This window comes from Carica papaya, chromosome 5, assembly GCF_054855325.1.
Source record: "Carica papaya isolate Zhongbai chromosome 5, ASM5485532v1, whole genome shotgun sequence".
NCBI classification, from domain to species: Eukaryota; Viridiplantae; Streptophyta; class Magnoliopsida; order Brassicales; family Caricaceae; genus Carica; species Carica papaya.
This window is the reverse complement of record NC_142313.1, coordinates 33,546,292-33,618,380: the sequence shown is the minus strand read 5'-3', so window position 1 is coordinate 33,618,380 and position 72,089 is coordinate 33,546,292. Positions and strand designations below refer to the sequence as shown.

The window sequence follows — 72,089 nt, the reverse complement described above, 5'->3', positions numbered from 1 at the left end:
GTCACATTTCCTTCTATACACCACACATCAATAACCTTTATTAATTTAGTCCATAATATCAAAATAGTCTCTATAATTTGTCTTGTCAACACATTCCCAGTTGATTAAATATTAAATTATGTGCCCAAGATTAAAAAGAAGAAATATTATAAACAATATTTAATGCACAAAATGTCAATTATTCAACCACTGAAATATCCATTATCATATTATGGATTACTCAAAAGACCTGACCTTACAATATGTTTTGCATATATCTTTGGAGGTAGCCCTTTAGTTAATGGATCAACAATGATAAGTGTGGTACTAATATTTTTAATCGATACTTGTTGTTTCTGGACTCTTTCTCTAACAACTATACTTTAAGTCCATGTGTTTAGATCCACTAGAATATTTGTCATTCTTAGAGAAAAAACAACTACAATATTATCACAAAATATTCTCAGCGGTTTGGCAATAAAGTCAACAACACCAAGTCTTAAAATAAAATTTCGCAACCATAAAGCATGACTTGAGGCTTCAAAACATGCTATAAACTCAGCCTCCATTGTGGATGAGGTAGTAGTAGACTTTTTTACACTTTTTCGCGAAATTGTCCCATTTACTAACATAAAGACAAAACTTGAAGTAGACTTTAAGCTATCACGACAGTTACCATAATCTGAGTCCGAGTATCCAATCACCTCTAATTGTTCTGATCATTTATGTGTGAGCATATAATCTTTTATCCCTTGAAGATATCTCATAACCTTCTTTGTAGCTTTCCAATGTTCAATTCTTGGATCACTGATATCTTCCCAACATACCAACAACATAGCTGATATCTGGTCTAGTATAGGTTTGAGCATACGTCAAACTTTCCACAACAGGTGCATAAGAAATGTTCTTCATCCGTTCCCTTTCTAATTCATTTCTTGGGTACTGACTTTTACTTAATTTGTCACCCATAAGAATGGGTGCAACATTGGCTGAACATAACTGCATATTGAATCTCTCCAAAACTCGGTTAATATATCTTTTCTAAGAAAAACCTAACAATCCTCGAGAATAATCTTTGAAGATTTCTTTTCCAATAACATAAGTTGTATCACCCATATCAACTATCTGAAAGTTTTTAGAGAGATATTTCTTGGTTTCGTATAACAAACCAAGATCACTACTAGCTAGCAAAATATCATCCACATATAGTATCAAAAATATAAATTTGCTCCCACTAATTTTAAGATATATACACTAATTAAAAGTGTTTTCCTTAAATCTGAAAGATGTAATGGTATATTAAAATTTATATACCATCCTCATGAAGCTTGTTTAAGACCATAAATGGATTTTTTTAATTTGCAAACTAAGTGTTATTTTTCTTTTTTTGCGAACCCTTCAAATTGATCCGTATAGATATCTTCACCCAAATTCCCATTCAATAAACCAGTTTTCACATCCATTTAATATAACTCTAAATTAAAATGTGCTACAAGTACCATAATGATTCTAAGGGAATCCTTTTTAGAAACTGGAGAAAAGGTATCTCTATAATCTATACTTTCTTTTTGAGTAAAATATTTGATCACTAGTCTAGCTTTAAATCATTCAATATTGCCTTTAGTATCGTGTTTGGTCTCGAAAACTCATTTACAACTGACACTTTTCTAATTATAAGACAATTCGATAAGATCCCAAACATCATTATGGTCTATAAACTTCAACTCTTCTTTCATAGTTTCTATCCATTTATTAGAATCATCACTTTTCTTGGCTTGTGAAAACGTAACTGGATCTGTTCTTATCTCAATATCAAAATCAAATTCTTATATATATACCACATAATCGTTTGATATAGAAGATTTCCTTTCCCTTTGAGATCTTCTCAAAGGTATTGATTGAGGTTATTCTATAACATTTTCAATGATGACATCTTCTTGTGGTAATGAATCATTTCAATTATATAGCTCATTTTCTATAACTTGTTGATAAGGATGAGCAAGAGTTGTTTCTTGAGGCAAAAATATTGTTGGGATATCCACTCTTATTTCCTCAAGGTCTACTTTTTTTAGTTTCTCACTTCCACTTATTTCGTCATTTTCTAAGAATCTGACATTACTGATTTCAACTATTCTCGTACTATGGTTAGGATAATAAAATCTATACCCTTTGGACTTATCTGGATAACTAATAAAATATCAAGATATTGTCATTGAATCTAAATTTTTTCTCATGAGGATTAAAGATTCTTTCCTCCGCTGGACAACCCCGTATATATAAATGTCTTAAACTTGGTTTCCTACTAGTCCACAACTCGAAAGGAGTTGCAGCTAATGCCTTACTAGGAACTTATCATATTCCTAACCATTTCCATTAAAGTACGATTATGCCTTTCAGCAACACCATTCTGTTATGGCGTACCTGGCATTATGTATTGAGCACAAATGTTATGCTTTTCTAGGAATTTGGCAAATGGACCAAGATTTTATTCTGGCTCATCATATCTACCATAGAATTCACCACCTTGATAAGATCTCATAACTTAAATGTTTTTATCTAATTGTCTCTCAACTTCTGTAATGTACACTTTAAAGATATCAATGGCTTGAGACTTATTATGCATTAGACATATATAACCATACCGAGATAGATCATCTATAAAGGTAATAAATTATCTCTCCCTAGTGAAATAAAGAATAGAGAGTGGTCCGCAAATATCTGTATGAATTATCTCAAGAAATTCATTACTTCTTATGGCACCTTTCTTTGTATGTTTAGTTTGCTTTTTCTTTTTTGCAATCTATACATGGAAATCAGTTGAAGTCAAGATTTTGTAAAATTTTATCATTCACTAATCTCTCAATTCTTTCCTTAGAGACATGACCTAGTATTCTATGCCACAAAAATGAAGAATTTTCATTAATTAAGTCACATTTTGATCTAATATTTGAATGCAAAGTAACTAAAGCTTGTGCAAATTCATGATTCAGGCAAATTTTATATAAACCATCATATAAAATACCATAACCAACTGTCATTGAATTAAACACTAAACTTACTTTCCACAACTAAAATAAATTGAATATCTAACAACATCTAATTTGGATAATGAAATTAAATTCTTAGAAATCGAAGGAGCACAAAAAATGTTCAAAAGATCCATCTGATGACTAGTCTCTAATAACAAGCGATAGGTAACTACAGCTACCAATTCTACTTTGAGACGATTTCCCATATAGATGAACATTTCCCTTTCTTTTGATTTCCAAATTGTAAGGAATCCATGCATTAAATTAGTAACATGAGTTGTGGCTCCAGAATCAATCCACCATGTATTAGAAGGAACCTTAGCAAGATTTAATTCATAACATACAAAAGAAATATTCATATATCTCTTTCGAACAAAGCCTTACACTTATTATGTTCATTTTTTACATGACATTTCTTGCCACAAAAATAGCAATTCAGAGTAAATTTTCCATCATGATTCTAGTTTTTCTCCCTAAGTCTACTCTATTTCTTTGGTGGAATGTTCTTTACTTTTCTGGATTTGTCTTTATTCTTCATAACTCCATGAGTAACTGCAAGGACAAAATTATGCCCATCTTGCTTTAATTTCATTTCCTCTTGAATACATTTGCTAATAAACTCATCATATTCCACTGTTCATTATTAGTGTTATAGTGAATTTTGAATGGAGCAAACTGCGAAGGAAGTGAGTTTAAAACAAATTGAACTAAGAATGACTCATCCACGTTCATGTCCAATGCCTTAAGTTTTGCAGCCTTTTAAGCCATGTTCAAAATGTGTTGATGAACTCCTTTCTGACCATCATATTTTATGGTGGTCAATTCAGCCATCAATGTGCTTGCAAGAGACTTATAGGCGTGTTTGAAACACTACTTCACAGATTTTAGAAATTCTAAAGCTATCTCAGTTTAAGAGAGGGAAGTTTTGATGTTAGTGACAATGGTCATTCTCATAAACATAAGACTAAATTTGTTTGACCTTGTCCAAGCTTTGAATTGTTCCTTCTGCTCTGTAGTACTATCATCAGTAGTTTCAGGAGGTTTTTCGATTATCAAAGCTAGATCAAGACCAATAAACCTAGTGAGAATTAGACTCTTTCATACCTCTCTGCAAAATTTAACTATCAAAAGTTGTCATTCCATATGAAAGAGAATACAGTGAAGTGGGAACTATAAAAATACAACGATGCTCACAGTAAGGCTTCAAGTATATTTGTAATATTAATTTTATAAATAATGAACTATTGACATCATTATAGTTTTTCTTTTGGGTAAAATGTTAGCATATCTAGTGTTCAAAGGGGTTTAAAATACTTAATATTTTGTATCATTTACATATTACCTTTGGATATCCATCTAAATAATACAAAATAAACTATCAGTTCATAATTAGTAGAAAGTGACTCTCTTTTGGATTAGTCTCAATCTTCTAGTTATAAAAATATATATATGATATTCCTTTATAAGTCTTCTTTAATTCTTTAATATAGTTTAACTAACATAAAAGTCATCAACTTAGATTACTTTGGTAACTCTTCATGTTAATAAATCTTAAGTCATAAAACTAAGAAATCATAATTTGTATAAAATATACATATATATGAATTGTCAGTATAATAATATAAATATAAACTGTTGATGCAATAATATATATATATAAACTGTTAATACAATAATATATAAATAAATTATTAGAGCAATAATATATATATATATTTAAATTGTTAGTGTAAAATTATATATATATATATATATAAACTGTCAGTAATTATATATCTATAAATATAAACTGTTAGTATAATATATATATACATATATAATGTTAGTATAATAATATATATATAAACTGTTAGTACTAATATATATATATAAATATAAACTCTTAATATAATATATATATATAAACTGTTAGTAATAATATATATAAACTGTTAGTACAATATATATATAATGTTAGTATAATAATATATATATTAACTGTTAGTAATAATATATATATATATAAATATAAACTATTAGTAAAATTTTAAGATGTATGAATACAACTTTACTATAATACCAAATGTAAGAAACTTTTATGCTGAAGTCATCTTTTTATTAAATTCAACACATCTTTAGAAAATTAGAGGTATATACCATTTTGAGATGATGCAACCATAGTGTGATTGAGAGACCTCTTGAAAAAAACCTTAATTCTCTGACTTTCTTCTTCTCTCTATTTAACTATTATGCAAAAAAATTTATAATTTTAATTGATAGAATATACCTTGAAAGAGGAATTTATGCTTCTTTTATATATGATAGGAGAGGCCAAAGCACATTCAAAGTAATTGAATGTGTTGATAACCATTTTTATTATTGTACATTAATACCCATAAAATACAATAATTCTATAATTTATTTTAAGGTTACCCACTCCATCAAAGTATATTTTTCTTTTATAATAGTTATATATTATTTTAAGTATTTTTTAAGTTAGTTTCAACCGTTATAAGTGGATGAGAAAATAAATCATTAGGATAGTAGGTCATCCACTTAATTGTTGAAATTAACAATCCAAACTTTTTTTTTTGTACCCTCTAAACATTTACTTACACTCCTAAAATTAGCTATTAAGAGGATTCTTCTTTCTTCTAAAACTTTTAAAATGAAATAAACAGTAAATAGGCATGATATTTGAATATTTTTAATAAACAAAATCTTTTCAAATAATTAAATCTAAACTTTCTATTTCCCCCATATAATGTACATTATTGCAAAGTAATAAAAGCCATAAAACTAAATTAACTAATTAAGATATAATTTTAAAGATGAAAACTTTATGCTTTATTTTATTTTTACAATATTTTTCAAATATTTTGTATAATAATTATATATGAGTAATATTGTATGTATTTGTAGTTTTGACATGGAGAAAAAGATTGAAACTAATTTTTAATTTTATAAAACTAAAGAAAAAAGTTTGAAACTAAAGAGCTAATTTTTTTAAATAGCTAAAAATACATATTAAGATGTTAATTGAAAATTAAGTTAAAACCCAAAAGTTTTCTCAAATTATTTTTCAAAAATAATAAATTTAAAAGAAATATTGTAAACATTTATCAATAAAAATATGAAAAACAATTCAAGCAAAATTTTCTTATTGTAATTTATAAAAAGAGATCGAAAATAAAACTTATAATTTTGAGAAAAATATTTTGTGATTACATAGAAAGTTAGAAATAAAGAAAATTATATGCATACATATAATAATAACCAAGACGAAGCCTCTCAGTTATTGTCTCCTGCTAAATAGATTGATATAGAGCTTTGTTAAGAATAATTTATTTATTGTGTAATTGACATATAACTTGACAAACAGAATTGCCAATTCTCACCTAAATTTTTGGATTTCCATGTTGCACTACTTTCTCATTGGGCTCACCTTAAAACTTGCAAGTCTTTCCTAGGATGAAAATTTTTTATTGGATGTTGTTAAAGAAACTTAGTTAAATAACAAATGTGTGTCAATTCCATATGATTTATATGTTGGAATGCTAATGAAGATGTCCATCATTCATTTGAAAAGTACTCTTATATGCAATAAAGTATGAGTTATGAGTCTATTTTAATTTGTTTGAAAAGTACTCATATATGCAATAAAGTATGGGTTATGAGTCTAGTTTAATTTATTAGATGGACTTATTGATGTGAGCATGGACATACACCACAAAAAGAAGGCCCCATCCAATGGAAAAAGAAGTTAAACCCATTCCATCCAAGGCAGTTTGGTATCATAAACTCTATCTAGGCATAAAAGGGAAGTGGAAAGAAAGAGGAAGGAATTGGCAAAAAAAGAGACCTTATGGCCAGCACTAAATTTCTATATGTATCCCTATTTATTTGACCACAATCTCTTTTAATTAAAGAGGAAGACTAAATCTATCTTAGATAGAAAATTAGCTTTTAATTTTTAATTTATTTCCATATGTCTCACCCTTAATTTGGTCACAATCTCTTTTAATTAAAGAGGAAGACCAAATCTATCTTAGTTAGGAAATTAATCTTTAATATTTTATTTATTTCCTATATAATTGCAAATTAAAGTACGAGACTTTATTTTCTTTTTATTTACATGTCTTAGTCTATACATAGGCTACCAAGTCTTCATTGTAAGACATTCAGAAATTATCTCAATAGAGTGTTTTATTTTCAAAAGAGGTTCTTCCACCATCATGTTGAGCGCAAGGAGTATATCTACTTATTAAGGTATGACATTGTGGCATTTTTTCATTTTATTTCTTTCATTTTCAATTATCTTAGTTCCTATCATTCTTGATAGCATATTAAGTAGGAAGGATTTCTATATAATCAATTCATTTGATGCCTTTAAATAAAATTGTGTGAGTTTCTAATCATGCTGGTTGATCTTATGTTCTGCATCATTTGGTATCAGAGCTTTGACTCCATCTAAGCCTACTATATTTTGCTTTTGCACACTTAAATTCTTACGCCGTTTATTTTTTTTTCATCTATTAAAAAAAAAAGAGAATTATCTCATATATCGATCCGAGTAAGACATAACGTCAATTGACGTTATTTTGGATTGATAAAATTGTTGTTGAATACCAATTTTTTTCTACTTTTCTTAAAATTTTGTTTCCTATGTAAAAAGAAAAGAGAAAAGAAAAGAAAAGAAAAAAAGAGAAAAAAAGAAGAAGAAAGGAAATAGAGGAAAGAAATCCCGATCAAGTAACATACTAATCGGAAAAGTACTTACCTTTATGGTACTAAACCATCCTTCTTTAAAACGGTGCAAGAACCAACTCTTCATAAGGCAAAAGCCTATTTTAGTCTACAATTTGTTTTTACAACTACATGCATTTACACTTATATTGTTCATTAAAACTATTTTTTTTATCAAATGCAACGTACATCTAGAATAAATTGGTAGGAATATCTTTCGAATTTTTCCTTAGGGTAATATTGAATCCCTGCATCTTCTATAAATCATTAATTTTTTTTCTACTCTTAATTTCTTTTATTTTCTAAGCTTTAGTTCCCTTATACATCGAAGTATCTAAACTGTATTTTAGAGCTTAGCATAATTAATAACACACTACTTCTTCCTCTTGTGTTACATTATTGTTTCTAGTATTTGTGCGGTATTTGTTCTATAGGACTCATTGCGGTGTCTAAAAATAATACTTGAGAATACTTTGATTCAAGAAGATATATCTAACACTCAACTTGAGGGTGGGAGATATAAAGGTACAAGCAAGAATGTATAAGAATACAAAGGGTAAAAGCCAAGTGAGTAAAACATGAAAGAATTGGTGAGGAATCTTTATTTGTTATTACTAACCTCTTCTGCAGTGAACTCTTTACTAAAGATGTCAATTGAGCACCAAAGACCTACCGACATAAGACTCTTTCTAGAGGTTATGCAAGTAGAATTTATACGACTCACTAAAAGTAGATAATCTAAGTAGTGGTTGAAGTGAGGTAATGCACGGGACCCCAAACACCAAATGGCCTAGAGCCCAACACCATGATAATGAGGCCGGGTCCTGTAATGATGAAAAGGAAGATAGGGTGGAGAGAAGAGAAAAAAAATGAGGGATACTATATCAGCTCAATCAAGATGAGAATATCACCTTTCAAGGATAGTAATGATGCTGAAGAATACTTGGTGCAGGAGAGGAAGGTAGAACTAATCTTTGATTGCAATAATTATTATAAAGAAAAGAAGATCAAACTAGTAGTGGTAGAGTTCACTGATTATGCCGTAGTGTGGTGGGGCCAATAACTCCTCACTAGATAGCGTAATAGAGAGCAACCAATATCCTTTTAAAGAGATGAAAGCAATTACACGAAAAAAATGTTTGTACCCTCTTACTACTATAAAGGGATGCATCAAAAGTTATAATGTTTAACACAAGGGTCTATGTCTGTTGACGACTACCATAAAGAGATGGAGATGGTCACGATCAGGGCCAATATAGAAGAAGATCCCGAAGCAACCATGGTGAGATTCCTCGGAGGTCTCAACGAAGACATCGCCAACATGGTGGAATTATAGCACTATATGAAGGTAGAGGGCATGGTGCACATAACCATGAAAATCGAGAGATAACTCAAGTAAAAAAAAAGGGGCACATCATATGTCACCTCTACCTTCAACTCAGAATGGCCCAAGAAAGAAGAAAATAAGGGAGCAAACGAGAAAGAAAGTCTGCACCACTTGATATAAAAGATATAATAACTAACTTCTCTCAAAAACATAGTACAAAATATTTTTATTGTCTCAAAACTGGACATATTACCTTTCAATGCCCAAATAAGAAGATCATGAAATTGAGAGATGATGGTAGAATTAATTGTGCTAGTGATTACGAGAGCGAAGATAATCACAGCATACTACCACTAGAGGATGTTGAGGAAAGTGTTGAATATCTAGCTCAGGGGGAAGCTTTGGTTATCAGAAAAGTTCTTAATATAAAGTGAAGTTGAAAGGAAGTAACTAGAGAAAGAATATCCTTCATACTCATTGTCTTATAAATGAGAAGGTATATAGTCTCATTATAGATGGGGTTAGTTGCACCAACGTTCCTAGTACTACCCTAGTTGATAAACTTGGGTTAACATGCATGCGTCATCCTCATGATGATGAGATCGGGTCCTGTAATGATGAGGAAGAAGAGAGGGTGGAGATAAGAGAAAAAAATGAGGGATAGTAATATCAACTCAATCAAGATGAGAATACCATATTTCAAGGATATGAATGATGTTGAAGCATACTTGGAGTGCGAGAGGAAGGTAAAACTAGTGTTTGATTGCCATAACTACCACGAAGAAAAGAAGATTAAACTAACAGTAGTAGAGTTCACTTACTACAGCTCAGTGTGGTGGGACCAACTACTCCTTACTAGACGGTGTAATAGAGAGTGACCAATATCCTCCTAGAGAGAGATAAAAGTAATTATGCGAATACGGTTCGTACCCTCTTACTACTATAGAGAGATGCATCAAAAGTTACAGCACTTAACTCAACGGTCTATATCCGTTGAGGACTACCATAAGGAAATAGAGATGGAGATGATTAGGGCTAATATAAATGAAGATCCTGAGCAATCACAGTGAAATTCCTCAGAGGTCTCAATAGAGACATCGCCAACATGGTGGAATTACAACACTATATGGAGGTGAAAGACATGGTGCACATGACTATTAAAATCGAGACACAACTCAAGTAAAAAAAGAGGGGCACATCATATGCTACCTCTACCTATAGCTCGAAATGACCCAAGAAAAAAGAAAACAAAGGAGCGAACGAGAAAAAAAAGTATGCATCACTTGATACAAAAGATATAATATTTAACTCCTCTCAAAATTATGTTACAATTAAATGTTTTAGGTCTCTTAAAACTAGACATATCACATCTCAATGCTCAAATAAGAAGATCATGCTATTGAGATATGATGGTGGAATTAATAGTACTAGTGATTGCGAGAGCGAAGATAATCATAGTATGCCACCACTGGAGGATGTTGAGGAAAGTGTTGAATATCTAGCTCAGGGGAAAGCTTTGGTTATTAGAAGAGTTCTTAATATCCAAGTGAAATCGAAAGAAAGTAACTAGAGAGAGAATATCCTCCACACTCGTTGTCTTATAAATAGGAAGATATGTAGTCTCATTATGGATGAGGGTAACTGCATCAATGTTACTAGTACTACCCTAGTTGATAAACTTGGTTTAACATACATACGTCATCCTCATCCTTATAAGTTGCAGTGGTTGACTGATTGTGGAGATATGAAGGTGACTAAGCAAGTATTAATTTTCTTCTTTATTGGATGATACATTAATAAAGTACATTGTGATGTTGTGCCCATGCATGTTAGTCACATCCTACTAGGAAGACATTGCTAGTATGATAAACGTACAATTTATGATGGTTATAAGAATCATTATTCCTTTAACATGAACAGTCATAATTTTATACTTGCACCGTTATCACCTAAGAAAGTATTCAAAAATCAGCAGCAACTCAAAAACTTCACAAAGTTCGAAGGAAATGAAGGATTGAGCAACATGATGAGAGAATGTTACTACATGGAAAAGGAACTAAGGTAGCCCTTTTTCAAGAAAAAAATATTAAATCATCTTAAATATTTTTTGTTTAGTGATGTTGTTTTACAGAATATTTTTTCAAAGAAAACAAGATTAATGAAACTCTTACATAAGAAGTGTCCGATTCGAGGACGAATTATTTTTGAAGGGGGAGGGGATGATGTGAGCATGGAAATGGACCATCAAAGGCAATTTGGTATCTTTAACTCTAACTAAGCACAAGAGAGAAGTGGAAAGAAAGAGGAATGAATCAGCCAAAAAAGAGATTTTATGGCCAGTCCTAAATTTTCATGTCTTCTCATTTATTTGGCCACAATTTCTTTTAATTAAAGGAGAAGACTAAATATATCTTAGTTATAAAATTAACTTTTAATTTTTAATTTATTTCTATATGTCTTCCCCTTAATTTGGTCAATCTCTTTTAATTAAAGGAGAAGAATAAATCTATCTTAATTAGGAAATTAATCTTTAATTTTTGATTTATTTCCTATGTAATTGTAAATTATATTAAGAAATTTATTTTCTTTTTATTTACGCGTCTTATCCTATAAATAAACTATCAAGTATTCATTGTAAAATATTCAAAAATTATCTCAATAATATTATGAGTGTTTCTTTTCAAAAGAGGTTATTCTACAATCTTGTTGAGTAATGAGTTGATCTATTTATTAAGGTACGACACTGTGGTATTTTTTCATTCTATTTCTTTCATTTTCAGTTATTTTAATTTTTATCATTCTTGATAGCGGGTTAAGTAGGAAAGGTTTCTATAGGATTAATTTATTTGATGCGTTTAAATAAAATTGTGTGAGTTGTTAATCACGTTGGTTGATCTTAGGTTCTGCATCACTTACATACTTGAGATTTTTATTATTGAATAAGTAAAATGTGGTTGTACCCAAATGCATGATTCGAAAGTGTTGGCGGTGATGAATGTTAGGGTATTTAAAAGATAAAGAAATTAATAAATGTTTAAGAAGGTAAAAATTTTAGCTTCAATAGTTACTAATATGTTAAGGAAGAATTTTTGATGGTATTAATAAACGAGAACTACTTTCTCTCATTGTTAGGGAGCCACAAAGAAATGATATCTTTTAAGTTTAATACATGTGTTGCTGCTTTTAGCGAGCAGTGGATGGAAGTTTGGAGTTATTATAAGGATTTACTAAGTTGAGACATCTTTACTAGCATGCAGAGAATTCTTAATTCAAGTGATGCTATAGTTATTGAGTCTTTGACATTACTCTAGAAGTCTTGGGATTTGTACATATAATATCAGAAAGATGCTCATATAGTTTTTAATTATGTGCTAAAGCTGTTTTTTTCCTTCTTTTCTGAATTAAGATTGTTTTTAAAGGAGGTTAAGATATACATATACATATACATATATATATATTTAGTTGTTTTTAATTTAATTATTTTCTTTTGTTTATAGATTGTGTAATCAAATTGTAGATATCTTTAAATAGATTGATGATTTTTCTGCCTAATAATTTTGTTTGTTTGTCTTGAGGAGACTTATATATTCTTTGCTTCTCTTATTTTTGAGAGATTTTGTGGTTCTACGTCATGACTTCATTTGATCCTAATTTGGTTAGAAAAGCTTCAGTTTTTTTTTTTTTATCTAGTGTAGGTGTTTGTTTGCAAATAAGACCTAGTAATCTCTATTTATAACTAAAGGTGGTCATAAGCAATTTAATTTTATCTCAGTTCAAAATACATTAACAAATCAGAAGAATGGCATAAAACAAACAAATTAATTATAATTTGTAGGGGAAAAGAGAAGAGAATGAGAGACAAAACTTGAATTTTATGTAATCTGTCCGTTCATGTTCGGTGAGGATGGGTTTCTTTGGCATTTTAACTAAATTTATACATTGCAACTCAATTGATCTTCTCTTTAGTTTCATTCGATTTGTTCACATAAGCATTTACATGTAAAATAAATTGAAAATACTTATATTTTTTACTCATGTGCATTTTTTAAACTAATGTCTTTGATCAGTACTAACTATAATGTTAAATTTAGGTTCTAATAAGATCGATGACAAGTTGCACGTTTAAATTTGTTTAAACAATTCTCTTTTAAGATAAATTTAGGAACCCATTTAGGAGTATAAATAAATATTTTATGAACGGTGATTTATACTTATTACTACGTTGATCATGAATGACACTACAAGATAATGCTCAAGTGTCTTTTAACTTAAAATAATTCTTGAAATTTGAGCAATGAATTATTTGGAGAATGTGTTTCCTTTTTTATTTTAAATTTATTCGTTATTTATTTAATGTATTATGATTTTAATATTTTCTTATTATAAAAGTTGATGTATCTATGGGAATAGCATTGAAAGAGATGTAGGTGCATGAATTTGTGTTTCTGTAATTTGGTAACTATGATGAATATTAAATTGAAATTAAGTGCATTTGAGGTTTTAATTAAAAGTTGGTATTTGATAGAAATAGCCCTTTAAGAAATTAATTTTTAATGCTTAAATTATCAAGAAGAGAATAAGCCAAAAACAAGCTATCATTTTCTTAAAATGATTGTGAAAATTGAAATAATTTAAAAATTAATAAAAAATTTCATTTAAGTTATTAATTATATATTACACTTTATATTCTATAATAATATATTTATTTATATGTATATTACTTATAGATATAAATTTATATATATAGTATAAAAATTATAATACTAATCTGATATACATATATTATATAGATATAAATATATATTTTATTTTTACACATATATTGTATACAAATTAATATATATATATATAATATATATTGAAGTACCCAGCCTAATTTGCCGGGTAGTTCTTGAATTTGCGCACACTAACCCACTCGAAATCTATACATACTTTATATATATATATATATAAGAAGTATTTCAAAGGAAAAGACAGTACAGGTACTCCAAAACTGAGCAGAGCTATTTCAAAAGAAAAATATCAAAGGTATTTAAGAAAGAAAAAAAACACGGCACTATATATATAATATATAAATATTTCATACATATTTCACCTATTACTCAGTATTTTTAAATACACTACAGTTTTTCAATCAAGATGTCAAATTATATATCTCTCGTGTTTTCTCAAATATTATAATTTATTTATTAAAGTGTCAAATTTATCCATCACTCTGTGTCCTTCTAAATACTATAACTTGTATACCAAGATATCAAGCTTACATAAACTTTTCTTATAATATCCCCAAAAATAAAAACAAAAAATTAACAACTTTCACTCTAAAAAAGTATGTTTACTAATGAAAAGTTCACTTGGTGCTTAATGAAGGCTAAAAAAAAAATGAAATAAGATGTTTCCTTTGACTTTCACATTTATCTCAATGTCCATCATTTGAAATCTGTCGGAGTCAAGCACTTACATGTAAGAAGGTTAAAAAAGTTTCAGAAACAATTTGAATTCTATTTGACATTCAAAAAAGTGTTGTAGAACTTTATCTTAAATGTGTAAAAAAATTTATGTGATGTATTTTAAAAAATCTCTTAACACTAACAATTTAACTCTAAAAAAGTAATAACCTCTGAAGAGTATTGTAGATTTATCTGAATATTATTTTTTTAATATCACATAGATTGATTGATATTCTAACATTACTTTTCTTTGACATCTTCAACATTTAAAAAAATATTTTGACTTGAAAAGTAGTATAATATATATGAGATATAAAACAAACACAAGACTAATTACATGTAATGTTAAAGTGTCCTTCAAGTGTGTTCAGAGCAGTATTTTACGAATCATTTCTCAAGATATATTAGTCACTTAAGGTGATATCTATTTAAGCACATGGAAGTGATTCTTCAAATTATATCTGCTGACACTCAAATAAATATTTTAATAAAATTTTTATCTTTTAAAATTCTTCTGACATATGAAGTAACCTCCACATCATGAGTAGTCGAGCTCTTCAATGAAGCATTAGCATGGACTTATGGGGAGGGGGATGAGCTCTTTTCAGGTGAGACAATCAGGCTATTATGAGGGCTCAGAAGAGTCGTGTATGGTAAACTTGGCAAGACAAAGGGTTTGGCCCTTGTTCTTTTTCTTGGGCTTTTTGGCAGAGCACTGTAAAGAGAAAAAAAGTTGTCAGGAATAGTGCCAATCTGTCACTATTTTTTAAGTAGATGGTCTCGTACTTATCAACATCTAGTGCCTATGCTGTGAAGCTTTCGCCTTGGAGATAACACGACTATAGCCATGGTTCTAGTGCAGATTTTTCTTCAAGAGTATTTAGAATTAATGGCATCAGTGTCAGCGAGGGTTTAGTAGCATCTATCACTATTTGTTGTTAGTACTTGAATCGAGATTCATATTACAAATTTTATATTTTTATTTTTTAATTATAATTAATTAAAAATTAAATTAGTTTGTATATTAAATATCACGTAGTATCTAATGTGATAATGCACACAATCAGCTGATATATATCAAATTTTATAGTATAACAAATGTGTTAATGACATTAATATAAAGTAACAAACATGGGTTAATATCAATTTTGAATGACCAAATTCGAACTAAAAAACAATATAGGAATCAAAATAATATTAAGCCTTTATATTTATATATGAGAGAATGAAAATAATAGAGAAATGGAGATGGAGCTAGAAGCGATGATGGAGAAGGAAAGATGAGAAGAGGATAGAGAGGAAAAGCAATAGGAGAAAACTTAGAAACAACAAGTAACAAATTTCTAGTTTCATTTAAAATATATCCTTAATAATCTTGTACTAGTAAAATGAACCATAGGAGAGAGAAAAATAAGGAATTGTCACTTTGGCAAGCCGGTCCTGGTTGCTTATTATTTTTTAAAATAAAAAAGTTGGGTTGGCATGCAATACATTCATGATGGTAGAAATTATCATATAAATATATATATATGTATTTGTGGTGCTTTCAGGAGTAAACATTTGAAAAAATTAGTGAGATATGAAAGTTGACCAAATCCAAAAATACATCTCATCTGGCTCCCCACATCTTCTAATTATTATGGGAAGAGAAAGAACCAATTATTGCAATCAAATCTTGGTTTCGATATAGGCATGTCTTCTGGTATATAAGTGCTTACAGACATAATTATACTTTCACATTTTCCATTAAATAAGCTTCTTGCTCAATTATGTTTTCTTCAACCCTTATTCCTTTCTAGACAAAAAAAAAAATCATGGCAGAACACCATAATTAAATAAAATACAGGTTATATGTATATATATATATATATATGTAAGAGTTATTTGTCTCTTTTAGTCTTATTTATGTAAAACAAATTTTATGATTGACTAACAAATGAGTAAATTAATTTTATTAATTATCTAGAAGAACCGTACTTTGAAAGTGTATATTTTGGCATAAAAATTATATATGTTGGATAAGTTCTTATAATAAATCAGTAACCCTCGTTAAAGGGTGTATTAATTCTCTCTTGTCTGAAAAATATTTACTTTATTTTAAAATATTCTTTTAATAATGTTTTCCTTTTACTAATTAATAGATAAATAATTACTTTTTTCTTAAATTATAAGTTATGTTAAAAAGTTAGTTAGTTTTTAGTAATTTTTTGATCAAATTTATAAACAAACTCCATTTATATTTGAACTTTCTTCAATCGATTAAATCTCATTCACAAAATTTCTTATTTTTTTCTTTATATATATATATATATGTGTGTGTGTGTGTGTCAAATCGTAATTTTTTTATAAAAAAAAACTGCAACTTTTTTGGATGTGGTACGTTTCCTTTTTCTATAACCCAGTTCGTAGGGGAACCCAATTGCATAAGCTGGGGGAAAAGGGTCTATCTTGTGCTCTCCAAAAATTAAAAAACAAAACATTCATATCGTAATTTGAAATTTCATAACAATAATATTAATTAAAAAGGAAGTGTACGGATACATCTTAGAGTTAGGTGAATGGTGATGAATATGATAACACAATGCGGAACATCCACCACTTCCTAATTTTCATTATATTTAACTAATGCATCCTGTTTCTCCATCACAACCGCATACATATTTTGCATCTCTTGAGACCAACGACACCCCCCACATGGCTATTTGATGGTGGGGAGTCGCACCATGTCATTGTAGACTTGACTAATTTCAGTTCACACTCCTTATGCTGGATTTGATGACATTATGATTGGTGATGGTTTGGATCTTAACATTATCTATACCGGTTTTACTACTATTTCTACCCCTATTTGTACCTTTAATATACACAATATCCTTTGCGTATATAATATAAAAAAAAAAAACCTTATTTTTATCAATCAATTTTGTCATATTAATCACGACTCTATAGAATTCTTTACCCATTATTTTTCAGGTGAAGGACTTAAGCAAGGGGTATTTTTTTGACAGAAAATACTAAATATAGCGTCTATGAGTGACCAACCTCCTCCCCAAAATTGTCTTTTCTATATGTTGCCTTTTCTAGTGTCAAGACCATTTTCTCCAAGTGGCATTCCATTGACGTCATTCATCATCACTTATTCTTCAACATATTATGTCAACATTTTTTTACCTTATTCTATGTCATAAAATACTCATTGTAATATGCGTTTAAGCAGTAAAAGTCATAAGTTTCCTTTTTCTACATCTAAGTTGTTTTATCTCACCCCTTACAAATCATATTTTCTTATGTTTGGAAGCTCTCCTCATTTACTCAATTGATGATTTTAAGTATTATGTCATTTTCACTGATCATTTATACATTATGTATGTGTATTACCACTTAAAGAAGAAATATCATGTTTGTGATATCTTTCTTTATTTCAAAGCACTAGTAGAAAATCACTTCAAACATTCTATTGTGACTCTTTACTCCAATAATGGTGGGAAATATCCAACATTAGATCATTTTCTATCCTTTCATGGAATCTCTCATCTCACCTCTCCCCCACATCCACTTGAACTCAAAGGTCTCTCTAAACGAAAACATTGGCATATTGTTCAAACTAGTCTATCTCTACTCACGTTCACTTTCACTCACATATTGGAACTATACGCTTGCAACCGTTGTTATTAATCTCATGCCCACACCCACATTTTTTTCTTTCTTCTCCTTATGAGTCCCTATTCCACTATCGACCAAACAACATAAAGCTCCATGTCTTTGGTTGTTTATGTTATCCAAGGCTTCATCCCTATTCTAATCACAAACTTAAGTCTCGATCATTTTCTTGTGTGTTTGTTAGGTACTTCCTCAACTAAAGTGTATATCTCTGTCTTCATCCTTTAAACTTCTAAAATCTACACATCTCGACATGTCAAATTTGTAGAATTTGTATTTTCATTCAAATCTATTTAAAGTCATCTTAGTTTTCCAAACTGAAAAATATTTCTAAATTGGTTTCCATTAGAATCATTTCTTCTTGCTAAGGTTATGCCACTAAACATGCCCTCCACAGCCTTGGCCCCAGGCTCAATTTATTTTAAAACCAATCTTTGTCCAACCACTCTGCATCCTCCATACACAATATACTTTCTGAAGCACTACGTCCCATACTTGAAACCCCACTTCATTTCAACTAAACTTCGATAGATTGAACCCTGCATCCGATCAACCAGAATATTTCACCAACACCTACAACAACCCGCACAATCCACCCTCTAATTCCTTACCTCTCTCTCAAGACCCCCTCCTTAAAACCCACCGACTAACACCCATACCATGACAACTCGTGCTAAAAAAAATCATAAACTCATCCACGAACTTAGCTCACATTGACCCAAGCTCTCAAAGATCTTAAATGGCATTAGTTTATGATTAAGGAGTATGATGCCCTTCTACGGAATGAAATATGGGAACTTACCCCACTTGATTTTTTTGTTGGCTGTAAACAAATTTTTAGAATTAAACGTTGTATGATCCAAAATGAAAATAAACTCTGTTTTCCCAAATATATAAAGTGACTATGCAGTAGCATGGAAACCCCTCCTGAAAGGTTTATTTGAGGCCAAGAGTTGGCAGTTAAGCTTGGACGCTAACAAAAAAGGTAGAAGATCCGAAGGGTGCCCAAGACAAGAAAATTATTAGGCCTCACGACTAAGAAGAGATTATGCCCAAGAGTACTGCCTCCAAGAGAAGTTCAGGACCTTATATGGGTCTAGGTACCCATTGGGTACGCTTATGCGGGCGGATCTGAGAATTTCAGAAGCTATCTACACCCGCAAGATTTCAAGAAGAACTCGTGCCCATGGGAATTTTGGGTGCGGACAAGAGGCAGGCAGAATGTATAAGGAGTCCTTCCCCCACACATCAGGTTGTATGTATGTGCAGAGCACTTGGCCCAGCACGTGCAGAAGGAGCACGCACGCAGACACCCCAATGCGCAACGCGTAAAAGTAGGTGACCTACTTAAGTGGGGCACACACGCATTGCCCTCTCGTGCAAGGAGCCTACGAGCGCGGACATGTCGTGCGTGTGCAGGAAATGAACGCACGCGTAAGACTCTATCACGGTCGTGGGCCAGCCGCGTGCGCATGAACAGGTCGCACACCCGCAATGCAGCGCGCATACTGAAAGCTTCTCTGCACGGCTGACATGTTTGGCTTGATTTTACAGCAAGTTGGCCGAAATTTGATCCTTTTTATTCACATTTTACATGTGATTTTATTCAAAAATCACATGCGATAATTGTTGCAATTATTTTAATATTTTATTAATTATTGTTCATATAAATAAATTCCTTAGGATTATTAAATTAATATTTTTAGTGTAGACATTGAGATAGAGTTTTATTTCATTATTGTTGAAGTCTTTATATTCTAATAGAATTAGTCAGGTGAAAGCCTATATAAAAGCCTCACCTTAGATTGTAAAACAAAGATCAATAAATCAAAACTTTTACTTTAAATTAGCTCTATTAATTTGTCAAGTTCTTTAGGCGTCTTCAAGTTAGCGAGCTTCAGACTGCTTCGTTGACTGGGGAATTAGGGATCAACTTTTCAAGTAAGTTGTTACGTCTTTCTTTGTTCTTTTTATTTTTTCCAATTACCTTGATAAACCTTTAATACGTTGATTGTGATTTTAGAAGGGGGTTTAAATTTAGGTAAATAAGTTTTGTATGTTAAATATAGTGGATTCATGATCGAGGTATTTTTATCTGTGGAGTAATCATTCTCCACCCTGTGTCAAAACTTTTACATGATGGCTTGATTGATAGTTATAAAGCTCAACTAGTTGCTAAAGGGTTCCATCGATGTCCTGGTATTTATTCCCATGACACATTCAGTCATATTGTCAAACCTATCACTATTCATTTAGTCCTCAGTCTTGTTGTTTGTCATGGATGGTATGTTCGTTACCTTGATGTCAACAATGCTTTTCTATAAAGTCATCTCTCTAAATGTGTTTTCATGGCATAACCACCTAGTTTTTCGAATCATGATAATTTTACGCATGTTTATAAGTTACACAGGCTATATATGGTCTTAAACAAGCACTACGGGCCTGATACAATAAGCTAAGACAATTTGTTGTAGCCTTTGGGTTTACAAACTCTCGTGTAAACACATCACTCTTGGTCCTCAACACTAGATGTATTCTACTCTATCTCATTGTGTATGTCGATGATATAATTATTACTGGAAGCAATGCCAATGCAGTTCAATAATTCATTGATCTTATTGGCAAAAGATTTTTAATTAAAGATCTTAATGACTTGACTGATTTTCTTGCTGTTGAAGTTATCACTACTTCTACGGGTTTATTTCCTTTTGAGTGAAAGCATATCACATATCTTCTCACTCGCAAAAATATGGCAAGAGCCAAATCTATCACGACTCCACTTGTCACTGAGCTAATATCTATAATTCTTTCTAGTACTGCCTTGACTAATCCTTCTGAATACATAACAATTTTTAGAAGTCTTTGTTACTTGTATCTCACTCGTCTTGATATTATATATGTTGTTAATAAGCTGTCTCAATTCATGTATTGACCTATCACTAATCATTGGATTACTGTCAATAAGTCGATCATGGTCTCGCCTTCCACCACCACACACCTTTATCTCTTCATGCCTTCTCAAATGCTAACCGAGCTGGTAATAAGGACGATAAAGACACTACCATAGTGCTTATATTGTTTACCTCAGTCGTAATCCCATATCTTAGTTCTCCAAAAAACAATGCACGGTTGCATGATCCTCCATTAAAGCTATATATTGTCCTGTTATTGCTACAGCTGCTAAGTTATGTTAGATTTTTTCTCTTCTAATTGAGTTTTGGAATTTATATTGTCGCTACTCCAGTTATCTCCCGTGACAATGTTAGTGCAACTTATCTTTGTTCCAATCTTATCTTCTATTCACGGATGGAGCATGTTACAATTGATTATCATTTTATAGAGATCAAGTCTAAAGTGGAGATTTATGTGCTACTCATGTGCATTTAGAAGGTCAATTAGCAGATGTCTTAACCAAACCTCTTCGACACACTAATTTTCAACCTTTGAAGACTAAGATTGGACTCTCCACGGGAGCTCCATCTTGAGGGGTTATGTTGGAGAAATTAATTTAGTAATTATTATTTGTATAATTATTGTAAATAATTTGGTTAACAGTAAATTTCACAAATTATGTGATTGATAATAAATTCCACAAATTAGATAATTGACAATAAATTTCACAAATCAAATTATTGATTAGAATTAGAATATTTGATTGACTATTAATTAAGATATGTGTATATATATCTCACCTTTGTTCAACGAAAATCATGCCATTATTTTCAATTCCATATTTACACAATCATAATGTTATTTTTCTTCTTGATTGAAAACAATAAAACACATTTTGATATGATTAATGTATGTTAAACACATGTTCACTCATTAATTTTAGCCGGTGACTTATTTACTTTTAATGAGAAATTACAATTAAGTCGTTATATAATTGTCTAAAATTCAAAACTTATAAGATAATCCTGACTTTTGAGTAAGTAAAATTTATAATTTATATTCCTTTATTATTCTTTTAATTTAAGTAATTCTATATGTTGATTCCATTTTTATTATGGGGAAAAGTTAAACAACATATGTATGTATATTATTAATTAACACATTAAAAAATTTTATATTGAGAAATGACAAAACTAGCTTTTAACTTGAAGAGACTAGTGTGATTAAGAGCCTATTTATTATAGAAAATATTTAATGATTCGTGAATTAGATGGACTTTTAGGAAGAGACTAATGTGACTAAATTCTTATCTATTCTAGAAAATAGTTAACGATTCATGAATTAGATGGATTTTTTGTAAGAGACTAATCTGACTAAAATTCTATTTATTGTAGAAAATGGTTAATGATTCATGAATTAGATGGATTTCCAGGAAGAGACTAATGCGACTAAATTCCTATTTACTATAGAAAATGGTAATTCATAAGTTAGATGACTTTTAGGAATAGATTAATATGGGTAAAATCTTATTTACTATATAAATGGTTAAGGATTCATGAATTAGGTGGACTTCAAGTTACTAACTCTTAGTAATCAGGAGGCTACATGGGATTAACTTCATATTATAATTAAAATTTTCCTAATGGAATTTAGGCGATATAGGCACATCATAACTGTGAATTTTTCTCAATATGATAGTTGATTTAAAAATTTATTAGATTATGTGTATAATATGCCTCATATGTTGCTCATCCATTATGAATAGGTATTGGCTTTAAAATGTGCTAATAAATTCAAATATTGGTTATAGTTCCTCCAATTCAATAAAAATTATGATTAATCAATCGAGATTGAAGAAATATTGTGACCTCAACATCTTATCCTATTTATAAGTTAGAAATGAAGATATTTTTCACTTATTTTAGCGATTGTTTAGCACTAGGCAACTTCTACAAGGCCCTTATGTATTCTTATTTTCAAAAATAATTTTCTTCTTTTTAACTTAATGGGTGTATTTACTTCAAACTTGTGGAGCATGGATTCTCGAAAAGAAAAATTCTTTGTGCTTTAGAAATATATGATTGGTCCGTAAGTAATCAATTGTGCTAGAAATACTTATGTTATTCGGGGTTGGAGAATATGAGATCCAACTATTATTATATGTACAAGTATTCATTAGTCTAAAATCATATCAAACTAGATTGGTGATCAATTAAGGATAAAGGTTTAGAGTAAAGATCATATTGTTTTAATTTCAATCCAAACTGAACCGAACCGAACTAGTATCTTTTGGTTCCGCCCCCATATAAACCAAAATAGACTACAACTTTTTTAGTTATACTAGCTAAAAAAAGTAAAAGTAAAAACTAAATTTATTTTTTACTTTTTCAATCTAAATTAGTTTACCTAGTCCGAACTAATTTTTCTTGATCTCTTGATATCTAGAATAATGAGCAAACTAAGGAATAAGGAATGTTGAGTCAATTTCGGTAGTTCATATTTATAACTAGGAGAATCATTTTATGTACTCCTTAAATAAATAATATATGGACTTGTCATCACTCCTTTTCCTACTTCATTATTGCCCTTGGCTCCTCTTATAGCTTTGATAATCATGTTATGTTCTCCTTAAGTAAATAATATGTGTACTACTCATCACTCCTCCTTTTCCTACCTCATTATTGTCATTTGCTCTACTTTTGTACAGTTGTTAGTTGTTTCTCAGGCATTTATGCACTCCTATCTTCATCCTCATACGTCTCTTTCAACTTGTACTTAATATTTGTCACTTAAAACATATGGCAGATAGTTCCTTTAAGTTTGAATGTATTCCTAGTAATGTTTGGATCTCATCCTCCATCAAACAGTTAAATTAACCTATGTGGATCTAGAACTCGGAATGGACTCTGACGTCCCAACACGAAATAATGGTCTAATGTGCAATCCAAAAACAAAAACAAAAACAAAACAAGAAAATGATGAAGAAGCTGCGAAGAAGGAATGGAGGTGATGATGATATAGATTTTAAGGCTATGTATATACATATATATAATAAACAGGCAGTGCCAGCAGTGAAGAATTTTTTTAATATGGAATTTTTTTGGATAAAAAAGCTCGTAAACATTGTCTACACACACACAGATATATATATATATATACATGAATAATGAATCCAGTAGATAAATGAGACAGTCTTAGCTGTTACACATATTTTATAAAAGAAAAAAACAAAATTAATAAGATTGAAGCATGGAGCGAATTGAAATTGTGATTTGAGCTTTTGGAAAGTGGTCGGACGGACTGGTAACATTAAACCACCTTCAAACACACTGCCGCTGACTACTAAACGACAAATGATTATGCAATTAATATAATATAATTTAATTTAATTATCTTATACATCATGCACCAACTTGTCACTGTATAAATGAATTTTTAACTTGGGAATTATGAACTTTTTTTGTCGTTTAGCTCGTATATATATATGCATACATACGTGGAAAAAAACATAAAAAAAAAAATATAAGAAAGCAACATGAGTTGAGGCTTTTTGGAAGGCCACGTTCCTAATTTGAGTACCCATCAATGGATAATACACGAATTAATTTGTCAATCATGAAAAACTAGGTAGCCACTCGTGTCAATTAGTTTTAATTAAATTATTGTATATAATATATATATATATATATATATAACTAATCATAAAGTGACTTCCTTTTTTTTTTTTTTTTTTGACCCACAAAAAAAGACATAATAAATATTATAAAATACAAAGAACTGAAAGCTGATGGGAAATGAGTAGACCCTTTTGTTCATAAAAATTTCAAAGTATATATTTAATTATGAAAAAAAAAAAAAGTAGAATTCGTCGGTGGGTACAAGCAACAGTTCAGATTTAAATTACTATTTTTTTGGTACTTAACCATTAGGTACATGTCTTGATGCATTTAGGTCTTGAAATGAGCAATGGAAGCCAGAAGAAAGTACTAAACTTCTATTATTTTATATTATTTATTAATTAATTAATTATGAGTAGAAGATAGAAGATGATTCTCCCATTTTCTCCTCATAATTATTGGGTATTAGCATAATTAATTAATTATGCTAACAAATAATAATTAAATTTATAATTAAACTTACAGATTCAATGTTCTTACAAGTTGTTTAAAATATATTTAAAAAAATAACAAAATTTGTTTGGGGATATCAAAAATAAGCATTATTTATATATCCATTCATCATTTACTTAAATTGTAAATAAATTATGCACACTATTCTACTTGTCTTCTCTTGATTTCTTATTTTATCTCTATTGTAAAGCCTGTAAGAGGCCACTCATCATTTATTTAAATTATGTATGTTGATATTGTTTAAAATAAATGTTGGACTTGCTTGCCATAAATGTCACACGAACGTCTTATAAAAAGAATTAGCCTTGGCATGTTGATTCTATAGCTTATATCACATTAGTTACGATATTAATAACTTAAAACTACACACTAATAACTTAAAGCTATACACTGAATATGATAGACATTAGGAAATATTACTAAAGAAAGATTCATGCATGAAAATTACACACACCCGTACCACTGATATCTCTCACCCTTATCTTTTTTTTTCACTAGTTAGTGTTCTTTCTGTTCCCTCATTGAATAGAAATTGTCCATTTTAATTTTAGAAAGACAATGATGTCCTCAATTGAGTTTTTCTTATCTTCTTTTTTGTTGAAGGCTCTAAGCATGAGGGGCACTACTTTTAAAGGGATAAACTAACTTTAACATTTCATTAGTGGCTATAGTATGATCATGGTTCCAAACCTAAAGCTTTTGTTGATGCAAACAAAAGGGGAACAACTCACACTAAGATCCCATAACCAAGATGATTATAAGTAAGTGGCCAAAAGAGTCCTCCCAATCATAAACTCTCAGATATTTCACATAAGGGAGTTATCTATTCTTCTTGAGAGAGTTATAACTTGACACTCATCTCTTCTAAGGCACAATAATAAGAGTCCTAAAGATTTTGGACACTTGATTATTCATTCTTTCACAACTGAACACAACTTTTCTAATAAATGGTATTTCAACTTCAAGTAAATCTCTTAAAGATTCAAGAATCCTTATTATACCAAATATGGCTGGATTTCAAGATGTTTACATAATCAAAATTGAGAGTTTGTATCAATTTAGAGCTTTGTCATAAGATCAGAACAATCCTATTATTACAAATTTTGGGTGGGATTACACTCTTATTCATCTCATGGTAAAGAATCCTAGATTTTCTTATGTATTTTCTCCTAGATTTTTCATTGATTTTCTAATGGAAGAGGCATTGTTTTCTACTTTAACTTAGAGGCTTTTAAAGCATCTTCAATACAACTTCTTTAACAACAATTAATTAAATATTGAAGTCCAAATCCTAATAAAATAAAGCATGAAGAATTCGGCCACAACACCACCATTTTTCAAGAGAGAAGATTTTTATTTTTTTAATATTTATACTTATTTAAATTAAAATTTTATTAAATTCCTAAATAAGAATGTAATTAGATTTTTTTTATTATTTAGTTTTCAAATTCTAGTAGAATCAGTAAGATTAATACATATATAAAGGCCTTACTCCTTTGTTTGTAAAAAATATTGAAATCTGATATCAATAAAATTAAAATCTTTTAGTTTTACTTACCCATTAGCTAAGTTATAAATGGAGCTGAAAGAAGGGGAGATTTTTATATGTTTATTTATGTGATGAAGTTTGGTATTTATACAGAGGAAGCCCATGTGTCAAAAGCTGATAATAGCAATAATATTTGAATTCAAACTATTGTTATAACAGTAATACAAAAGCTAGAAAGATAAGTTGTTGATAGAGTTCTAATTGCTTTGGTCTCTTAACACTGGAAAGATAAGCTACTGATGTGTGTGGATAGGCTACTGATAGAATCCTTATTGCTTTGGTCTCTTAACATCCCCCATCAAATCAATGCAGATAGGGATTGCAGTCAAAGTTTGCTTTGCAGGAAAAAAAAACTGTTGTCTAGGTAGAGATTTGGTAAATATATCGCATATGTAATCAGAAGTAGAGATATATTTGACAGTCAAAAGAACTGGAGTAGCTTGTTCTTAAACAAAATGGTAGTCTACTTTGATATGTTTCATGCAAGCATGAAAAACTGGATCATCATAAAGATAAATTGCTCCAAGATTGTCACACTAAAGTATCGATAGACTTGGAACATAAATGCCAAGTTCAAAAAACAAGTTGTATAACCAAATCAATTCAGCTGTTCCATTTGCCATCGCCTTGTACTCACTTTCAGTGGAGAATCTGAACACCATTTGTTGTTTCTTGGATTCTTAGGAGATTAAATTACAACCCTTGTACATTGTATAACCACTCGTTGACCGACGATCATTGTGATCTCCTGCCCAATCGCCAGTAATGAAATAATGAAGTTGAATATTTGATTTTGCTGAGAAAATAAGACTAAGATTACTGGTGGACCATAAGTATCTGAATAACCATTTGAGTGTTTTCTAATGAAGTGTGGTGGGAAATGCATGAATTGAAAAATTTTGTTCATTGAGAAAGAGATTTGTTCTGGTCAGCATAGCATATTGAAGTGCACCAACAAGTTTTTGAAATAGAGAGCCATCTAGCAAAGGCCAGCTATCATCATTAAACAATGGTGGAGTAACAGCCATTGGTATAACATAGTCCTTTGATTCAATCAATGCCACTTGATCAAGGATGTCATGAATGTATTTTTGTTGCGATAATACCAATCCGGAGCTAAAATGAGTCACTTGTATACAAAAAAAAAAATAAGATAATTCACCCAAGTCCTTGACAAGAAACTCACGTTAAAGAGCTTGAATGACCCTTTTTATAGCAACTTCACTTGAACTTGTGATGATTAGGTCATCAACGTAAACAAGAAGGAAGATTTTTGTAGCACTTTGAAAAATATAAAAAAAGAAGTGTTAGCCTTGGAAGAATAAAAACCAAGTGTCATTAAAAATTGACGAAGCCTATCAGATCAAGCACGAGGCGTTGTTTAAGTCAATAAAGAGAGCATTTTAATTTGGAAACATGATTTGGATGATTGGCATCAATGAATCCCTTAAGTTGATCCATGAATATGTCAACTGTGAGAAAATCATGAACAAAAGCATTAGTAACATCTAATTGGCGTAGTGGCCAATTCTTTGTGACAACATAAGATAAGATTGTCCAAATTGTCGTAGGTTAATCACATGACTGAAAGTTTCCTGATAATCAACACCAGACTGTTGATGATACCCTTTGGCAACGAGTCGCGTCTTGTAACATTCTATTGTACCATCAACTTTCTTCTTAATGCGAAAGACCCATTTGTTGTCGATAATATTTGCTCCTAGGGCCTAGGAACTAAAACCCAAGTATCATTAGAAATAAGAGCATTGATCTCAGTTGTCATGGCTTGTTGTCACTCAATGTAATGTTTGGCTTGACTGTACGTAGTTGGTTCAACAGTGAGAAAACTAGGCTTAGGAAAAAACAATTTAGAAGAAATGGATTTAGGAGAAGACATTGTTGAATGGGTGACAATGTGGGGATATTGTTTAGCCATGGTAGAAGACTAGAGGTTCATGGTATGAGTACAATCATATATGGGAGTTATGGAGTTGGGTGGATTATCTGTTTGATTGTAGCGTGAAAAATCAATAAGAAGATTAAAATTAGGTATTTGAGATGCAAGGGAGCACTGAACAAGTAGTGGATTTAGTGTGGGATACGAATTTGGTAGTGATGATAGTAATTGAGTAGGACTCTGAGACGAAGAATTTTGAGATGATTTAAGATCAATGATATTAAGAGAATTAAATTATAAAATGGGGGAAACAGGTACATAGTTATTGTGGGACGGAACAAGGGATGTGCTGACCTTCAGCCACGGAGTATTTGTAGGATGTGATTTAGAGTTGCAACTCTGAGCTTTATGATAAGTAAACTAGCTGTCATCGAAAGTAACATGGTAAGCTACATAAATGCAACCTGTCTCCAAATTCAAGCATATATGGCCAAGATATAAAGGTGAAAAGCCCAAATAGATACATAAAATGCTCCTAAAAGAGAATTTGTATTTTTGATATGGCCATAAAAGAGGAAACACAAGACAACCAAAAGGATGTAAATGCTGAAAATTGAACATTTTTATAAATAGTTTTTTATATGGACTAATGTTTTTAAGAACTGAAGTAGGTAATAAATTAATTGTAAAAACAGATTGTTGAAATGTATATGACTAATACTTAAAGGGTACTTTGCTGTGTGCAAGTAAAGTTAGGCCAGAATCAACTATGGTTTAATTTTTCATTCTGAAACTCCATTTTGCTTATGCGTGGGGGGGCAAGCCACACGGTGAAGAATTCCTTGTTGCTTGAAAAATGTGTTAAGTTTTTAAAATTCTCCTCCCCAATCCGATTGAAAAGCCTTAATTTTCTTGTCAAATTATTTTAACCATTGTTTGAAATTGAGTAAAAGAGGAATAAACATCACTTGTATTTTTTAGTAAGTTAATCTAGGTGAAATCATCCCCAAATATAACAAAAAAAATAAAATTAACATTTAATGAGATAGGAGATGGACCCCAAACATCTGAAAAAATTAAATCTAAAGGTGCTACACTATAATGAAGAATAGGTGGAAGACTTGATTTTGCCATTTTTCCCATGATACATGTTTGGCACTTGGAAGACAAAGACGAAGTACTAGACTCTAATTTATTTTTATTGATAATTTTGGCCACTGTTGCTAAATGCAGATGTCCAAGCTTTCGACACCAGTCGTCAAATGTGAGAGTTGCAATGTGAGCCACCTTATTCGGTTGATTGGGCAGAAGGTACAGTCCATCCTTATTTCGCCCTTGAAGAAGTGTTTGTTTGGTCACCTCATCCTTGACATAAAACATAGAAGGCCAAAACTCAATAAAATAGTGATTGTTGTGACAAAATTTATGAACTAAAAGTAACTTTTGGGTATAGAGGGAACATGCAATATATCTTTTAACTTAAAAGTATGTTTGAGTGAGCAAGCAAACCGTAACCAATATGATCAATATACAAACATTCACCATTTTTTACTTTTATCTTATCAGAACCTCCATACGTATCAGCAGTGTGCAACAATGATAGATCAGGTGTGACATGGTAATTGGCTCCAAAGTCGACTATCCATGGAGTGTCAACAATAACATTTGAGGTTTGCACTAAATTAACTTGGCGATGGCCTTGATGTTGAGGGGTCTGATCATAGTGTTTGCAGTAACAGTCTGCCGTGTGATTTTTGAGATTATATATTTGGCATGATGCACGATAGTGACCTTGGCATTGGCTGGAATGGTAGTTTGTTGAATTTGGCGACGAGTTAGAGGTTTGATAATTTGTTGGGTTTGAATTTCTTTGAGAGAAATTGGTAATAGGTAGTTCTTGATGACTTTTGATGAGAATTTTGTGGGCAAGGAGGTGACTATAGAGTTCATTAAATGAGATGGATTCAGAATGTAAGTTGAGGACAGTAATGATGCTATGACAATCGATACTAATATTATGACAAATGATGGCGTTGCATTCAACTGGGGTCAAACTATAACCAACTGATGCAAGTTCATCAATTAAGGATTATTTCATCTGAAGATACTGAGATACAGTGAGGTCATTCTTCTTTAACTCTTGTAAATCTATGTTAAGTTGCAATTATCGATTTTGAGAATGAGAGCCAAAGGAATTCGCCAGAGCAGACCATACTTCATAGGAAGATTTCAAGCTGATTACATATGGAAATACCTCTTCTGATAGAGAAGATAAAAGCCAACATAACAACATCTGGTCTCTTTGAAACCAAGTCTGATATTCGGGATTCAGAATATGCTCTTCAGGTTTATTCGAATCAAATATTGTTTTGGGGGAAGCTATCTGTGAGCCATCAACAAATTCGGTTAAGTGCTGGTAATTTAAGAGTGGGAGAAATTGAGTTTTCCAGGAAAGGTAATTCTTGTCTGTGAGCTTAATTGAAAAGGAGTGATGAGATGATATTGATGAATTTGCATTGATTATGGCTGAAGGTGTAGCCATCACTTTGATACCATGTAAATGGAGCTAAAAAAAGGAGAAATTTTTATATGTTTATTTATGTGATAAAGTTTGGTATTTATACAAAGGAAGCTCGTGTGTCAAGGGCTGATAATTGCAATAACATTTGAATTCAAACTATTGTTATAACAGTAATACAAAAGCTAAAAAGATAAACTGTTAATGTGTGTAGATAGGCTGTTGATAGAGTCCTGATTGCTTTGGTCTCTCAATACTGGAAATATAAGCTGTTGATGTGTGAGGATAGCTGCTGATAGAGTCCTGATTGTTTTGGTCTCTCAACATAAGTTATCTTTAGGGAGGTTTCTTCAATCTTCTTGTTGAGTGAAAATTTGGTATCTATTTATCAAAGTAACATATGATATTTTTATTAATATATATTTTCTGAGTTGATTTTAACTTACTAACATATTTCTTGTAACATTCTAATCAATTCATTTTTTTCAATTACCTTATTTCTCAATCACCGGTTAATTATGGATTAAGCAAGGAAGATTTGTTTAGGGATTAAGTTTTTGTGCTAAATTATGCGGTAGAATTTTTTATCACACGTTGGTTGATCTTGGATTCTATATCACTTGTGATGATAATCACCTCTATTACCACATGAAACAAGTGGCTAGACATTCCTTAATTAAGATTTTATTTTATATAATTTCTCAACTATCCATCCTTATTCCTAACTACATCCTAATATGTATTTCATTCTAGTTTAATGGAAGTCATTGGTACTTTTTTGGTGCCTCCACTTTAACTTCTAAGAAGCCCTTAGATATAATGTTATTTGGTGTATAGGGTCATGCCGCAATTCCATGCTTAACAATTCTAAGTATTATATCATTTTTATTAATTATTTTTTAGATCACTTGAATATGCCCATGCATAAAAAATATTATGTATTCATAATCTTCCCAGAATTCAAAGTAGTTGCTAAAAAATACTATTCAGAAAAAATTATTCAATTGGTTCTCAAAATATGGTACTTATTATATTTTAGTTCTTAATATTTTTTACATTATAATTTATTCTCTAACATTTTTATTTCTTTCAAAGTGCAATTTCTTTTTATTTTTCAATAGAAAATGTTAAAATTGTTATATAATATTTAGATAATTAAAAAAATAACTTAAAAAATAAATTTAGCTAATTAATAAATTAAAAATAATATTATTATTATTAATTTATTAATCTATTAAATTAACTAATTAGTTAAAATTATTTTTCAGATTTTTTTTAACCATCCAAATATAGCTTCTATTTTAGTTTTTCTAAATAGAAAATAAAATAAATTGTATGTTTAAAATAAACATAAAATTTCATTTACCAAATTGTAAAAAAAAAAATTAAGAACTAAATTTTAACTGTTGGGTTTTGATCAACCGTGTGGGTTTTATGTAGGTTTATTGTGTATAAAAAGTTATCAAATTTAATTGGTTCATTTAAGTGATCTGATAAAATTAAAAGTATTTTGGACTTTAATGCATTAAATTAAAATGTAAACTTTATTTTATATGCAGAGATCAAAAATATAATTTCTAATTTTGTGATTGATAAAATTAAAAATAATGAAAATTTAAGAATATAAATAGACAGGTATAGTCTCCAAATCATACGTTATGGTTTTTTTTATTATGTCATCCTATCATCAGAAAAGAAAGAATGTGAAAATTTCAAAAGATCAACGTGTTGATTCAGAATATCTACTGCGGAACGAGCAGATTTCTTCCGTTATGAATTCAGGTACACTTCCGTATACAAATCTATTCTCATTCATTTATTCGAAACGAACATGTTTAAGATTTAAATCTGATTTGTTTTGAAATTCCTGTACATTAACAAATGTTAAATGTCAAAAGAAGTAATTTAATATTTTAACCAATACTTTTGATACTCATTTATCTCAACCTGACAATAAACTGAGTATACAAGCAAGAACCACATCTTGGATCACCGGTCATCTCTCACATACACTCAAACACAATAACCACTTTTAGATTGAATAAGAACAGATTCTTGAAATTAGTTTACCAATCTTATTTTTTAAAACTTAAGTAGAAAAGTAATAATAAAATAAGAAGCAAAGTTATTGACAAAACATAATTAAATCGATTAGAACGAATGAATTAGAGAAGATAAGATTAAATAAGAGCACTAGAGAATGAAAGAAAACAAATTATTCATTTATTTAAAACAAATTATGATGTACGGCTTGGTCTTGTATTTTCATTTTGTTTTGAAATTCAAAATTCAAAGTTCTTTATGATAATAACTTGTGAACAAACATCAAATTCAAACCTTCAATTGCCAAATGTTAAATCATTATTTCAGATTTTAAATTGACAATGTCAGAAACAAATAATTTAAATGGTCACTGTATTTATTGTTTCTTAATTTTTTCTTTCAGTAAATAAATAATGCATAAACTGTTTATTTAAAAATATTATTTATATTTATATATGACAAGATATATCATATTAAAATACAGATATATATATTTCTTGTTTAAAATAATATATATTTGGTTAAGTAATAAAGATTTCATTCTTCTGTATATATTAATTCCTCTAGTGAGTAAATTCCTAGCATTTTGCCAAGAAAATTAACCCACCATTTTCTTTTTTACATGCAGAATTAGGAAAAAAAAAAAAAAAAAAAAGCTCTGTACAAAACTGGCAAATTTGTTTTTAATAATCATCATCATCATCTTCTTCTTCTTCTACAACATAACACGAGCGATGTGATTGAATCTTCTATCTTCAATTTGTCTCGATTTAATCTCTTCTGCACATCTTAAAGTCCTCTCGATCTGATATCCTCCTCCAATACTCACTTCCCTCTCCAGATGACAACAGTAACTTTCATAAACACTTACATTCACATGCATTTTAAATCCCATCAAGAACAACATCTCTATCTCCATCTTGTTCAGTTCTTCCGTCCTTAAACCCCCCACTCGAGCAAAATACGAGTTTCTGTAATTCCTGCAATCAAAATCAACAAACCCACTAAGTAAATTTTCTATGAAGTAACTATAAGTTCTAAAATGCTCAATAACAAGATAAATACTTACATATCTTCGACATATTTGGATGCCAGCATGATGGTGGTGATGAGAAGTCTATGAACATTTCTAGGGTTGATTCTAAAACCAGGGTTTCCCTGGCAAAACCGATCAATATAAACATAGGCGACGACATAAACCGATGGACCTGCTCGAGTGTATCGGAAAATTCTCTCGAGATACGATTGAATGCTCATGTCTGGTGGTTCATAGCAATCGAAAACTTGAGTTCTGGCATCTTTAGAAAATGCCCAGTTAGAGTTCTTGGCGATCCTGGCATTTCGTGCCATGCTTCTCTCCATCAGTGAAGCCAGAACTGAAATTACCAGAGGGGTAGTTGTGTTGGAGTCGTCCTGGTGGGAGTAGGAGTAGAGATCTGATCGCAGCTTTCTGGGAGAGATTAATGCCAGAGAAGAGGAAGCCATTGATTGGTGAATTGTAGCAGGTTTTAGTAGAGTTATGGGTTTGGGGAAGAAGATGAAGAAGACTAGTTTATATTTATACGCAAATGAATTGGGGATTAAAGAAATGGGGAGAGGTGAATTTGGTTTTGGGTTTAGGCATTAGGAAGGTGGGTGGAAGGAAGCTATGAGAAAAATTATAGCATTAGATTTGAGCGTACAGACAAAACAGCTAATCAAGATTTTGTTAATTCATAATATATATTTATATGTATACATATGTGTGTGAATAGAGGAAATCAAAATTCATTGATAAAAACACTATGCCATACGCCGACAGTTTGCTGAATGGCAGTAGGGCCTTTTGATGTTGGGGAATTGGGCCCCCCAATAACTGTAAGTCACCATTTGTACATGTATTGTTAGAGTAGGAAACACATTACGAACACCTACAAGTTTATATGTACATATATATATATATACATATATAAGTAAAGATTTATACATATAAAGGTATACATAGCAAACTTACGTACTCATTTCATCTAACGAATAAAAGTTAAATAAACAGAATTAACTATATAAAAATTTCATCATAATAATAATAATAATAATAATCTGGGAATTGCTGGAGCACGTGTAGATTACTCATTTAGACAAATAAGATCCTCAGTACTTTTAATTTCCTATTCTGAATCTCATCTTTATACAATCTCTGGATCATCAGAATCATGGCCACCCCCCAGCTTTCTTTATTTCTTTTTTGAACATGGCCATCCCAGCTTAATACTATATACTTCTGCATACACACACACATATATTATTAAGTGCAACATAGATTTCCTATACAAAGTGCCTTTCATCTTGTATAATACTCCTTTCATTATTACATCTACTAACCCACTCACAAAGTTTCACTTGGAACATATTAATCAGTAAAAAATTCTCTCTTTCCAAATAATATTCCACCATTAATGTATATGATACATTTTCATTTAATGAAAATAAAGGCATTGAATTCCATTTCATGTACTTTAAATAGCTAATGGTCAGTACTTACACTTACATTTCTGCTAGAAATATCCATTATTATACCATGCGCATGTACTAGAGAAAACACGGACCCAAAAGAAAGTCTTTTCAAATATAATATATAATAGATATGTATATATTAATTCTTCCCTGGTACGGCAGCCATTAATTAATGTTGCCGATTGAAGCAATGCTTCAGTTTCTGTATTATAAAACATTAATGGGTTCTCTAAAATAATGTGTAGGGATCTCTCCCAAAAAAAAAAAAAAAAACTATACGCCGACAGAATAGAAATATCTAAGATTGAATATGATATATATATATATATATATGAAAAGCTATTCAAATATATTGCCTTCTGGGTGTTAAAAGAAAACCCTAATTCTGCAGGTGGTGGTTTAGAGTTCAACATCATAAACAAGATCATGAATACAAGTAGGGATGCATCTGTCCAAGATTTAGATTCACATACTCATCTATTTTAGATATTTTTTTAATCTATTTTTAAGATAATCACATTCCTAGATGTTTAAAAATTCAACTTCTAACTTACAGAGAAAAAATATGTTTACACGATCTTAAAATTAAATATATTAATGATTTATTAATTCTAAATATGAACTGCTTGGGATCCAACATAAATAATTTTACATTTTTAAATGTAAATCTTAATTATTTGAAAATAAGCACTAAGATAATTATATTTTAATTTCGTCCACACTTAAAAGAAAAAAATATAGAATCACTTACTCTATTACATGATTTCAGCATTTGATTTATCCAACAAAATTTATTGGAGTTTTCTACATAATTTTTTTTCCTAAAGAATAAACTATTAAAAAATTTTAGAAATAACTAATTGTTTGATATGTATAAGATTTTTCTACATATATATAAAAAGGATAACTTTTGGATTTTAGTTTTCTTGTTTATTATAATAATATTTTTTTTTTGGTATAAGGAGAAGCAAAAATTAAAAAAAATTAAGAAATCGTCATGCACATTCATAGCCAAAAAACACTTATGATATTGTCAGTGAGAAACTGTTAGAGATCATTCGGCACTTAAACATGAGAGTGAAGACTTATCAGTAGAGAGAAACTAGCATTTGTCAATCAGTCAGCCTATTTATTTCTTTTGCGATACACATGTTGAATCTGAACCTGTCAATCCTGCAATAGCAAGTGGTTGATCTCACGAACGAATGCAGCATGCATATTAGTATCATAATTCTCTTTAGTAAGTAACTACACCATTAGAGTGTTATATATTTTCAGAATAATATTACAAAATTCAGCATTTCAAATTAGTCAAAGGTCATTGAAAGTACTCCAAACCTCGGTCTGAAGAACAGAACATCTGTCAATCTTTCTGCTGAAGCTTCTCAGGTAAGTACCATCCTCATCCCTAATAAGTCCGTCGTAGCAAGTGAAATTGATAGCAGCACAATAAACATTATCAGTATTTACCTTCCACCAATCCCTTAGTGGTTTCTGCTAAACTACAAGTTCTTTCTACTTGTGTGTCATACCTGAAAGAAAATAAAATTTTATAAGTAATATACATAAAGTTTGGAAACTACATCATGTAATTAAGACCAAAACAAGTTGAGTACACATAAATTATTAAAATTAAAAAATACTAATAGTATAACTAAGCTTGAGAATCACTCAAGAAGACCAAAAGAAATATCAGGCCTAGAATCAATGTTTATATAAAATCAGAAGACAATTAGAATTTGAAATTCAAAACATCAAAAAAATTTGAAAAAATAAGAGTAAGAGGTTCAAATATAAAGAATTAGAGACAATAGGGCCAAGAAATGAAGAAGGCCCAAAACAAGTGAAAATTAGAAGAACCTTGAATAGAAAATGGATGAAGTTAGACCATTAAAAGAAAGTAGAAAAGCTAGAATGACCTTTAATGCTTAAGACATGAGGGAAGCACGGTAAAAAAAATAAATATATTCAAGGTTAAAAGTGTGTTTTACTTGGGTGTCAAGCATGTTCCACAAATATGTGATATACAATTGTGTAATAGTATTTTGTAGTTACAAGTTCATTTGTCCATATAGGCATATACCACAGAAAAATCAATAAACAAAGTTTCCCAATGTATTCAAATGTGTAAAGTATATAACATACCATATTTCATGTATTATTATCTTTTCATTTCTTTCTCTATTTTTTATATTAAGAAAAATTATAATCAAGAAAGACCAAAACATAGTCCAAGGCCATCGAAAAAGCCTATTCCTTTGAAAAGAAAAGTTATTCCTCCCTTCAAAATATATATAAAAAAAGTGTGCGCAAGAATGAAGGTAGGCAGGCAGGCCTCACCAAGATTCTATTACATTTTCTTTTACTTTATCAAATCTTTACTTTCATTTTTATTTTCCTTTTTCTATGTACATCACATGGTGGAAGAACCCAAAAAGTTGTTCATACTTTTCTCTTTTATTTCTTTACTTACTATTTACCATTGTTGTTGATTTATTTATTTACCCTTTGATCATTTGGTCAAATACTTATGGGTAACTCATAGCTTAACACAATTGGTTTTTGTTATTTAATTGATATCTTGGGCTTCCAAGAGCTGCATGAACCTTTGGCTGAGCCCATTAATTTGAAACCAGAAGGCCCCCCCCATTTCACTCTTATTAAAGACTGCAAGGCCTGTATATATAGGCTGCCTCGCATCATGCTCTTTATACTTAATAGTTTTCATTCATATGCATATAGCTCAAGTCCAGATTAACATGCAAGTGACTTGAATATTATAATTCCAAACTGGATGGTTAAACTTAAAAGGAATTGTTGGCAACATCCACAGAAGATTTCGTTTGGATAATTGAAGAACTATGACCACGAGTATTTCATATACAATAGAAAGAAAATGGGGACGAAACAAATATTTTAATTTTGAAAATGCAGATAATAATCCAGCATTCGCATTCATGCATGGTCCTAAGGCATCTCCTCTCCACTATTTTTCTTTTCAAATCATCTTTTCGAATCTTTAAAAATTCCATACAATTAGTTTTTTAAGAACTAAAAATATAAATAAAAAAAATTAAGACTCAGAGAAGATTCTTTTATGTTTATTAAACTAATATAATTGCTGCAAGTTTTTCATTTTAAATTTTATCTGAGCTGCTTGTGTGTGTGTGTGTGTGTGGTAATGAGATTGAGATTGGGCGATTGATGTTATTTGGCTCACAAAAATGTTTGTGTTATGTGTGTAATTTAGTGTCAATTTCATGCAGCGGCCGCCAAGTTGCCTATTTCAGAAAGGAAACGATGTCTACTGATTTTCCATTTTCCTTTTTAAATTCCATTTGGGTCCTAACTTTCCTTTTTTTACTCCCTTTTTCTCTTACTTTTTCTCAATGGCCAAACAATATGAACTTGAAAGATTTGCTAAAAGTAAAGATAAAAGAAAAAGAAAAAGTTATGGCATTCACAATTCAATTTTCTTGGACGTAATTATGATTAAGTCAACACTTAGTACAAAAAGAAAAGACCTTTCACAATGAATTTTTGTGATGAAAATAAACTTTCCTCTATAATATCTACCTCTTATTAAGATTTTTATTTTTATTTTAATATTTTATAATAAATTAATTTTTTCTTTTAAAAATATATTTTATATAGAAAAAAATATATTTTTATAACAAATTATAAAATTCATTATGAAAAGTAAAGTTGGCAAAAATATAATCTTAATGCATACATCACAACGGGTAAAAAAATTGTTATTAAAAATAAAATTTTTCAACAGCCAAAAAAAGTCACATAATATTTTTATAAGTGTATATACAGTGATAAAAAACTGCTAATAACTAGTATTAATATTGAGAAAATACATTTTTAAAATAAAATTTACTATAATAAAATGTTAATCTTTTTATCATATAATTCTAAAATAATAAAAGAGACAAGACAGAGAAAAAGAGTGAAATAAAATGATGAGATCATAGACAACTAAAAATATCATAATATCGTACAACTCTAGGCCTTCCATCAATAGAGGGAGACATGCATGCATTTAGTATTTCTAAGTTGTATATATGAAATATAACCTATATCATGAATATATCCATTTTTGTCCATCCTTTAAACATAAACCTTCTAGATGGTGGAGTTGGGTTATTGTCAAAAAAGCATAAATAGGGATTTGTGGATGAAGCTAGATAGGTTAACAATAAGATTGAAATTGATGATAAGAGAACTAAGGGTGAAATTTATTGTTTTCCAAGTAGTGCTAGGAGATGCATATCCTTATAAGGGAGTAATCTTTAGAAAGAAGAGGTTTCTTCAATGAAGATGTGTAATTATACGATGGGGAACTAAGAAGATGACCATTTTTTATGCTATGTTTAAAATTGGTAATCCCATGAATAAGAGCTTTCTTGAATGATATGAATAAAGCTTTGGAAAAGTTGGGACACAACGATTATAAAGGCAAGTACATAAAGAATCAAGAGGTAGGCATTATTATTCTAAGAAGAATACTTAAGCTTTATGGTTAAAAATATGGGTGGGAGTAAGTAGGGGACAATTCATATGAATAGGAATTTGTTCAGTTGATGATATTGAATCTTTGTCCAATAAAAATTTGGATACATACATTAATTAGGAATAGGAATATAAATATTCTTCAAAAGGCTTAAGAGACTTAAAATCTAGGCATAAGCTTAGCTTTTGTTCTATAGCAAAATGAGCAAGATGTTATCAAAGAATTAATAGGGTTAAAACAAATAAGAGAATAATAAAAGAGCATTTTACGGTCTTATCTCATTCAGTTAATGTTAGCTCTAGAATCTATATTGAACAATTTGAACAGAGGGCTAACTAATAAAATTTTGGAGGCAGTATAAATTAACTTTGAGTAAGCTTCAACAATTTAAAGGTTTACTATTATATGTAATAGTAGTATTTTTCTTGAAAGAGTGTGGTAGTTAGAAATATATTTTTAATTTTATAAAAGAAAAGGGTTTGATTTCCTATTTATGGTATGTTATATATAAGCAGCCAATTGGAAACTATATGAAAAATCGTATGAGATAAAAGGACCTTATTAAAAAGGGAGTGTTCTCACGAATAGTGAAATAACTTAAATATGATGTCATGCCCTTTTAAAAGATAAGAGATTACTCAAATAGTTGTTCATACTTTAACTTATTTTGCTTAAGTTGTAGAGTTGGTGGACTAACCGTTAATAACCTCATATAACGTAATGGCAAGAAATAATAATCTTTTAATTAACGTATAAGTTCTTAGTAGAGGAAGAATACTGTTTTAATTTACTAAGATTAATCAATTTACTATTACCACTACCTTAGATCATTGCCTAATAGGGTTAGCTTAGATAAGAAACAATTTCGACGCAAAACTTTTTTAGATATTTAATTTCATAACAATATAATTACCTATTTTTATATACAAAGTGTCATATATTCCTTTATGTATGGGTCCTTCAGTTGCAATAATGACAGAAGTCTAAAAGTAAAGATAACCTTTATTACCAAATGGGAAATACTGTTATAAAGCCATGTCATTTTAGTTAAAGAACACAAGGAAAATATAGCAAAGAATGGTGATAATGCTCTTTCTTAACATTATCCTCATAGAAGTTAAAGTTTATTTAGATGATATGATGGATAAAGAAACTAACCTTCCACCACTATAAAATTTTCTTGCAATAGTGGGAACATACAATCTTATATTGAAGTTATGAAAAAAGATTGTTTAAGGTTATGTAAGGAAAACTCATGAGTCATTTAGTAATAATGTGAAATATAAATTTATTGAGACGATAGAAATCCAATCCAAAAGATGGAAGCATTAAAGTTAGAAAAAAAAATTGAAAGAACTTCTAGGAAGCTCTAGTTAGCTCACTACAAGAGTCACCTTACTATATGTTATAATTCTTAAAATTATTAAAAAAAGATCAACTTGTGATATGAAATAAGAATTGTTAGAATGTACCTGAATATATTAATGACTGTATTTTGGACCCATATATTTTGAAACATGTAACTTACTAAGCCTTTATATTATACTTAAAAATTAAAGAAGTCATGAGTGCCAAATTAGCTCAAGAAGTTTAGAATTAGCTATATAATATTTTAGTAAAAAGTACAACAAAGAGAGAAAGACCTATTTTCTTACGATATAGATTATGATGAAGTTTTCAAATTTTTTTTAATCTTATAAATTGGTAGCAATAACTTGAATAGACCAACTGAAGTATTTCTAGATTAGCAATATTTGAGGCAATTTTGGCACCCACCTTTATATTTAGTGACTTCTAATAATATTGAGTTGAAGGCACGTGGGGATAATAACAACACTAAAAGCACAATCTTGAAATTTATAAAATCAATAGTTAACATTTATCGGAAAAAAATTAAGGATCAATTTGATATGGCTTATGCTTCTGTCGTGAGTTGAAAAAACTGATTTAAATAGTTTCAAATAAAAGTAGGTTTAAGGTAAAAGAAAATAGTAATATAAATATTATATTACATTTAGTTAATCATGTTATATAATTAATAATAAATATTGAAATAATAAAAAATTATATAATAATAAAAATTAATTATTTTAATTATATTTTAAATATAAATGTTATTTTTATTTACTTTTAAAATAAATATTATTTAGATAATTTATTATTAACATAAAATTATTAATAAAAATTAATTTTATTTTTAAATATTAAATATATTAATTAGTAAAAGTTTAAAATAGTAAATATGTACATTAAAAATGTTATTCACTTCTTATAACACAAGTCTTTTTTTTTTTTTAAATGAAAAAAAAATATTTATTTTTAGTTTTTAATTTTATCTTTATCAAAAAGAATAAAAAAAAAGGCTTGATCAAACTGCAAGTTTTTAACCGCAGAAGCAAAAGATGGAACCAAAAAGTACTAAAATAGACCTAATTATTAGTTGAATTAAGGGAGTAAAATGTAAATTCTCTCTCTCGGTATCAAAAGAAAAAAAAAAAAATCAAGGTACGGAGACACAGACCCTTGGACCAAAAACAATGCATTGTGTATGTTGATATTATCTCAAACTTGTCTTTTAGATGATGGATAATAAGGTTTAAAAAATTATATTTGAGTGATTATAAGTAATGTTGAGACAAAAATAGGAGTGGTTCCGGATGTTGCACGCATACACAATCCAGGTGTTACTGTTTTGAGCAACACACAACACAACTACATATTTTTTCCTTTTGGGTTTTTGGATTTTAAATATTATCCCATTCAATTTCGTCATCTAATTTTACCCAAAACTTTCTCCTCTTTCAATTCCAATTTCAACATGATTTGATTCAAAAAAAACCCATGAGCCAATTTCTCTTTTCATTGTCTTTGTTTTCCTTTAATGGGCACCTCTCTCTCTTTCTCTCTCTCTCTCTCTCTCTCTCTCTCTCTCTCTCTCTCTCTCTCTATATATATATATATATATATATAGAGGGAGAGAGAGAGAGATATATATATATATATATAATGGAATAGTTGGCTAATCATTTGACACCCATTTGAATCTTCACCCCCAAAACTTCAATTTCCATCTCCTTCGTAGCCAACATCATGTATGGACCAGAATCTCTCTCTCCCTCCCCCTCTCTCTTTCTTTCCTCAAAAAGCTATTCTTCTTATCTCTACCCAAATCAAAATAAGTTAAGCTGCATGTCTATAGGAGTAGTACTATACTGTTGAAAAGCAGAGAATCAATCACTCTCTTTAGTTTCTCTTAACAAATTCTTTCTACTTTAAATATGAGCCAGTGTGTTCCTAGCTGGGATCTTGATGATAATCACACTCATCCTCGCCTATCAAACTCTAATTCTACTGCTCCTGATGTCCCAATGTTAGACTATGAAGTTGCTGAGCTCACATGGGAGAACGGCCAAGTCACCCTTCATGGTCTGGGTGCGCCGCGCGTCCCCACCAAACCATTCACTAATTGGGACAAGCCACGAGCCACTGGTACACTTGAGTCTATAGTCAACCAAGCCACACGCTTGCCCGAACCCAAGCCTACTGCTACGCTTTTTCCCGCCGATGAACTCGTCCCATGGTTTCGTGCTGGTTCCACTGCAGCCAACTCCGCCACAATGACTATGGACGCTCTCGTCCCTTGCTCTAACGATGAACGTACTACGCACGTGATTGACTCTGTTACTGGCCTCGGAGGCACGTGCGTTGTGGGGTCTTCCACTCGTGTTGGGTCGTGTAGCGGTCCAGCAGGCACCCAGGACGAGGGGGGGAGACGAGTGAGGACGGCGGCGCGTGTTGCGGTGGCCGGCGAGTGGAGTGGAAGAGACCAGAGCGTGAGTGGCAGTGCGACGTTCGGGATTACTCAGCCGTTGACTTTTGACACGTACGAGAGAGATGTTGGTGTGGGTTATACTTCGACTTCAATGGGTTCGCCGGAAAACACCAGCTCGGCTAAGCTCTGCGCCAAACCCACCACTACCGATGACCATGACTCCGTTTGCCATAGCCGATCTCAGGCAAGCTTTTGAGATTTTATTAAAAGCTAAATATAAAAATTGTAGGAATAGCCGATCTCAGTTGTAAAAAAATACGAATGGTAGATTTTGCCTTTGGCCAAACGGGGCCTTATTTTTCTTACAGTATTGGCGCAGAACCATGAATGGAAAATTGAAGTTTCTTGCCATTTTACAGAGAGACACATGTGATGAGGAGGAGAAGAAGCTGAAAGCAAGAGGAAAATCATCGGCTTCAACTAAAAGGAGTCGAGCGGCTGCTATTCATAACCAATCCGAACGTGTATGCTTCTTTATCTCTCTGCTGATACTCAAATATATCTATATATAATATTTTATTTGATTTGGGTGTCATGATGGATACAGAAGATTATAATTTTTTATTTTGTGATTGATTCTTGTTAATTATCATGTTGTGGGTTTGGTGTGAAATGATGATTAAGCAAATAAAAAATTGAAGCTCCTGTTGAAGAATTTGATTGGGTGTAGAGATTTCAGTACTAATTTTGTATCTATATATATATATATATATGTATGAGATTAATGAATATATTTATTTATACAATACTTGAGCAGAAGAGGAGAGATAAGATAAATCAAAGAATGAAGACTCTGCAGAAGCTGGTTCCCAATTCCAGTAAGGTACATTAATTACAAATCCAGCCTGGTTGACTACGTCGAAATTTTAGTTGTAGGTGGAGTCACACTCGTATATATATTGCTCTTATCTTCTTATATGTATGTATGTATATATATATATATATATATGCAAATCATGGATTCTCTTTTAACTTTTTTTGTTCATATTCAAAAAAGTAATTATAATAACAATTACCCAGTTAGAAAACTCAATTATACTTTTGGAGTTCATAATAATAATTGTTTTTTAATTAGTTAATAAGATTATGAAAAAATTTTCTTGTATGAAAAAGTAGAAAAGATAGTTAGGCATATCTATATATGTAAAAAGAGAATTTATTATGACCCACAATGATTACAACTATTGCTGTTCCAAAAAGTTTCCACTTATTATCCCATATATTCTTTTTCTTTTTCTTTAAAAATAATTATCTCGGTAAAAAAATTTATTATCCCATTAATAATTACCGTTGTGTAATTTTTTTTTTAAACTGGGTCAAAATTGAATAGAGGCAACCACATATCAGGATGTATCAAATCATCAATATGTAAAGATTTTTCCATTAATACTCCTCTCCTAAAAACAAACATATATATATATATATATATATATAGAGAGAGAGAGAGAGAGAGAGAGAGAGGTAGGAGAAAATTAAACTTGATAAAATTTTTCTAAAGAAAAAAAGAAGAGAGAAAATTAGAATGGAAAAGTGATCGTAGTCCACAAACCTAAAATTGGCATGGGGACAGCATGACAGAAGGTTGTTTGGTGTGAAGACATTGGCCTTCTACCACATATATCCCCTTTATGGTAGGTCCTCATGCCTCTGCAAAATCCGCCATATATATCTATATGTATAATATATTTTAGGATCTTTTTAATTTTGGAATAGTACTTGAAAATACTTACCCAGTACAGTTTTAAGTAATGTAATGTTTTTTTTTTTTTTTTTTTTTTCTCAATTATATATTCTTTTTCATGCATGATATTGATGAATAAGGTCAAGTAGATCATATAAGTAACATGACCTTATTTACTAGCTAGCTAGTACATTATATATATAGAGAGAGGTATATTGTAATGTAGTAATTATGGAGTGAAGATTAATTGATGTGTAAAACAGACTGATAAGGCTTCAATGCTGGATGAAGTGATAGAGTATTTGAAACAACTGCAAGCACAAGTACATATGATGAGTAGAATGAGCATGTCACCGATGATGATGCCGATGACAATGCAACAGCAACTTCAGATGTCGATGATGACACCAATGGGGCTCGGAATGGGAATGGGGATGATGGACATTACTCGCCCTAACATCCCTCCCGTCCTCCCCAACCCTTTCATCCCTATCATGCCTTGGGACCCTTCCCTCGAACGCTCCCAACCTGCATCGACACCAATTGTGCCCGATCCCTTGTCTGCATTTCTCTCCTGCCATTCCCAGGTGAACATCTTATGCTTAATTATAAGATAATTAATAAGTATTAACCATGATTACGAATTTGCAGCCAATGAGCATGGATGTTTACGGCAGGATGGCAGCTATGTATCAGCAGCTGCTGCAACAACCTCCTATTTCTAATTCAAAAACCTAGAAAGCTGGAGTATTTTGTATGATACATGTTTGGTTTAAAAGTGTGTAGGTTTGAAAATTAATTAGTTTTCTATGATTTTTTTTTTTTTTTTTTTTGTTGGAATGATGAAAGAAGCTTGAATAATTGGCAAAAATTAACTGTGTAAAATCTATATTAGTTACCTTCTACAAAATCTGATTTCTGCTTTGGGTAATCAATTCATTGGGATATATGGTATGTGTGTGTACTTCAGAAATATATATATATATATATATATTGATAAATGAAATGAGTGAATGTTGGTATCAGGGAGGGAACAAGTAACATGGAGTGTTTGGTAAAAGATGATAATGTAAATGATTGGATGAATTTATTGGTTTGGGCTTTCTGTCATAAATTAATAAACAAACAAACACGCCATTTCAAAAATAGATTTCCTGTCCCTCCACACAATCTCTCTCTTTAATTACTATAAGTATTCTTCTATACTTTCTTATCCTCATTTAAATCATATATATACACTTTTTTTTTTTTTCTTCTCATTATTTTGTATAAAATTTACTTTTTTTTTTTTTATCATTTTAAAAAAAATATATATATATATATATAAATGGGAACCCTAACATCTGATAAGAATTCTGTGCTACCCACGGCCACTTGTGTTGATTTTTGTAATCATACAAAATTACTACTATATATATACGTTTGTTTCATGTTTATCTCTTCACCCACAAGAGATTTTGTTTTATATTTAATAAGAGATGGGAGTAGACGCATAAAGAGCCAAGAGTTTGCAGAGCTCCTCCTCGCTTTTGGCGCCTTTTCCAGTGACTTGGAAACACCTTCGCATCTCCAACCCAAAAAAAACTCTGCACGCTATTTCCTCCCAACGCTTCTTATCTGTCATTTTTTATTTCAATATAATTTATGTAAAATTTAAATGTTACAAGGCAAATTATCCATTTTCTTAATCTAATTCTAAACTTTTTTTCTATCACAAGTTAATTCTTCAATTTACAATTGTTTCAAAATCTAAATTTTTAATCAAAAAATCTACAGAAATAATAAACAATATTTAATTATTATTTGAACAATATAAAATTTAAAATATAAAATTAAAAAAAAAAAATCAAAGATTAACCTCTATTGCAAGATAGACTGTGACAAATATTTTACCCTTATTAATAGTATCACATTTCACGTAATAATCTCAAGAGATTATGATTTGCTACTTAGAATTATTAAACCCCCCAACATTTTGTGTCAGTGATATCTCCTTATCCATAATAAATTAGAATATGGTCAGACTGGCGATTTCGTACGTACACGAAATCATTCAAATAATAAAGTTATAAGTAGAGTGTTGTCCAATGTATCAAGTACCAAAATTGTAAAAATTCTACTATTATCTAGAAATCGAAGTTAAATTTTTATAAAAATTAAAACAATTTAATCAAAGCAAAATAATTAAAATTAGAAAAATTATCAGGAGAAACACACCAGAGTAATTTATTTCATCTAAATTTTAGGTAAATTTGTATTTTTAATTTCGCAATCAATTTAATCTAATATGCAATTATCAAACTATCATAATGTTTTCTTCCCAGTATTCACTAGATCTTTCAACTAACAACTATTAATCTTTTCATAACATTATCAATTTAACTTGATTAAATCTGTGATAATTTAATTTTTTTCACGTTAACTTGATTATATTACTTTCGTTTCAGTCTACTTATCGCTTAATAATATATATCTAATTGATGAAATTTTACTTCCGTTACTCTAACCGCATCTATCACAAATAAAGATATGAGTCGGTCAATTCTCATAATCCAATTATGTTCAATACTGCTAAATTACAATAATAAGAAAGTTCAAAATTAAATTTTAAATATGCATGCCTCTTTCTGCTTCTACCCTTTTTTTTCTTTAGTTTTTTTTATGTGGCTGTTGGATTTGGGCTTGGACTCCTGTAGTCTGGGCCTTCGGCTTCTTCTTCTTCTCTTCTTTTCTTTTCAGCATGTTTTTCTCTTTTCTTCACTTGCATTAAAATTTTACTAATTAATTAATTTTTAATTCAACCTTTATTAAAAAATTCTTTTAAATTTGAGGAAAAAGAGTGGTTAAAATATAGTACATCAAATATCTCGAAACTTAAATTTTTATTTGTCCTCAAGCGAAAGGCTGAAAAAAAATACGTAAGAGCACACTTGTCTACAACCTTCATCTGCTTAGCTTGATAATTTAAAAGTTTATTCATTTCTTGCAATTGTTAATCAATTAAAATTTTAAAATGAATGTTACAAAATATAAATAGACTATTAACTCCTATACACTTCAACAAAATTTGTATAATTTCAACACATAAGTTCCTTCTCTGAGTCTCTATTCTTGATTTATAAATTATATTTTATTTAATTTTACTTATTTTTATATTTTACACTCGGTCTCATCTTTTCACTTAAAATATTTATCATTATTATTTTTTCTCGAATGAGTGTGTTTTACGCTCTATCTCACGTATCACATGTTAGTTAATTTGTTTTATTCACTTACACCTTAGTTTAGGACTATCTCAAAGCTAAAAATTAAATTCATATTTTTTATGTTACAAGTGTAATGTCCTATATTAGGTTCCTATACAATTATCTTTACGCCGATTAAGTTAAGAAAAAAATCATTAATTAATTTAATTATTATTTGCAAACATATCTTATTTTCTTTTCAAATTAACCACAATGTTAGTCAGGATAAAATCTTAATTCTGTCATGTTTCACTAACTATTTATGGTGAAAAACTTATCTCTTTAGTATATGTATATATATATATATATATAAAAGATAAATTAAAAAATGGCAATTTAAAGCTCTAAAGACCCAATACCCCTAAACTAAAATCTTAATTCTGTCATGTTTCACTAACTATTTATGGTGAAAAACTTATCTCTTTAGTATATGTATATATATATATATATATAAAAGATAAATTAAAAAATGGCAATTTAAAGCTCTAAAGACCCAATACCCCTAAACTAATTATGAACAGTGTCCTTATTGTTTATGAGCACATTATACACAAGAAAATTAAAAAAAAAAGCAGTGAAAAAATAAAATACTCCCCTTACATGGTGCTCACGTAGTCTGCTCCAAAAGTAAATTCTAGAATTTTACACCGAGAACTGTTCTACTACAAAGCAGATATCATCATAATCGAAAAAACATATTAGTTGGACCTCACTTAAGAATCCACAAGCTTTAGTGACACAATTATAAAGTATGAGAGGTGCAAAAAAAAAAAAATAAAAAAATAAAAGAAATAAATAAATGAAAAAAATCTAAGATTCTATCAAATAAACTAAATAAATAAAATTGTAATTATCTGTCTAATACCATCTATATTGGGTTGTCTCCCAACCAATACTTTGTTTATAGTCGTTAGCTCGACTTTGCACCAAATAACTCAATGTCTCGAAATCTCCTTCCAAATATGCATACCTTTTTTTAATACTTCTTGCCTTGCCCCGTCCTTTTCTTGATCATTCTCTTCATTTGATTTGGCTGCTTCCTTAACATCAAGGTTTATTTCTATCTTAGTGAGCATTTTGGACACATACTCATTAATTATATTAGTATTAAAGCATTTATCAGTGTCCGAAGAAAATTTTGAGGCATGAAAAATGTTACATGTTCGTCCCCAACTCTCATTGTTAACTTACCATCCTGTACATCAATTAGTGATATGGCTTTCACAAGTAAGGGTCTCCGAAGTATGAGTGAAACTTCTCTATCCTTCCATGTCCCAAACTATGAAGTCGACAAGGAATATGAAGTTCTCTAACTTTACAGCATATCCTCTAGTATTCTCAAGAAGTATCTCACTGATCTATCTACCAGTTACAATGACATTATTGTGGCTTTCATCTCACCAATTCTTAGCTTTTTAAACATAAAATAAGGTATTAAGTTAATACTACCACCAAGATCACAAAGAGCATTTTTAAAATAAGAACTATCAATATTGCATGGTATAGTAAAACTCTTTGGATCTTTCACTTTAAACGGTAGCTTATTCTAAATAATGGCACTACACTCCTCAATAAGTGTAACAATCTCATGATCTTCTAAACTCCTTTTCTTTGCTAGAATTTTCTTAAGAAATTTCACATACTTTGGCATTTGAATAAGTGCATATGCAAAAGAAATATTGATGTGAAGTTTTTTAAATACATCAAGAAATTTAAAGAAATTATTATCTTCATTATGCTTTTTGAGGCACTATATAAATTAAAACGGGTGGCATATAGAGCCTGAGTATTGCTTTCTTCTTCTCCTTTTCTTGCTCCACTTCAACCTTTTTTTCTTTGGTTCCTCTATCCATTCTCGTATTTGTCAAATGTTCTTGCTTCTCAAGGTGATTGCCATAACATGTTCCTTTGGATTCGTTTGAGTGTTACTCGATAAGGTACCTTGAACTCTCCCATTGATCAAGCTTGCCAACTGCCCTACTTGGATTTCTAGGTTCTTGATCGACACTTACTGGTTTTACAACATTAATTATTGATTCTAAATGGCTATTTTCGTTTTCATTGCATACTTGTTCTATTTTTATGAATGGCTACGATCATATTTTCAAGTGATGGCTTCTTTTCTTGAGGCTAAAATCTTAGGAGAGGCCTAACCACATTCTGTTGATTTCTCCATGAAAGATTTAGATAATTTCTCATCACAAGATTATATGTATTAGAGATAGATTATATGGTTGTCTGCCTTGCCCAGCTACAAAACTTACTTACTCGGCCTTATATCCTTGAAAATGATCTTCAAGTAAATCCTATACATGAGAATTAATAACGTTAACACTCTTTTGATTAATTTTCTTAAATAAACAATTAATTTTTGCATTAAGACCAGTTAAAGCATCAATATCATATATTCCAGTTTTTTTCTTGGGTTGGAGTCTTTCTGTTCGCCATTGATAGTTGTTCATGACCATCTCTTCCAATATCTCATAAGTATTATCCGTAGACTTCCCCATCAAAGCACCTCCAGCAGCTGCATCGATCTTGGTTTGTTGGCTCAATCTATTGTAAAAGATTTGGACCAACAACTACTTAAGCAACCCGTGATGAGGGCATCTTCTAATCAACTTCTTAAATCGCTCTCATGCCTTATACAATATATCTCCTTCCATTTGATATAAACTTATGATATTTTTTATCTTCTTTGCTATCTTGATTGGTGGGAAAAATTTAGTCAAAAATTCTTTAGCTATGTTCAAGTTTAATTAATACTTAACAATATATGTCTAATTATTGAAATTTGACACCCGTTACTTTTAAACTATAAATAAAAAATAAAGTTATGAGTTGATCAATTTTCACAATCTAATTAAGTTTAATACTGTTAAATCACAACTAAAAAAAAACTAACTGCGATTCAACCCTGCAATCTGTTCTGCTTCACCAGCAAGCTGCTGACTTCTGCAAGTTGCTGCAAGCTTCTGCGCCAAGCTCCCTCTGTCAGTTTTACAAGTTTTTTTTTTTCTTTCTCCTTTTGTTTCACTCGCTGGTTGCCTCCTCTTCTTTGTTTAGATCTGATTTCTTTTTATACGCGAAAGGAGTAAAGGAGTTCAGATTTTTGCACGCTCTATTTTCCTTTTTAGCATCCTTTCTTTCCTCTTTCGTTGATTACTTTGTCCTCTTTCAGTTGCTTCATTTTTTTCCTCTTCAGAGGCATACACGTCTCTTTCCGCTTCTACTTTTTCATTTCTTTTTTTTTTTTATGTGGCTGCTGGGATGGGCTGCTAGATTTGGGCTTGGACTCCTATGGTCTGGGCCTTTGGCTTCTTCTTCTTCTCTTTTTTGTTTTGGGTATGTTTTTCTCTTTTCCTCATCAATATAAGTTGCATTAAAATTTTACTAACTAATTGATTTTTAATTCGACATTTATTCAAAAAAAATTTCAAATTTAAGTAAAAAGAGTGGTAGATATATGATTAAAATATAATACATCAATGTTCTTGAGAAAACTTATAACCCCTCGAACTCTAGCTCAGAGTCTTTACTACATGCATACACAAAATAGTAAAATAACTTATAAAATATAACCTTACATAGAAGTTTAAATTAAAAATTACATCCCTTGCAATGTTTGATCTAATTATCCCACCTTCATAAGGTGTATGTAGCGCCCGGGGAAATTGAAGAAAAAAAAGAGAAAAAAAAAAAAAAACGCGTGTGCCACGTCAGCAGACTCAGTCAGCAGTCCTGGCCAACCAGGACCTGCCACGTGGCAAAACCACGTCGACCGGGGTCCGGCCACGTTGCCGATCCACGTGCGCGCGATCGGACGGCCCAGATCAATCGCGCGCACGGACGGCCCAAATTTAATCGCACGGACGGCCCAGATTTAATCAAAAACGGACGGCCCAGATTAAATCAAAATGGACGGCTGAGATCAAAAGGCAAAAGGGTATAAATAAGACCCCCACACCAGACCCCAAACCCTAGCCGCCTGCCCTCGCCGGAGAAGACGAACCAGAAGCCAGCCGCCGCCACCCGCCGCCGCACCGGAGGGATTTCCGACCGCCGATCGAGGTAAATTTCATACCCCGACTCGTTTTTCCACGCTGATTTCCCCAGTGGCCAAATCGGAGCTAAAATCCCGGACAAACGGCCGGAAAACACGGCCGAAAGCTAGCGGCGCCGCCGCGCCCCTTCTCGGTTTTTGCCTCCGATGAGGCCCTTCCCGGCCTCCGTTTAATGCAATTTTTATATCACCGTGATCACCACTCTTTTTTCTACAGGTTGATAGGAGCCGAATCACCAAAACACGAACTTCACTGGAGAGCCGCCGCACCCGAGAGCACCGCCGGCGGTAAGCTTCGGTTTTCCGTAAATTTTCAGCCCCCCGAGGGCCGTAGGGTTGTTTTATCGCAGGAACCAATGCGAGCGTGGCCGAATTCGGCCGGAAACGGCCGAAAATGGCCAACCCGAGGCGAACCGCCGCAGCAAGCAGCGCCGTCGCCGGAGCACGGCGGAGCCGCCGTGCCGGAGTTGCGATATTGGCCGAAAGGGGCCTTGGGCCTAATTTGGGATTTTTTGGAACACGTGCAGGTACCAGTAGTGCGTTTCAGTTCCCCGGAAAAAATTCAGGAAAAATTAGGGACAGCCTGCAAGCGCACTGTGAAGCCGTGTTCGGACCCCGAAACGTGTAAAGACCCCTCACCTTATTTCCTATCACGGTTTTAAAGTTCAATAAATGATAAAACGGTATTTCATGAATCAACGAATGTGTGAAATTGCTTAAGGTCACTAATGGAGCCCAAGTCTAGTGTGTTTGTCGGTTAACTGTTATTTGGCCTGTTTTACAGTTTTAAATGCAGCATGAGGTTCTATGTTTTCATTTTATAGTTTCGTGTGCATATTTTACTGTTTTATTGATTATGGATTGAATGACCGGGATATTGATGCTGTATGTTGTCTGTTTGGCATAAATTATCGTTTTGCTTGTTTGTATGTGATTGATAATGCTGACTGAGGGAAAAGGAGAATGAAAGATTATATAAATGGAAATTGTATAATGTGGTCAGCCTGACTAGATATCTTGGGAGATGGTGGACGGACCGGGTCCGTAGGGAACCCTACCGGGATTGTGCTCTCCCATACCGGATGGGGTATGGAGATCTTATGTGTTTTGGCGCCCATACCAGACGGGGTATGGGGATGGCCCGTTTCGCCCTCATACCGGACGGGGTAATGAGGTCTATGGTTTGGCGCCCATACCAGACGGGGTATGGGAACGGCCCTGGAATATGATTTCAAGTGTTAAGGGTTAACGGGTAGTGGGACCCCTATGGATCCCCATGAATACTAGTGAGCTGGTAAATGAGGAAAATATGTTGTGTAACGATTGAATTACGAAAAGCTTGATAGGTATTATGTTATACAGTTTATATATATGGTTTCATGATGATGATGATGTTATTGCTTTCGTATATTATTTTATAAATTTCACCGAGGTAAGTGAATGGTAAAGGTTTTATTATTAATAAAAGGATTTGTTGTAAATTATGCTCCATTGGTCTTTTTGTGTTTTCTACCCACCTTTACCTCCGTGACGGTGAGATATCGTGATGTCTTTACTGGGTTAGTGTAGCTCATTCCTTATTTAATCATTTCAGATCAAGAGGACATCGTTCCCGAGCCGGTTCCGCAGGAGGACGACGAAGGGGACGCCTAAAGACTCCATAGTCATATTCGTAGCTTTTACTTTCAAGTTTCTCCTTTAGGTAGTTTGATCTTTTATATTTTGTGAGCACGTTTTTTGTTTTAGTGTAAGGGATGTTATTCAAATTTTGATTTCGTTTCCGCATTTGATATTTTTAATATAAATTCCATTTTAAATTTTCGGGGTTGCTACAGTGTATCTAATATCCAAAGATAAGCTTGCAATAAAAGAAATAATTAATTTTAAGTTCTTATTAAAATAAATTAAATAAATCTTCTAATAATTTTATCATTGTTTAGGAGCGCAGTTATGAGTATCTTAATATGAAAAAAAATAATAATAATGAGCAGAGTGAGCTAATGAGCTTAGTAAGTGGGTAAGTACCATCAAATAATAGAGTAATCTCATTTAAGTTTATATAAAAACAGAAAACATTCGACGAGAGAGATTTTCAAATACTTTTTCTTTTTCTTAAAATACGTGTTGTCAAAATGTTAACTTATCAGTTACAACTGCATTATTCACATATTGTGTTTCATCATTCACTCATTAAGACGCAACACATCACTAGCATCGTATTATAATTATTCTTACCATTCACCCTTTGAGGGCACAACACTTCACTAAACATTACATTTCAATTACTTTCTATACCATATTCTTTATATTTGGCTCTAGGCTAACTTTTATTCATTTTTTATTTTATTAATAAATAGTTTTATCACATGATGCCGTTTCTGCCGGTATTAACGAGGGCACTAAAGATCTTCTCTATCACATATATATATACCACATCATCACTTTAACTTTTCTAATGCACCTGAACATGAAATTATTATGCATTGGGTATCACTAATCACTTTCCACATATGGGTGAATATGAAACGGTTATATATGGGACTTCCAACCATGTTTACTTGAGACTATATCCATGGATAGGGTTCACCACACTTCACTTACCAACCTAGCTACGCACACACACTCCCCTCGTTGATACCAGTTAAACAGATTTAAGTTTTACTATTAACCTCGTTATTTTACCTTACTATATCTCCTTTATTTTCGGTATCTCATATTCAAGTTTAAATAGGCTATGTTAACTAGTTATAGTCACTCGCCCTATTTAAATTCCCTACACCATACTTAATTTTTAATTATCATTATTTACTCAAAACCTTAAATAAATCTTAAATTGGTTTCCTTTTAAAAACATATCTCCTCTTAACATTCATTCCTATTTTATATTTAAAATGTAACAAGACAGTAAAAGCATACATAATGAACCTAGTAAAATACTAAAAGAATGTATAATAAAACATAGATAAACATGGAGAATGATTTTAACAAAACATTAAGAGTATTCACAAAATGCAAGTGGAAGGTCCTATCGATATTTTGTACTAAATTGTTAATTAATATGAAACACACATATTCTTAGGCAACATTATTTAATCTCTTAAACGAAATCAATCTACATTTGAGGGTACGAACATACTTATTTTTGTTAAAGTGAATTTCAATTCGAGTCAACAGTGAACTCGACGTTCAATACTCTCTAACACTCATGCGAATAATTAATCTAATTCTAAATTATCTACTCAAATTACCAACTAAATTAATTATGCAGGATTGATTTAAACCATACAGAATTCAATCAAGTTAAAGTATTTTCAAGTTTTTAGGATTTCAAAACACACCATGTGTAACCATCGGAAAAAAAAATCGTTGTTGCACACCTCCACACGCTGTCACTAGAGTGTCCATACACCACTGTCGGAAACTACCATGTGCCACCACTACCTTATCAATAACTGTCACAAAATTGGCACGTGTGACTAGATCTGCTTCGTCTCCCTCCTGTGCACAGATCCCTACAGTTGGATCGCCACAAGTCAATGTTGTGTGCACAAATCAGCATTCTTTCTCCAAACAGGACCACTGCACGCACGTCTTTCTTTTTTGAGTAGATCAACCGGTCGCTGTTTTTTTTTTCTAGCTCAAATGTGCATAGGCAAAGCCACCTCGGCTTTCGCCTATTTCCGCCATGATCCACTTCACCCAAGTCAGAACCCTTGCAGCCTGCCTCTCTCTCTCTCTCTCTATCTCTCTCTCTCTCTCTTTCTTTCTCTCTCTTTTTGTGCATGGATCTCTTTCTCTCTATTCGTACAATTTCATTCCTTTGTTATTCTCTCTTCTTCTTTTAAAGCCAGAACGGAGGTGTCACGAATCACGTCCCATTTCATAGGGTAATGACCGGAGCATGCTTCCTTAAATTATGTAGACTCGAGTTAAGTAAAATAACTTAGCTTTATTAATAATAAAAGAGTGGTAGAAGTGTTACATCCCTTAAATATAAAATATAAACATATGTACGAGATTCTAAATTTTCTTACTTACATTATTAAACAAAAGTAAAAAACAGTAACCTTAATATCAGAGTTTAGACTTCAAAATTTTTTTTTGTCTCACCGCTCACTCTACAGCAGTATCTTTAATGTTTGGAGGGTGAGATAAAATATCTCAATAAATAATATTGTGAAATCACAGTATAATAAATGCAATATATAGTTTCTTTGCACACAACAAAACATATATCATATAATCTTTTCAAAAGAGATACAAATCAGAAGACGAAGGCATAAATCAGAAAACATATTCATGTTGTATACTTCAACACTATTATGGAGGATCAATCATTTACCACACATTATGTGTAGGCACAGATACTTATCACTGATTTTTCATGTACCCGAACATGGAATGGTATACATGAGTACCTTGAAACACTGTTACCCCCCAAATACGGAACGATTAGGACATACAGATCAGACTGTTTCCCCATACACCCAAACATAGAATGATTATGTATGCCTACACACTTATCACTTCGCCAATACACCCAAACACAGAATGGTTATGTACGGTTAGATTGAAGTATAGCATAATGCAGGTGCTTTCGAAAAAATTTCTTTTCATAATGAGTGATGCACACATATCAAAATTATATTTTAAAAATACAAAGCGAAATAATACTTATATCGTAGTAAAACTTTAACAAATACTTACGTAGTAAATACAGAAGACAAATAAAACACATGCACATTTTTATACTAAAAATACGTAAAATACTTTAAAATTACGTAGACTATAAATCCACAATATTCACTTACCTTAGGTCCTTAGTAGTCCTAGTCTTAATTCTGGCAGAATTCTGGCTTTATTTATGACTTTTTCCTCTAAAACATTCGGCAAAGTTTCATGATGATTTTTTTTCACTTTCTTTACTCAAAAAAATCCAACACAATGCTCAAAAACTAATACTAAAAATCAATTAGAAACTGAATTTCAAAACATAAGAAAAAGCTTACCTTTCTAATGGTTTATAACTTTCTTTTGATTGTGATCCTTATTCTTCTTCTCTTCCTCTTTCTATGCTTTCATAAATTTAGCAGAGTTTCCTCAAAGTTTTTATCTAAATCTCAAAATACTCTCAAATATCATATACTTCATACTCCCTCTTCTTCCTTCACTTCTATGTTTTTTACTATTTTTCTCTCATTCGGAATGTTTCTTCCTCCCTTCTCCTATTCCCTATTTATAGGAGTGGGGAGCGACGAGGGAAATTTTTTCACCATTCCGTCATACTATTTTATTTAAAAGTTATCACCTTTCATTATATCACTCCACTTAAAAGGTAACCACTCTTCACATGTCATTTTATCTAAAAAGTATTTTCACATGCCACTTCATCTAAAAGTTATTACTTTTTATGATGTCAGTTCATCTAAAAGTTATTACTTTTTACATATCACTTCATTTAATGTTGTCATTTTCTGTTATGTCATTTTATCTAATAGTTACCACTTTTCATTATGTTACTTCATTTAAAAGATTCCCACATTTTCCCATACCTCTTCATACTTATTCTAGTTCTTTTATCCTTATACATTCTTTTTACGTTTGACTCTAATATCCTTAACCTTATTATATATTTTCAAATACATGTAAAACTAAATTAAATATATCAAATATAAGAAATTAACTCGAATATATTTTCAAGATATTACAGGAGGAGAGTCCAGTACGACTCTTTCTCCTTCTCTGATGGGTTTCAGAGGCATTCATGCCCCTTATCCTTCCTCATCCAGAGGCGAACATGCCTCTGGTTTTTTTTTTTTTTTTTATATCCAAAACAATGTCGTTTTGGAGTTTCCAAAATGACATCATTTTAGCATCTCTTTTTCTTTTTCTTTTTTTTTTCTCTTTTATTTTTTTTTTCTTATACCAGCATACTACAAAACTTGTTTAAATAGTTGGTAAATTTGCTTAAGGATCACCCTAAATGGTAATAAAAAATGCATATTTGGTGCGGCATAATTGGCCAACAAGTCATGCGGTAAATGAAAAATGATGATTTTTGGGTCAATTTTCTCTCACTACACCTTCATTCCCCTTAATTTTAGTGTTAACGGAAAGCTCTTATTAGAAGCCTTTTGGTAATATATAATTTACTATATAAATCTTTTCAAATAGTAAAATTATTATAACAAACTAACAAAAAACTTAATGAAAATTATGTAAAAAGTATATAATTTTCAAATATTATCTATCAATACAAAAATATTAGTTAATGTTAGTCTCGATTTTAGATTCTTATCATTGTCACTTCCTCCTCATTCATGTTCGTTAAGGGTCTCCTCTAGAACTTAGATAATAAAATAACACTAGGGTTTACGAGTTTGATATTATACTAGTTTAGTAAAGATAGTTTAGGCAAATTACAGTCCCTTAATGTTTAATTATTTAGTCAGTTATTTATTTATTTATAAAATATAATTATTTTATTTTTATATGTAGTCCTATATTTACCGATGTTTTAAAAAAATATCCAATTAATTCAAAGTTTTGAAGATCAAGTCATATGATAATCATGATTTTTAAAGGTATTCAAATTTTAAAAATAAAAATATTAATAAAAGAGTTAAAACACATCTCAGTAAGTAATAATATAATAATCTTGAAAATAAAATTAGCAATTACAATTAATAGTTCTAATTCAAGAATTCCAAAGTAATCATGATTTAACTAATTAAAATGTAATAAGTATATGACAGATAATAATTATTTTGTTTTTGTTTTTAATTTTATACAGTGAGACAAACATTTCGTTAGTACCAAACTTAAATTTCTAATTAGTTTAAATAAAATTTTAAAATATTATTTTCAAAAAAAAATTATTACACCTCAATGAAAATTAGATCGATCACTTGTTAGAGAGTCTATTACATTACATTAGTTAAATGATTATGTCTAAACTTACATGTAAAACCCCAATAATTATATTACCAAAAAAAAATCTTAAAATCTTGATTAGTTCTTAAAAGAGTCTTGATAATCTTGAATTAATCGTGATAATCCTGATTAAATCTTGAATCTTGCACCAAATCTTGATTGGATCTCAATGAATCTTAAAATAATGTCTAGATTAATCATGAAATTAATTAGTTGGGTCGAAGTAATATATTTAATTAAATAATTTAATATAGGTGGTAAGAAAAATCAATTAATTAATCAACTAATAGTTTAATTGGGTTTTAAGCTTGCTGGAAAATATTAATAATTTAAGAATTAATTATGTTTAAAATAATGTAAAATGAATTTAGATTATAAAATTAGGCCTAAACCGTCATTTTTGAAAGGCCCTTTAATTAAATTTTGTGAATGATATAAATTAATTTAGCCCAGAATTTCCTCACTGGTGTTTATTTTGTGCAATTCGGAAACGAATTTTAATAAAATTAACTTCATTGTAAAAAAATTTCTAATAAAAAATAAAATATTTTTAATTAATTATGTTATAAAATTAATAATGAATGTTAAAATAATTAAAAGCTACATACCAATAAAAATAAGAAGTATTACAGTTATTTAAATAAATATTAATTTTTTAATAAATTATGATTTTTTTTATTGTTCATTTATTTTATTTTTCTTAATATAAATTTTAATTTTAAATCATCATTCTTTTTATTTCTAAAATAAAAATTACTTTAATAATTTATAATGAATATAAAATTGTGGATACAGTTTATTTTTAAAAATAATAAATTAATAAATCAATAAAATGTAACATTTAAAAATATACTCATTATAATACCTTTTTTTTTTCTGTTCTACAGGGTATACTTTAAAAGTATTTCGTATGCTAAAAATCAATTATGATTTTACTCAAAAGTTCTTCTATTATTATTATCTAAATTATTACTGTCATTTATCATTGTTGTCACTATTATCGTAGTCTCTTTTACTACCATTGCTTCTCTAATCATCATTGCTATAATATAAAATAAGGTAAGGTTAAAAATGAATTTTTTTCTAGCAATTGAAGTGTGTTAATAAAATACAAAAAATTTTCAATTAGAATTAACCTTTAGTATCTAATTTTGTCAATTGAATGTATTTTTTTTTTGTAGAGGCTCGTAACTTAAAGGAAAATAAAGTTATAAATTAAATGCGGAAGCGAAACAATAAAATTTAAAGTTTACATTTCTTACACAATAATTTATAATACCCAATAGGGTTACGAGAATGATCATTCTAAAAGAAATTACGAAAATCAAGGAAATAAACAAAAAGGTAATAAATGAGCATTCTAGGACGACTTGCACTAGGTTTTGAAGGGAGTCTGGGTGGTGAACTATTCACAACCTTCTTATTAATCGAGATCTGAGTCTTAGTCATTTTGATTTGAAATACTTAATGAAAGGGTGAGCTACGCTATCCTAGTAAGAAGATCACATTACTCATCAATACAGAAACTAAAGATTGATAAAAATATAAAAATAATCAATACAGCTCTTAATTTAAGTAAATTTATTTATCAAGAAGAAAATTATTTATTGCATATATTTACCGTTGCGAGATTTTCAAAATCGACCTATAAAGACAATAACCCAAATAACATTTCAATCTCATATTCAAGTGAGTAAGAACAATAACTTTCTATTTTTATTTGTCTACTGGTATCCCTGGGTGCCCATAGGGATGTCTCACTACACGTGAACCAATATTCAACATTGTCAATTAACCGGCCGTCCCCATACCCCGTCTGGTATGAGTGCTAAAAGTACCATCCTTCAATACCCCGTCTGGTATGAGGGTGAAACGAGCCGTCTCCATATCTCGTCCGGTATGAGCTCCAAAAATACCAATCCTCAATACCCCGTTCGGTATGAGGCAACGTTCACGGTAGAGTTCCTTATATACCTGGTCCGTCCACCATCTCCTAGAATATCCAATAAAGCTACCATTCATTAATTCACATAACCAATCAATTTTTAGTTTGCATATTAATTACCGATTTCACAAATCAACCGCAAATCACACAAGACAAGCAATATATATATATATCAATGAAGCACAATTGAATTAATTAATCATTCCAATTTATCATCATATATTTAAAGTTGTAAATTTAATAGTCAGTTAAACAAGACAACAAATAAATGACTAACTGGTTTCCAGTTCCATTGGTAACCTGTAATTATTCTCAAAATTTTCTAAATTACACAAAATACCATATTACTTATTATTAAACTTCAATTCCATAATAAAAAATAAGGTGATGGATTCTTATCCGAATCAGTGTCCGAAATACCAAACTTTTTACTGTGCTTACTGGTGGTCTCTGAATTTTCAGAATTTTTCTGCGGAGATTAAAACACGCTTTAAGTACCTTAAAATACTCCAAAAAACCCAAAATCAGTATTAAAAACATTTTTCGGCCAATTTCAGAATTCCGGCACAACGGCACTATCATGCTCCGATGACGACACCGCCACTATGGTGGCGGTTTGCCTCGGCTTGGCTGTTTTCGGCTAGTTTTGGCCAGTTTCTGCCGGTTGTGAGAAAACAACGGCACTATTGTGAGAAAACAAGTTAGGGGACATCGGTTGGTCGAAAAACTCGAAAAACATAGAACTTTCCGGCGGCAGAATTTTTCGGTGCGGCAGCTCCGCTGGCTCACCTACGTGGCTGAGAGTTTTTCTTTGGTCAACTTATAGAAAAAAGAACAGTGAACATGATGGTGGAAAAATTGCATAAAATGGGAAACGGGAAGGGGCTCATCGGAGGCAGTTTTGGGTTTTGCTCGCGGCGACGGTGCCAGGCTTTGCACGCGGTTTCTGGTTCATCTGTTGTTCCTTTTGCTCTGATTTGGCCATGGGGGTGCTCGGAATCAAATTTTGAGCGGATAAGAGAATTTTTACCTTTTTTGGGGTTTGAGGTGGCTCCGACGCGGCAGTGGGCGGCAATCGGCTCCCTTTTTTGGCAACTGGTTCTTCTTATCCGGCAGGGGGCTGGCGGCTAGGGTTTAGGTTCGATGTGATGCAAAGATATTTATACCCGTCTCGCTTAAATATGGGTCGTTCATCACGTTTGATCTCAACCGTTTGATCATGTTTAAAGAGAAAACGAATATGAACCGTTGATTGCAATTTGATCTCGACTATCCGATTATGTTTAAAGAGGGAACAAATCTGGACCGTTCATTCCGTTTAATCGCGATCGTCCGATCGTACCTGAAGAGAAAACAGATCCGGACCGTCCACGCGCACGAGAATGCATATAGGTCGTTCGATTATGGGCACGTGGATTGCCAGCGTGGCTCCCGCGTGGCACCGAGTCAGCGTGCCCTGCCACGCGGCACGCTCTGGTTCGTTAGGCCTCCTGACTGGGAGGTCCTACATGGCACAATTTTTTTTAATTGCGTTTTGATCACCAGTTTCTGATTTTTCTTTCAAAAACACCATCCAAACCCAAATTTTCACCATTTTATTTTTAAAATTATTTTTAATTTCATCCTCAACCCATTTTTTTTTCCTAATTTCACATTAAATAAAAATGTATTAATTTTAGAATTATATTTGTATACATTTTTTTAAAATTTAAAATTAATTTTGGGCTAAATTCCAAGCCCGGGTATTACAACTCTCTTCCCCTTAAAAGAAATTTGATCTCTCAAATTTATCTCCCTCTCACTCAATCAAACAGTTGGGGATACTGGGCTCTGAAGTTTGATTCTAACTCTAATGTGTCATCTCTCTGTGTGTGATTCTGTCATAGGACCTTAATGAAGGAAATTTTCTAGTTGCGGAGTACTCTGCCTTTCGGTCCACAATACCCACCGATACCTCCTCATAGAACAGATCCTCTTGTAGTGAAAGGGGCTCATGGGCCAAGATGTGAGAGGGGTCCGAGTTGTACTTGCGTAGTATGAACACATGAAACACATTATGAACTCTAATAGTTCTGAAAGTAGTGTCAGTCTGTAGGCGGCGGTACCAATTCTATCTAAGATTTTAAATGACTCAATAAACTGGGTATTTAGCTTCTTCCTCTTGCTAAACCTACTGATTCTCTTGAAAGGAGTGACCTTAAGGAACACTCGATCACCTTTCTCAAATTCTAAATCCCTCTTCCGGATGTCTGCATAACTCTTCTACCTGCTTTGAGCCGTTTGGATGTTCTTCCTGATCTTAACTATTTTAGTTGTAGTCTCCTCTACAAAATCTCGGTCGAACAAATTTCTATCACCCACGTCTTCCCAACATAACAGTGATCTGCATGGGCGGCCATATAACACCTCGTACGGAGCCATGCCAATACTTGTTTAGTAGCTGTTATTGTAGGCGAACTCTATTAAGGGTAAATGATCATCCCAATGGCCTTCGAAGTCAAGAACAAAAGCTTAGAACATATCCTCCAGTGTTCGGATTGTCCTTTTTTATTGTCCATCGGTTTGAGGGTGGAATGCGGTACTAAGAGACAGTTTTGTTCCCATGACTTGTTGAAAGCTAGACCAGAACCGAGAAGTGAACCTGGGGTTCTTGTCGGATACTACTATCACTGTCACTCCATATAATCTGACTATCTTCCGGATATACATTCTTGATAGCTTGTCCAAGGGGTCGGCCATCTTGATGGCCAAGAAATGGAAAGACTTGGTGAGCCGGTCAATAATTACCCAAATAGCGTCATGTCCTGAGCGTGCCCTAGGCAATCCTATCTTGAAATCTATTGTGATGTGTTCCCACTTCCACTCCATAATCGGTAACGACTGAAGTAGCCCACCTGGGTATTGATACTCTGCTTTGACTTGCTAACGCACCAAACACTTGGAAACAAAGTCGGCCACCTCTTTTTTCATCCTGTTCTACCAAAATCGGGGTCGCATACTTTGATACATCTTAGTGCTTCCGGGATGCATGACAAATTTTGAGCTATGAGCCTCTGTCATGATGTCCTTTTTCAGCTCACTGTCACATGTAACACACACCCTGTCCTGAAATCTGAGCAACCCATCATCAGAGAGTCAAAATTCTAAATTTACTCCTTGTTCTGCATCTTTCCTGAGGGCTACTAAGGTGGAATCGACAAATTGGGCTTCCTTTATTCTCTAGATCAACTCAGGTTGAACAGTCAGGTGGGTCAAACATGTAACTCTCTTCAGGTCCTGAAGTCGTACCTATTGTGCGGCCCCTACTACCCTGTATTCTGAAATCATTTGGTAAACTAATATATCTGCACTTTTTCTGCTAAGTGCATCAGCTACCACGTTGCCCTTACCTGAGTGATACAAGATATTGCAATCGTAGTCCTTGAGGAGTTCTATCCATCGTCTCTAATGTATGTTGAGATCTTTTTGAGTGAATATGTGTTTCAAGCTCTTATGGTCAGTATAGATCTAAAAAGTCTCCCTATACAAGTAATGATGCAAAGTCTTCAATGCGTGGATAATCGCGGCAAGTTCTAAGTCATGGGTGGGGTAGTTTTTCTCATGATTCTTCAACTGCCTCCATAGGCTATGACATTCCCATGCTGCATCAGAACACAACACAACTCTAGTTAGGAGACATCACTATAAACTGTATATTCACCTGTCCTGCTCGGCAAGGCTAATACAGGTGCAGTGGTCAACAACTTCTTTAGTTATGAAAAGCTCCTTTCATAGTCTTTGTTTCCCTCAAACTTGACGTTCTTCTTTGTGAGCCGAGTTAAAGGAGCAGCTAGGCTAGAAAATCATTCCACAAACTTGCAGTAATAACTTATCATCCCCAGAGAGCTACGAATCTCCTTGACCGAGTTCAATTTCTCCCAACTGAGCACTGCCTCAACTTTTTTGGAGTTCACTGATACTCTATCTCTTGATATGATGTGTCATAAGAAGGTAGTATGCTTGAGTAAGAACTCACACTTACTCAATTTTGTATACAATTTCTTTTCTCTAAGAACCTGCAAAATCTGAGTCAGATGGTGAACGTGTTCCTCTCTTCTTTTTGAATAAATCAGGATATCATCGATAAATGTAATGACGAACTGATTCAGAAATTTTCTGAAAATCCTATTAATCAAATCCATGAAGATAGCTGGTGCATTAGTTAGTCCAAATGCCATGACTAGGAACTCATAGTATCCATACTTGGTTCGGAAAGCTATTTTGAGAATGTCTTCTGCCATTATCTTTACCTAATGATAATATGAATGCAGGTCTTTTTGGAGAAGACTTAGGCACCTTACAACTGATCAAAAAGGTCATCGATCCTCGGGAAGGGGTACTTGTTCTTGATCGTGACCCTATTCAGTCCTTTGTAGTTAATACATAACCTTAATGTCCCATCCTCTTCCTTGCAAATGTGACTCTGACACCCCAAGGGGACACACTATGTCCGAGGAATCCACTATCATACAATTCATTAATCTGTTTCCTCAGCTCTTCTATCTCAACACGACTCATGCGGTAAGGGGCAACCGAGATAGGTTGGGTGCCCGACTGAAGATCAATGATGAATTCAACTTTTATTTCCACTGGTAGTCCAGTAGTTCATCTAGAAACACATCCAAAAATTTTTAGACTACCGGAATCTCTTGAATAAAAATTTCTTTCTTAGGTTCGCCTAATTAGAGAAAACAGCCGAGTTAAAGCACTTGATAATAAGAAAATTACCATGAGAGAATAATGTTTAAAGAATTTTATTAATTTGTAAATTACTCTTCATTAGGGAGGTTGAATACAAGTTTCTTATGAAAATAATATACGGTGGTGTGATACGCTGCTAACTAGTTCATTTCTAGGATTACATCAAAGTCTTCTGTGTCAATCTCTATTAGGTCCACACTCAATTTTCTATCTACTATATCTATGATACAGGCTCTGTATATAACCTCCCATATTAGTGTCTTACTCCTAAGAACAGACACAGACAATACAGAATCAAGTCTTTCAGGTAATACATTCAAGTTTGGTATAAAAGCATGTGAGACAAATGAATGTGAGGCACCAATATCAATCAAAATATGTGCAAGATGATTATTAATAGTGTACGTAGCCTATATCACATATTGGTTAGCCTCTGCATCTTGCTGAGTGAGGTTGTAAACTCTACCCTAGATGGGAGGTCTGGCATGATTCTGATTCCTCGGGCACTCTCTCGTGTAATGTTGGGCACTTCCACATATACGACAAATATTATTGAGGCGATAGTAGGGTCAGTCCCTATGATTTTCGCCATAGTGCTGGCAAGTCCTACTACGTCCTGTTGCTAGAATCTTAGGAGGAGCCTTAGTCACTGGCCTAGGTCTCCTGTTTTGCTGAACAAGTGGAGTGGGTGCTAGTATGCGGTGTGAAACTGGGGGCCTGATGTTCCTTACTACTGGAGGAAAGATGCGAAGGTTCCTCTCCACTAGTTGTGCCTTGGTCAGAAAGGCTGAGTAAATAGTGAACTCGAACACATACAGCTGCTGTCTAATCTCAGGACGGAGGCCCCACTCAAACTTTTTTGTCTTTCTATCTTTATACATCATGCTCTCAAGGGAATACCGACCCAATTCTAGGAATTTTTGGGCATATTCTGACACAGTCATATCACCCTGGACCAGGTGTGCAAACTTCATTTCCTTCAGATGTCGGAGATGCTCTAGAAGGTACTCTGCATTGAAGGCCATCAAGAACTATTCCTAAGTGACTAGAACAGGCAGGGTGGCCTGCTTGAGTTGCCACCAGCGACCTACTTCTCCCACCAGCATATATGTGGTGAGTATGACTCTCTGTTCAGGAACCAGTCCAAGAGTCATGAAAGTCTTCTCTGTCTCAACTAACTGATACTTAGCCTCTTCAAAGGAGTATGCCCTTGCAAAAGTAGATGGGTTTAGTCCTTTGTACATCTTAATGTAGTTTGGGTCCATCATGGGTGGAACTAGGTCCCGTAGAAGAGGGACTGGATTGTGCTGAGGAGGGACCGGATGGCTCTGTGGTGATACTGGATGATATAGTGGATGTATCAGATTGTACTGTGGTGGTGCCGGGTGATATGGTTGGTGCATCGAACCATATTATGGTGGTACCAAGTGATGCAGTTGGGGCACCAGCCTATACTATGGTGGTGCTGGATGGTACTGTGGAGGAGCAGGGTAATACCGGAGTGGCTCAGGATCCTCCCGTTGTAGGGGTGGCTCAAATTGTGGCAGGGGAGGAGGGTCAGATAGCTCCCTCCTTTCCTTCCAGGCCTGTAGGGCAGCGATGAGTCTCTCCAACATTTTAAATAGTCGGTCAACATTCTCTCGAAGCGAACTCTCTCGGGCTACTCAGTTTAATGGGGGTCTTCCTCTCCTCATCTATTTGTACTGACATTTCACAAGGAATAGTTAAGTGATAATTTATTTTTTTGGTGTTTCCTAAGGTTTTTGTGTAAGGACTATTTCCGAGAAATGCGACTCTGATAACATTTGTATAAGCCCATAACTTAAAAAAGAAATAAAGCCATGAATTAAATGCAAAAGCAAAACAATAGAGTTTAGAGTTTACATTCCTTACATAATAATTTAGAATGCCTAATAGGGTTATAGGAATTGACCATTCTAAAAGAAATTACGAAAATCAAGGAAATAAACAAAAAGCTAATAACTGAGAATTCTAGGACAACCTTTACTAGCTTTCGAAGGGAGTTCGGGTGGTGAACTATTTACAACCCTCTTATTGATCGGGATCTGACTCTTGGTCCTCTTGATATGAAATAGTTAATGAAAGGGTGAGCTATACTAGTCCAGTAAGAAGATCACACTACTCACCGATACAGAAACTGAAGGTTGGTAAAAATAATAAAAATAACCAATGGAGCTCTTGACTTAAATAAATTCATTTATCATAAAAAACACCATTTTTTGCATATATTTATCGTTGCGAGATTTGCAAAATCGACCTATAAAGATAATAACCCAAACAACATTCTAATCTCATATTCAAGTATGCAAAAACAATAAGTTTTCCTTTTTATTTGCCTACTAATATCTTTGGGGGTCTATAGGGATGTCCCACTATGCATGAACTAATATTCAATATTGTCAACTAATCGGCCATCCCCATACCCTGTCCAGTATGAGTGCCAAAAGTATCATCCATCAATACCCCGTCCGGTATGAGAGTAAAAGGGACTGTCCCCATACCCCGTCCGGTATGAGCGTCAATCCTTGATACCCCATCCAGTATGAGGCAACGTTCACGGTAGGGTTCCCTATATACCTGGTCCGTCCATCATCTCTCAGGATATCCAGTAAAGTTACCATTCATTAATTCACACGACCAATCAATTTTCTGTTTGTATATTAATTACCGATTTTACAAATCAACCGCAAATCACGCAAAACAAGCAATATATATATCAAAGAAACACAATTGAATCAATTAATCATTCAAGTATATCATCATATATTTAAAGTTGTAAATTTAATAATCAGTTAAACAAGACAACAAATAAATGACCAACCAGTTTCTACCTCTATTGGTAATTTATAATTATTCTCAAAATTTTATAGATTACACAAAATACCTTATTACTGATTATTAAGCTTTAATTCTATAACAATGAGTAAGATGATGGATTTTTATCCAAATCGGTGTCTGAAATATCGAACTTTCTACTGCGCCTACTGGCGGTCCCGGATTTCCTGAATTTTTCTACGGAGATTAAAACACCATTTATATACCTAAAACTACCCCAAAAATCCAAAATTGGTGTTAATTTTTTCAGCCAATTTCAAAATTCTGACACAGCGGTATCGCCGCCTGCGGCAACAGTTTGCCTCAACTTGGTCGTTTTTAACCAGTCTTGGCCGGTTTTGGCCGATTTTATACCCATCCCTGTGAGAAAACATGTTAGAGGACCTTAGTTTTTTGAAAAAATCGGAAAATAAAAAACCTACCAGCGGCGAAATTTTTCAGTTCGTCGGCTCCGCCGACTCACCTATGCGGTTGGACGTTTTTCTTCGGTCAACCTGTAGAAAACAAAACGGTTAATACAATGGTGGAAAAATTGCATAAAACGGGAAACGAAAAGGGACTCATCGGAGCTAATTTTTGATTTTACCCGCGATGGCGCTGACGGGTTTTGCTCGCGGCCATGCCGTCAGGATTTGCTAGCAGTTTTCAGCTCATCTGTCATTCCTTTTACTCCAACTTGGCCATGGGGGTGCTTGGAATCAAATTCCGAGCGGATATGAGAATTTTTACCTTTTTTAGGGTCAGAGGTGGCTCTGGCGCTGCAGCGGGTGGTGGTTGGCTCCCTTCTTCGACGGCTAGTTCTTCTTCTCTAGTGGGGGGCTGGCAGCTAGGGTTTGGGTTCGGTGTGATACGAGATATTTATACCCGTCTCGCTTAAATCTGCCTTGTTCATCACGTTTGATCTCGACCGTTTATTGCGATTTGATATCGACCGTCCGATCGCATTTAAAGAGAAAACAAATCTAAACTGTTCATCGCATTTAATCACAACCGTCCGATCGTGCTTTAGGAGGGAACATATCCGAACTGTCCACTCGTGGGAACGCATCCAGGCTGTCCGATCGCGGGCGCGCAGATTGCCAACGTGGCCTCCTGCGTGGCATCGAGTCAGCGTGCCTTGCCACGCAACACGCTCCAGTTCGTCGGGGCTGCTGACTGGGCAGTCTTACGTTGCACAATTTTCTTCAATTGCGTTTTGACACCCAATTTCTAATTTTTCTATCGAAAATACCCTCCGAACCCAAATTTTCACCCATTTTTTCTAAAATTGTTTTCAATTTCATCTTTAATCCATTTTTTTTTCCTAATTTCACATTAAATAAAAATTTATTAATTTCAAAATTATATTTTTATATATTTTTTAAAATTTTAAAATTAATTCCGAGCTAAATTCCGGGCATGGGTATTATATTTTTTCCTGGGATGAAATGGATGACATTTTATTGATAGTATAACTTTTTAAAAATAGAATTAACAGAAATGCACCAACTTTATGGTTTATCCATTGGCCATAATATTTTATATATATATATATATATATAAATGGAACTAATAGAAATGCACAAAACTTACATAGTTGTTGAACATTAATTTTTTAAAAAGGAAATAAAAATGTTGATAAAGGTGTAATGTAATTTCATAAGTTCAGATGTTGGTAAAATTTCAATCTAATTAATTCATATCCATAAGATCATACGATATGCATAAGTTAATACAGTAACACATTCTTCATTCACTTGAAACTTCAAAGCATTTCTAAAAATTATACACACATGCATGCACCTTAAATTTTTAAGCCACAAGGAGCTAATTACATAACGATATATTAGTTTGTCATCTTTTGAAACGTTTCTCTCTTAACAAATATCCTCCAAATTACATGCTGTTAAAATACTATGAAAATATTTATTCTATTATCTGAACTGATCGACCCTCTTTCTTCTACATGAACATAATATGTCATTAAAGTCACTCCCAACTAATCATGATACTAATATAACTGTTAATTCTAGTAATTAAGTAGATGACTCACTAACTTGATATTTTATTTTTTCTCATTCACTCATGATGTTTAAAGCTAACTAAAAGCATACCTAAAATGATAGATAACCGTTATAAACGAAAAGGTACTTTGTTGGAGTGGATAACCTTAAAATAAATTATAAAATTATTGTATTTTATGATAATTAGAGTATAATGATAAAAATACTTATCAACACATTTAATTATCATGATAAATTATTGTGTTTTATGATAAAAATGCTTGCATCGGTCCCTGCGATAAAACAACCCTAGGGCCCTCGGTGGGCCGAAAAATCACGAAAAACCAAAACTCACCGGCGACGGTGCTCTCGGGTGCGGCGACTCCTCCGACGTGAGTCGCGTTTTGATGTTTGGCTCTGATCAACCTGTAGAAAAAAGAACGGTGATCACGGTGGTATAAAATTTACATCAAACGGAGGCCGGGAAGGGCCTCATCGGAGGTAAAAACCGATGAGGGGCGCGGCGGCGCCGCTGGGTTTCGACTGGATTTTTCGGCCGTTTGGCCGGTGGTTTGGCTCCGATTTGGCCATAGGCGGACTC

At 32.0% G+C, this 72,089-nt stretch overlaps 2 protein-coding genes and 1 non-coding gene across 4 annotated transcripts; 2 read left to right on the top strand and 1 right to left on the bottom strand.

Annotated features, from left to right (window-relative positions):
• Positions 1-33,715: 33,715 nt before the first annotated feature.
• CYCP3;1 (cyclin p3;1) lies at positions 33,716-34,892 on the bottom strand. The gene is made up of 2 exons (XM_022031404.2): positions 34,269-34,892; positions 33,716-34,179 (listed from the first exon to the last, which is right to left on the bottom strand). The coding sequence occupies exons 1-2, from the start codon at positions 34,682-34,684 to the stop codon at positions 33,915-33,917; spliced, it is 681 nt and encodes a 226-aa protein (XP_021887096.1). The 5' UTR covers positions 34,685-34,892; the 3' UTR covers positions 33,716-33,914.
• An 8,100-nt stretch (positions 34,893-42,992) lies between these two features.
• UNE10 (basic helix-loop-helix (bHLH) DNA-binding superfamily protein) lies at positions 42,993-46,671 on the top strand. Of its 2 annotated transcripts, XM_022031405.2 has the most exons (5): positions 42,997-44,227; positions 44,403-44,507; positions 44,801-44,866; positions 45,988-46,311; positions 46,376-46,671. In XM_022031405.2, exons 1-5 carry the CDS (start codon positions 43,490-43,492, stop codon positions 46,460-46,462), a joined length of 1,320 nt encoding a protein of 439 aa, XP_021887097.1. In that variant the 5' UTR covers positions 42,997-43,489; the 3' UTR covers positions 46,463-46,671. The 2 variants fall into 2 exon arrangements, with proteins under 2 accessions (XP_021887098.1, XP_021887097.1); XM_022031406.2 differs by lacking the exon at positions 44,801-44,866 and having other exon boundaries at positions 42,993-44,227.
• A 4,890-nt stretch (positions 46,672-51,561) lies between these two features.
• Positions 51,562-51,668, top strand: LOC148265791 (small nucleolar RNA R71). Its single transcript, XR_015820849.1, has one exon. It is a non-coding gene; the product is annotated as a small nucleolar RNA R71 (small nucleolar RNA).
• Positions 51,669-72,089: the final 20,421 nt, after the last annotated feature.

Excerpts from the sequence above, each read along its gene's own strand:
- UNE10 (XM_022031405.2), top strand. The coding sequence starts at position 43,490 with ATGAGCCAGTGTGTTCCTAGCTGGGATCTTGATGATAATCACACTCAT. Across the intron at positions 44,508-44,800 it reads TTCATAACCAATCCGAACGT|AAGAGGAGAGATAAGATAAA; the intron begins GTATGCTTCTTT and ends ATACTTGAGCAG. Across the intron at positions 44,867-45,987 it reads TGGTTCCCAATTCCAGTAAG|ACTGATAAGGCTTCAATGCT; the intron begins GTACATTAATTA and ends TGTGTAAAACAG.